Below are 72,089 nucleotides of genomic sequence, written 5' to 3' on the forward strand. Positions count from 1 at the left end.
TGGATTATTGTACCGAATCATCATTATTCGAAGCCTATGTATGTTTGAATTGTGATAGGTTGCTCCAGAAGATGTTGCCTGCACCAAATACCATGCCCGCATCAAGAGATGAAGTGAAGAAGATGCTAACAATGGTGGGTATGGATTATGATACCATCCATGCTTGCCATAATGATTGTATTCTCTTTCATCATGAGCATGGAGATTTGGCTAGTTGTTCGAAATGTGGGGAACAACGATATAGAGATGACTCGCAAGGTGAGCAGATACCGGTAAAGATCTTAAGACACTTTCCCATCATTGCAAGAATACAGCACACGTTCCGATGCAAATCCATAGCGGAGTTGATGACATGGCATGCATCTCATCGGTCCACTGATGACACATTGAGGATTCCCACAGATTGTGCAGCTTGGAAGCACATAGACAATCAGTGGCCGGACTTTGCGAGGGAGCCATGCAACTTACATCTTGGGCTCGCCATGGACGGCGTGAATCCTTTCGGGTTACGCTCGACATCTGGGTCGACATGGCCCATAGTCGTGGTGAATTACAATATCCCACCATGGCTAACAATGAAAAAGGGACACCTCATGCTTGCACTACTTGTGCCAAGGAAGTACAAGGCAAAAAATATGGACGTGTACATGGCACCTTTGATAGAGGAGTTACAGATATTATGGAGAGGAGTGCGGGTCTTTGATATTTCCAGAGCTCTTACACATACCAATGATATTTTGGTCAGGGGTATCTTGATGTGGACCATGCATGACTACCCAATATATGGAGAGTGCGGAGGTACGTGGTCGTGTCTCTACATGTATAATATAGGATTATGCATGAAAACTTTGAAGGGATTTGTAAGACAAAGAGCAAGACCAGAAGCAAGCATGGCAGAGGGATGGCTTGTGCAAGAGTCAATAGTATATATCACAGAGTTTCTTGCATCCACGGATCCCAATATGCCTCAAGCTTGGCATAACAAGGATGATTATCGCATCATTGGCGAGGTTCCCCAAGGAAAAGGGATTGAAAGAAAGATGAGCGAAGAGCAAATGGAGAAATTCAATAAGTTTGTATCCTCGATAGCCCTGAGATGCAGAAGTTGATTGAGAGATATGAAGTGGCCAAAGCAGAAAGAATAAATGCAAGGATGAGATTCAAAGTAATGTACAGTCGATCGCAACCATATCCACGGGATCTAGCTCTTCTCCCCACTCACATGTCACTTGATTGGCTACAACTGGCTCTACGTAAAGCCGAACGCGATGGAGAGACAATAAACGAGCACGAGCGAGAGTTATCATCTGGATGTATAATGCATGTAAGTTTCTTACCTCTTGATGTAATTAAGTAATTATTTATGGCAATATATGCTATAAAATAGATGCATCTTCATTGTTTTAATGATGCTCTTTTACAGTACAAAAAGTACAGTGCATTATGGTCATATGGACGACATTTTCATGTGGAACACATCGATTCAAAGAGAGTCACGTATGATTGTGGAGTCATGGCTAACTTCACACAAGATAGCCGAGCAAGTGCTTCGGATACCAATCTTCTCTCCTCACAGTTGGATTATTGTGGAACCATACGCGAAATCTATGAAGTTGATTTCAGACGATTTAGTATTTTCATTTTTGATGTAAAATGGTTTAGAACTATTTACAATAGTCCCCATGCGACAGTGAGAAAAGATAGTAGCGGTTTCTTTGGAATAGACTCCACCAAACATTGGACTGATGAAAGTGATACTTTTGTTCTTCCTGAGCACTGTGAGCAGGTGCATACTAATGATTTAATTAATCGAAGCTTTCATTTTTAAAGATCCATTGATACATGTACTTGAGCATAATTTCATATATATAATTGATGACATCTGGCACCCATCTTCAATATAGGTGGTTTTTCATTCGGATCGTTCTGATCCAAGATGGTGGTACGTGATCCAAGTTGCACCACGAAGTAAGCAAATTTTTGAAGATAGAGATGTGGATATGGAGATGCCACTACGAATGCCGGATCCAATTGATCCCAATGAATCTAGTGAAGAAGATGAAGATCACAATATGAGCTAAGAGGAAGATGCCCATAATGACATCACATGGGAGGAAGATGGAGATCACGATATTGAGAAAGAAGACAACGATCATCAAGAATCACCACACTTTATTGAAGAAGATGATCAAGTACTTTTAGGTGAACGTACGATGCTAGAGTACGATGATGATATAGGAGATCAACTCGGTATAGAGTTGGAGATAGACTTGTTTGGCGCCTTAGACTTGGCTCAAGATGAAACAATTGATGTAAATGCTCTTCATTGATTTTTTTCATCTCAAACTTGGACATGAATATATGAGCTTCAAAGGCTTGATGTACATTCTCTCATATTTATATTCTCTCAAAAGATCAAACATGTATGAAAATTTAAAAAAATTTATCATTGGAAAAAACTAACTTTTAAGGCCTATATGAGTAAAAAGCCTCTCTAGAAAACGTCGCTATAAAATAGTATCTCAGTGTCGCTATATAGCGACACTTAAAAGTCGTTATATAGCGACCTTTGTAATAGTCGCTATATAGTGACGTTTGCCTAAAGTCGCTATATAGCGATGCTTTATGGGACGTGCTTTTCATACCGACGATTAGCACCCCGCACATGCTAAACGTCGGTACCTAAATGTCATAATAGGATCCATGTGTAGTAGTGTCTCTTTTTCTTCTCTTTTTATAAGCATATGCATTTGCCTATGCTTATGCTTATGCATGAGCATATGCTCATATGCTCATGCATAAGCACAAGCTTATGCTTTCTCTCTTTTTCTCTTATGCTCATATGCTCATGCATAAGCATAAGCATATGCTTTCTTTCTTTTTCTCTTATGCTTCTGCTCTTTTTCCCTCTTCCTTCTCTTATGCTTATGCTCTTTTCCTCTCTTCTTTTTCCCCTCTTTCGATCTCTTTTCCCCTCTTCCTTCTCTTCTTTTTTCCCTCTTTCAATCTCTTTTCCCCTCTTCCTTCTCTTTTGCTTACGCTCTTTTCCCCTCTTCTTTTTTCCCTCTTTCAATCTCTTTTTCCCTCTTTCTTCTCTTCTTTTCCCCTCTTCTTTTTCCCCTCTTTCAATCTCTTATTCCCCTCTTTCAAACATATGCTTTCTCTCTTTTTCTCTTATGCATATGCTTTTGCTTCTCTTATGCTGATGCTCTTTTCCCCTCTTTTAATCTCTTATGCATATGTTTTTTCTTCTCTTATGCTTATGCTTATGCATGAGCATATGTCTCCTTCTCCATCTCCTTCTTCTTTCCTTCTCTTCTTTTTCCCTCTCTTTTTCTCTTCTTTTCATAAGCATATGCCTATGCCTTTGCCTATGCTTATGCTTATGCATGAGCATATGCTCATATGCTTATGCATAAGCACAAGCATATGCTTTCTCTCTTTTTCTCTTATGCTCATATGCTCATGCATAAGCACAAGCATATGTTTCTTTCTTTTTCTCTTATGCTTATGCTCTTTTTCCCTCTTCCTTCTCTTATGCTTATGCTCTTTTCCCTCTTCTTTTTCCCCTCTTCCTTCTCTTATGCTCATGCTCTTTTCCCCTCTTCTTTTTCCCCTCTTCCTTCTCTTATGCTTATGCTTTGTATTTTGTTATACATGGGGATCATCATTTTTTAGCCATTCCCATTGTGCAATAAAAAAGTATGCTACACCAATAAGGTTTCGTGTTCCATATCATCCAAAAAGTAGAAATTGTATGTGTGCTACGCTGATCTAGACACTGAGTTAGCAACCAGATTGGCACCAATCGTACAAGGAAGAATGCCTATACATGATACACTACAACCATTGGCTGCATTTTTTATGCTTCTTTCAATGCAAAGTATATTAATGCTTTTTTCAAAAACTCCTAAGCATAGGTATTAGCCTCCATATAAATGTCGATATGAAAATGTTGATATTATAGTTAAAGAAAGCGTTGCTATAACCATCAATAAATCAATTTTTGACACCAATATGGATGGAAACATTGACTTTGGGAACCAATTTTCAATGCTTATATGGACGAAGATATTGATGCTATAAGGGAAACTTGAAGCTGTATCGATGAAAATATCAACGGAAATATCGATGTTGTAGATTTGGGGCAAATTTTTTTTGGAATAGATTAGGGCTTATTTATTCTTAATTAGCCCTTCTATAAAAGGTTTACATTCAGTTTGTATAAAAGTTTCTATATTCTCTTTCAAAATTGAGTACAAAATCTCATGTTTCCGTGAGTACAAAATTATATTCTCTTGCAATTTCTATATCCTACTACTCTAGCCTAGTCCCTGCTACTGTCCTCATCATTGCTCCCACCCTCCTCATCACTCCCACCCTCATCATCATCATCCCCTCCTCCTCTTGCCTCTCCACCTTTGACATCCTCTTGGCAAGCTTGTTGCAAGAATTCATCTCCATCTTCCTATTCAAGAAGCACACGTGTTAGAGGTTAGCATATCCAATAGTTGTTCAATTTGAGCATGTGAACAAAAATGGGTATAGTAAGTGCTTACATTCAACAAGGGAATTAATTCCCCACTCGCATCAAGTAAGTCAAACAAGGCTTGTGTACCGTTGTCGTATGCATACAAGTACTCCTCTATACTAGAAGACCTCACCCCCCAAAAAATATGTAATGAAAACAATGCAGAAGAGAGAAGGGCATACAACGGCCAGCCAGTCATCCTACAACGAACTGCCATACAAAGGACTAGTTGGACGCTCCATGCAAACGACTGCCAACGGACTCCCCCAGAGAGTGCAGACTTCCAATGAAATGTGCCCAAATGACTGGTAGACAATGACTTGGCGAGATCCTAAGCTCACCGGCTCCCTACTCCAAGGCACTGCAGGCTAACATGACCTTTTGGCTAAGGCAACGATCTCCTCCATCACCACGGTTCACGAATCCTCTACTAACAACCATAGCGCAACTCTCCATCAACAACTAAGACTCTAATAGCCATAGCCTTCTGTGGCTGCTCACGTAACAGCAGCTGCTCTTCCAACGACTTTGCATCGCTACCTCCTGTGCTCCTACACAGAGTCCAACGAGTTGCCTTCAACACCTTCAACAAAGGCAAAGCCTATAGACTCCAAGCACACCCGTGACCAACCTCTCCAACCGGGTCCTCAAACAACCACGCCACCTCATGACTCTACTCCACAACGAAAGCCTACGGCTCTAGCCGGCCGCGCAACTCTAAAGCTCACCTAAGCGGCTCCTTCAATAGACATGAGGCTTCTTCCACAAAGGCTCCATAGGCTACGGCATCGACAAGCTCACAGCCCCCATGAATCCAATGTGATCTGAGGACAGTAGCAGCAATGACTGCACACACGTAGCTTGCCAACGATCCCCATGACCTCAACAGGAAAGACGACGAAATCTTGAAGATTTTGGTAGCCCTCCTTATGATACGTGGCAGTAGCCTGATCCCATCATCAGTGGCTAGTCAAGTGCCACATCATCATAACCCAATTGACACATGGTAGACAACTGCCAGGTCAACAATCTTATCGAAACACATCATCAGGGTAGTCATCGACTGCCATGTCACTCAGGCCACATCACCCCTACCAACTCAACTACCACATCATCAATGACATGTCATCTGCCACATCGTGACATGTCATTTACCACATCATTTGCCACATCATCAATGACACATCACTTGCTATATCTACAATGGCATCTACAGCTACACAAATAGTTTTTGCACCTGTAGCAGATCCTGCCATTTCTCGAGCTTAGGTAGAATGGGATAAGAAAGACAAGTACGCCTATCATCTGATCAAGCAGAATGTGCAAGATGTCATGCTAGGACAGCTCAACACAGTCAAGACATCAAAAGAAGCATGGGATATGTTTGCAGCTCTTTACGAGTCTAAGAACACATCCAGGATTCTCACACTGAGAAACCAGATCAGCTAGAGTTTCTGCAACAATGAAACCGGTCATGCTTATGTACTTCGGATAAAAGTCTACAAAAATCAACTTGCAGCCAGCAGGAGAGACTATGAACCCCGCAGAAATGGTTCAAGTGATCCTGAATGGACTAGGAGAGGGATACAAGAATCTAGTCTAGAGTATTGCCATCCAATGACGAATTCCGACACTGGAAGAACTTCAGTCAGTCTTACTTGGTGAAGAACTCAGAACTCAGGCAATTCAAGCTCAAAAAGGTCATTCTAATGATCAGGCATTCATAGCTTTAGGCAGAAGTAGAGGTAGAGGTAGAGGCAGAGGCAGAGGTAGATCATACTAGAGAAGTGGTCATCATCAACAACAAAATCAAAGTCAGCATCAGCATCAGAATCACCAAAGAGGAAACCATTCCAACCAAGGAAGATTTCAAGGACGAGGGAATGCATCCACCAATGTGTCAAACATCTAGTGCAACTACTGTCACAAGTTTGGACACTATGAAAGAGATTGCTGCAAGAAGCAATACAACTAAGGCAGTCAATCCAGTAGTAATCGAGGAAATTTTTGCGGCAGAGGAAATCATCGTGGTGGACATTCTAGTCACAATCATTTTACAAATGAACATGGGAATATGTTTCTTGCAAGCGAGGAAATGCAGCAGACTGATACAATGTACCTAGACTCTGATTTCAATCCTAAAGAGGATTACAGCTATTAAGCCGACCAAGTGAAATAGGATCCTTGGTACATCGGTGCATCATCTCATATGATAAATCATCAGGAACAGTTCACAGAGATGGAACCACTAGAAGGTCAAAAAAATGTCATCTACACAGTAGACAATAAACCAAATCCAGTTCAAGGGATAGGTGTTATCCCTATGAATAGTTTCACTAGTATGAAAGGATTGATGAAAGATGTGTTCTATGTTCCGAAGCTTAGCAAGAACCTCTTGTTAGTAGGTCAAATGACGGAACACAACTACAGAGTCATCTTCGACGAAGATGAATGCAATATCAGAGATAAATCCAAAAGATGTCAGCTAGTAGCAAAAGGTGTCAAGGAATGATTCTTATACAGAATGCTATCTACAGTACTAGATAAGCATGCCGTGTTAGCTCAACTGCAATAGATGCCACTATCTGCAAAATGGCACAAGAGATATGGTCATGTCAACTTCAAGTACTTGTTAGATTGCAGGAATCAGAATATGGGACTTGGGATCCTGAAGCTATAGTTTCATGGAAAAGTTTGCAAAGCATTTTGCTTCAGCAAACAAAAGCGAACCAACTTTGGCAGAAGTACCTCTCGTGCACGAGGTATTCTTGATTTGATTCATACAAATGTATGGGGTTATGCCCAGACCTGCAACATCAATGGTTCACTTTACTACTTGACTTTCATCGACGACTACAGCAGATATTATTGGGTCTACTTTCTAAAAGAGAAATTTGAAGTGTTTTCCAAATTTCAAGAATTCAAAGCCATGGTAGAAAACCAGATAGGCAGAAAGATCAAAGTCATGAGATCAGATAGAGGAGGTGAATACATCTCTTCAGCATTCATGAACTTTTGCAGAAATCACGGCATTCGAAGACAATTCACTTGTGCAGATACTCCTCAATAGAATGCAAGAGCTGAAAGGAAGAATGGGACTTTAGCAGATAGTGCTAGAGCAATGCTTAGTGAGAAGCATCTTCTGAATCAGTATTGGGAAAAAGCAATAGCTACAGCAAACTACTTGATTAATTGGCTTGCTACCGAACCGATATAGCGTATGACTCCTTATGAAGCATTCACTGGTATAAGCCACACATTGGGCATCTCTGCATATTTGGTTGTATAGCATATGCCCACATACATGATGATCAATCATCGCAGGAAATTGGATGCAAAGTCATGCAAATGCATCATGGTTGGCTACAGCAAAGAAAGCAAAGCATACAAGTTGTATGATCCCACTCAGATGGGTAACTATGTATAAACCCTCTATATCACGTGCGTTCAAGGCATATTTGTAAAATCCCTTATCTGTAAATTCTTCCTTGATAAAATGTACCCTTATTCTATACAAATCTGTAATTTTTTTCCAAAATTATTTTAAATACACCCTTATGTAGATTAATTTTTGGTAATTTAAAAGTATCCTTCTATTGAACTCACATGATAGGGTTACATATGATGAGTGACCCCCCTAGTGATCCCATCAACCGCAAAGTCATTATCTCTAGAGATGTAATCTTTGATGAAGAATCAGAATGGAAAACCTCACCTACACAGGAGATAGAAGCATCGACTTCACAGTCATCTACAAAACAGGTTGATAAAGAAGAGCACGAATTGCCAGCAACACCCCAAGTAGAGCCACAGCAGCTCAGATGGTCTACTAGGGAAAGAAGACCACCAGCCAGATTGCCATATGCTTAGAAAGGCAAAGCAATTCAGGTGGAAACCACCAACTATGCTCTTATGACTACCATCATGGCTACAGAAGAGCCAGTGTACTTCGAAGATGCAGTAGACAAGCCAGAATGGCAAACTACTATGAATGAAGAAATGGATGTTGTGTATAAGAATAATAGTTCGAAATTATGTGACCTTCCACCAGGAAAGAAGGCCATAGCAAACAAATGGGTATACAAAGTGAGGTACAATCCAGATGGCAGTATATAAAGATATAAGGCCAGACTAGTTTGCAAAAGGATTTGCACAGCAATATGGTCAGGACTATGATGAGACCTATGCTCCAGTAGCAAAGATGGATTCCATACGGTCTTGATATCACTAGTGACACTCAGCAGATGGAATGTGTACCAGCTCGATGTCAAGAATGCATTTCTCAATCGTCGTTATCTAGACGAGGAAGTCTACATGCAACAACCATCAGGTTATGTTGAACCAGGAAAAGAGAATAAGGTTTGCCATCTCAAAAAGAGTCTCTACGGCTTAAAGCAAGCACCCAGAAGTTGGTATAGCAAAATTAACAAGTATTTTGCTAGTCTAGGATACATGAAATCCAATGCAAATCATACACTCTACTACAAAGTTCAAGGGAAAGACATTACTATTGCACTTTTGTACGTAGATGAGCTGATTGTGACCGAAAGCAAGGATAGCTTCATCAGAAAACTAAAACAAGACTTATTTCCAGAGTTCAATATGAAAGATCTTGGACTTATGCAATATTGTCATGGAATTGAGTTTTGGAGAGATCCAGATAGCACATTCATGAGTCAGCTAAAGTATGTTGACAGTCTCCTGAAGAAGTTTTATATGGCAAATTGCAAGATTGCAGCCACTCTCATGGAATAGAGTTTAAAACTTACTAAAGATTCAGAAAAGCCTATAGTCAATGACAGGTACTACAGACAGCGCATTAGATCTCTTATATATCTGACTATCACTCGGCCAGATATTTATTATGCAGTAAGATTACTAGCACAGTTTATGGCAAATCCAAAATAGTCTCACTAGAATGTAGCCAAAAGAGTCTTGAGATACATCAAAGGTACAAGATAGTTTGGGATTGACTATGCCGGAGATCTTGAGACCATGAGATCGACACATGGATATGCATTTCTCCTTGGTAAAGGTGCTATATCATGGTTGTCAAACAAACAACCAACTGTTTCTTCGTCTTTGACTGAAGCAGAATATAGAGCACTCACTACAGGTGCATGTGAGGCTATATGGCTCAGAAGACTATTGTCAGAAACAAATTACTTTGATGAGTCAAAGGAGTCAAAGCCAACAACAATATACTGTGATAATCAATCGGCTCAAGCATTGGCCAAGAATCCAGTATATCACTCCAGGACAAAGCACATTGATGTCAGAGAGCACTTCATCAGAGAAAGAGTGTTACTTGGTGACATCACACTGCAGCATTGTGATAGCAAAGAAAATGTTATAGACATCTTTACCAAACCACTCGGTAAAGAGCTTTTCGAGAAACACCGATTAGCTCTTGGTTTGAAGCAGAGGAAGGACATTCCCATTAAAGGGGTGTGATGGAATGTAATGCTTAGTCCTTCTTTGATTCCCCAGAATCATCATCTTAAGGGAAGGCCTACTTCATGATGTTGATCTTGAGGGAAGGTGTTGAGAGTTCACGCTTAACATCATGTGATCACGTGTGCATAGCACCATCATGTGATCATATGTGCATAGCACTAACCCAATAGAGTGCTATAAAGGAAAGGGTTAGATCCCCTAACCCTAACCCTGAATGAGTTTGTATATATTCTACATTTTTAATTGAATCTAGTGTATACTCTAACTGTGCCCTCTCTCCTGATCTCCACTCTTCTCCTCTCCCCTCTTCATATTTTGTCATCGGGTTCCATTCGCATGATCAAGAGTGAACATTTTATGCAAGAAACCTAAGAAAGCTTGCCATGGAGCTGAGAAGGCAACTGAGCTGAGAACGATCCCACCCAGTCATAATTATGCTGAGGAAGCTTCCCCTAAAAACGACATCAACCTAAGGAGCCAGCCCGAATGAAGAGCAAAGACTCTGCAAAGAGCGCTGAGGTAAAAGCTTCCCCTAAAATACCACATCAAGCTAAGGAGCTAGCCCAAATGAAGACCAAAGACCCCCGCAAAGAGTAGTGAGGCAAAAGTGAAAAAAACCAAGAAATTCCTATAAAAATTTGACAGAATAAAGAAATTCCTATAAAAATTTGACAGAATAAAGAAATTCTTACATTCTCAATTTTCCGCTTTCAAGTCCGAACGAATACTAAGGCCTACCCATTTGGGGAAGGGAAAAAAAAGGGAACGGTGAAGTGGCCTAAAAGGATGAAGTGTTGTATTAGTGAGGCTTTTAGCGAATGGCGTATCGTTGCGACTGTTTGTATGCGATCATTCGCGTAGTGTGACAAATCCATGCAAAACTGTTTATATATATAACGAAAGAGCTCGATGTCTGCCGACCTCTGCTAATTAGCGCACAGTTTCCTCATGCTTTTGCAATGGCTTACTGCAGCACTATGTTTGTTGTTTTGCCTCTTTTCAGCCTCCTCATCTCCCACCATTTTGCACTTGCTGAGCTTTCATTTCAATACGGTTTGCCCAATCCTACCCCTGTCGACACCGATGCCCTCGAGTCCAAGAGCGTTGCGAGCCTTGAAAAGGCCCAGCAGCTCCTCCAAAGGGCTTTGGCTTTGCGGGGATCTATCGGCAACTGTAAGGCCCAGATAAACACAGCTTTGGGTTCCATCCGGTGGGTTGAAACTCTCCTTCTCGAGGACAATTATCGGGAAGCATCGAATCAGCTGCTCAGTGCCAAGAAGACCATTTCCGACTGCAATGGGGTTCTCGCTTCAAGCCCGGTGAGCACTCGAAATAATAAATATCACTTCTTCCTCGGAAGTTTCTTACTTGATTTCCATAATCGAAGGAGTCTCGTGATGAAGTCCACCTATGTGCAGATTCAGTTATCGCAGGCTGTGCTTTACTTAACCAAGCAGGCTTTACAACAAGTAGACGCTGCTGCAACAACCGTGACATTGCTAGAGAGCCAGCAGAAAGTCGCTCCAACTTCGTTTGCACGCCCGGAAAGCACAGGTAGACATTATCGCCCATTGTTTTCACACTTCCAGGGTAATCTGAGTAGAATCTTCATAATTCTGAACGATGTACTTCCTCAGGGGGAAACGATAACAATGGGGCATGCTTGGTCGACGGAACAAAATGCCAATTCTCCAGCTGTGGCGTTGGAAAGGGACTTCCAAAGTGCGTTGTAGGATTTGCTGCTGGCGTTACTGGCGGAGCAGCGGGAAAAGACTACATGGTTACAAGTCCTCTCGACAATCCTCAAGATCCTCAGCCGGGTACTCTGAGATATGGCGTAAATCTTGCAGCTGGCGATGCCAACGGGGTGTGGATCACTTTTGCGAGAGATACATTGATAGTTTTGCAAGACATGCTTTGGGTGAAGAGCTCTACAACAATTGATGGCCGTGGAGTGAACGTGACAATCACGGGCAGGAACGTTGTACTCGGAGGGGTGCATAACGTGATTCTTCACAATCTCCAAATCAATTCCCTGGATGGAAGTGATACAGTCCATATATTCGCGGGCTCTTCGAAAGTATGGGTTGATCACCTTACTTCCTTCAATGCAAAACTAGGCCTTGTATCAGTTCTCCAAGGTTCCACAGATGTGACTATATCAAATTGTTTCCTTACGAATCACAACTTTAATATGCTTTTGGGAGCCTCCGATGCGGATATGGAGGACCAGTCAATGCGTGTGACTGTCTATCGAAATTGGTTCAAGGATTCCATGCAACGGATGCCTCACTGCAGGTGAATTCAGTACAACTTCCCGATAAAAGTTAAGGAGTTTGGGCAAGCACTAGCGCTTGATGTTAGCAACATTAATATCAGAACGCTTATGACGAATCTGTATCTGCTTCAACTCTGCTCACGTGAAAGGAAGTGTCATTCTTGTTTGATATTAATCTGAACGTATAGAATTTCATCGTTTTGTACAGATGGGGATATTGCCATGTTGTCAACAACCTCCATACGAACTGGGGTTACTATGCGGTGGGAGCTCGCGCGCATGCCAAAGTACTGGTGGAGAGTAACGTATTCATTGCAAGCATGAAAACTGAAGTCACTCCATGGTTTGCTGGAGCCGGTGCTGATCTAGATATGACTGGAACCATTCAATCCGTCAACAATTTGCTCTTGAACGGGACAACATTCCACGAGTTCATGCAATTCGGACCCGCAAGCGCCCCTCAGTACAAATCTGGAGCAAGCTCGCCACCCATCCATCCTACCAGCACACTCGCTAATCTTATCGCAAATTGTGCAGGAGCTCTCGTAGGCCAGGCCAAGCAGCAGCAATGCTTGAGCCAACAGTAGCAATGATCTTAACTAGTACACAATACGTATTCCATAGTTAAGCTACAATATTTACACGGTACACAAACAAGAGTGCATGAAATCTACCTCTTGGTTTATTGAAGAGGAGAGACTCTTCTATGGAAATAAAAGATGTTTAATGTAGTTGCAGTTAGTGCTAAAAAATGAGGAATGCGTGCTTTTTATATGCAAAAGACTTTTCAATTTCCATTCATGAAACCACCACCACATAATTAGGATCTTCCATTAAAAGTTACATGGGGGACATAAGAATCATGGCATAAGTCATAAAACATTCAACTTTAATATTTTCCTTAAAAGAATTATGCCTGGGAGTGTATTCTAAACCAAAGGAATATGTTGGGGCACCGTACTGTTACCATTGTTAGTTCTAGCATTGTTAGCAATGTTGCTTACTATCATATGTAGCATTGCTAACTAGCATACATCAATCAAATGAAGGTGCCGACAAGCTATAGTTGAGTCAAATCAATCCTTGTAGCTAGAGATCAAGGTGGTTGTAAGAGCTCTACACCATATGATCTTTAATGGCATGCCATGAGCTATGGAAAAAATTCAATAAAAAGTCACAAAACTCGCAAAACTTACTTGCAAAATGCCAAGCCCCGTAGATAACTCATATACAAGGCATCAATACAAATCCCAAAGGGCATGCTATTATACATTGCTTTGTAACTTTCTGGGGTGATTGTGTACATTTCCCTTCTTTTGGGCATGTGCTCGTGGGCATCTTGATGTAATGTACAAAATTTTAAAGTATATGGGGACTCTCGTCTAAACATGAGGGGGAATTTCTTTGGGTCTAGCCATGGCAAGGGGAAACATGATGGATGTGGTGCTATTATTAAGAAAGTGCTATTAAAATACCAAGATGCCCATGAATATGCTGTAACATGGCTCACATCCAATCTGTCCATAGGGGTCTTGCATCACAACAAGGGATCATGACAATTATGAGAAAATTGCAACTATGAAAAGATTAGAGGCAGTTCAAGTTTTCCCTTTGCGTGAAGATGTCATGACAACCAATGGAGAGAGTCAGAGAGACAAATGATGACTCACCACAACTGGTGAAATTATGTAGTGCTCGGCTTCTGTATAGGCATCTTCCAAGAGATCCACTCTGTTGGTTTTCAAACAGGACAGAGGACTGCTTGTGTTGCAGAGCCCTAGTACAATTTGATTCCATGGATTGTAGATATCCTTCCAATATTGCACATTCTCATTATCCCCTCCACCATGGGTACTCTCTACCCGATATGCATCCTTCCTTCACTTGAAGCTCTCTCACAGCTCCTGCATCAATCCTCTAGTTTCTACATTCTTTTAGTTACTCTATCATTTTGTCTTTATCGATGTTCATTGTGTTCTGCATTTTGTAGAGCCATTAGTAAAGAGCCTCCTTGTCAGCTCTCCTTCAAGAAATGCTTTCATTCCTATTATCTCTTGCTCCATTTTGTCCCTATCTATTCTAACATCATCAGGCTATTGATGTAGCAGCTTGATGCACTTCTCTGCTTCTCCTCTTCTATGTTTTCCCATCTCAGCCATTTTTTCGTGGCGTCAGCTTTTTCTCGTGCCTGCAAGGCCTTCGATTCTACCTCCTCCACCTTGGGTTTGGCACCCTCCCTAAGCATTCTCTCATGCTGTGCTATCTTTGTTGCATCGGTGGATTTCGTATGTGGGAAATTAATCTTCCTATCATATTGATCAAAAACTAATTTGAGGGAAGTCCCCATCAAGTGCATAGAAACCCTGATTGACTAAGATGAAAATTTGGATTTGCCATCCTTGCAATTCTTCAAGTTAGTCACCACACTCTTGGAGATTCGCCTTTGAAAAAGAGATCATACGCCCACTCAATTGCTCTACTACTACTTGAACATGCTGGAACATCACAGCTTCTCTTGTATCATGAAAGGACTACCTTGTTTATTTCAACACATCCTAAACATCAATTGGCAAGCTCTAAACTCCTAATGCTTTTGAACTCACCCAGCTAACTTAGAAGTGCTCGGTCTACTTCCCAACCTGGTGCTGTGCTCAATGAAGATGCTCGCTCTTGCAGTCCTAAGATGAGCATGCTTGGGTGTAGAACAAATAAAACAATCAGAGCTATTCTATCTTCACTTCCTTATCCAACACTTCTACCAAAACTTGGATCTACATTGACGCATTAAAAATGTAGTCTGTTTGTGTCACCTGTTCGATACTGGCTACTTGACTTGAGTGCAGGATCAATAGAGTCTAGGCTGTGACTCCTTCTATCCCCTTAGTCTATGAAGCACCTCCCTTGTCCGAGAAATGCTCGGCTAAGATACCTATCTACTTGCTCAAAATAGGCTATTTCAGCCCACCAGTTTGTCCATTATCTCTATCATTATCTAGTGGCTATCTATGAGGCAGGTTGCTTGGATGCTCGTTAAGCACCTGGAGGAGACGAATGAGTTGCTGGAGCTATTGATTCTTGTCTAGCTTAGCTTGTAGTTGTGTGTGCTCCCCTTGTAAGGCCTACCCTTTTGTGACCACCTCCCTTAGGCATGCATTCCCTTGCTCCAGAACCTCGACCCAGGCTTGAGCTGCCTATTACTGCTATTTACTCTCCAAGAACTGTTGTTGCAGTTCATGCAAGGCATGTTGCATCTTCATGTTTTTGGTGGCAATGGATACAACATTGCCTTGGGCCTTGTTTGTGAGGTCTTTCAGGCATTCCACCTTACATTGTAGTTTGATGTAGTCTATTTGAAGCTCGATATGTCCCTACACCTAATAGTGTGCTTGAACTAGCTCCACGCGATTTTCCCTTTTGCCCTTGAGTTGCTCCTACAGAGGCTTACACTCAGCAGTAGCAGTGAGGTCACCTTCAACTCTGCGTAGGTTGGCCATCTATCCCTCAAAGAACCTAGTCATCTCCTCTCAGTACTTGGCTTGTAAGAAGAAATTATGCTACAATACCTAGAGAGGGATCCAATGGTTTGCCAAGTAGTTAAGGGATTGCGCTATGCAGACCATATTCTCTCTCAACACCTACCACTCCCTTTCTGTGGTGGCAGCCTGATCCATCCTGATGTTCATCCTTACAAGAGGAAATGGCTCCATGGGTCCAAGGCTCTAAAGAGGTGCATGGAGTGGCAACAAAGGGAGAGGGGTGCGTGATGATCTCGCCCCCTATTGCTTCGCTCTGTGTGAGGGCTCGTCTTTTCTCATCCTGACTTCTTACTCTTTTGGTGGTTCTTGATCCACCATTTCTCCACCTTCTTCCATTGAACCCTTTACTTCAGAGGTGCCCTATTGGTTGTTCCCCTCCTCTCCTATTATTTGGGGCTGCCATCCTTGCCGTTTCCCCCTTGTTTGTCCTACTCAGAGATGCCCTCACCATTGCTCCCACATAACCTCTTCTTGCCACCCTATTGCTCAATAGGCTACATGTCTTGTTGTTCTGATGCTTGCTCCCTTTCCTTATTTTCCCGTTCTTCATGTTAATCCTGCTCATCTTCCTTGTTCTATTCACCTTCCTTGTCCCCTTGCTCCTCCTCCCACTCTTCATGTTCCTCTCCTTCTTGATCCTCTTCTTGCTCCCGTTTGACACTTAAATACCAATGAGGGCATTGCTAGAAAATCTTTGATTGGGTATAGAGGGGAGATGCAAGAGATGCACTTTCTCTTCTATCAAACTTGACGCTTTGCCCTCTTTATCCACGACAAAGATAACAAAGCTAGATATGGGGATCGAAGGTGACTACAGGGGAAGTTGGAGGCAAAGAATAGATTGGTTTGAAGGCGAAAGGGAGCTCAAAGAGGCTAACAAAAATGTGAAAATGATAGCAAAGAGGAGCACAGAGATGGCTGTTAAAGATGATGACGATGAAGAATACTGAGTATGCAAATGAATATGAATAGTAGAGTTCCTAACCAAATGTAGTTGATCTAAATCTGCAATTGTAGTTTCAATCAAATCAATGGTTGCATGCGCCTCCCTTGCTTTAGCATGATGAGTCTGCATTAATAAGCCCTTAATGTTAATCATGCATTAATAAGCCCACAAAGTAGAGTGTAGCTTGGTATCCCATTCGCCTTTCAGAGACTGCACTGTCTTATTGAGAATGAGTTCCAATGTCTTGTTAGTAGACTCGACTTCACCACCATTACCACAAGCATAGTAAGTAGTGGAAATTGTATGCATGATCGTGAATTCCTTTTTAAGCCATTGCATCACATCATTTAGGAAATGCGTACCTTGATCATCACTGACAAGATGCAGAGGACATCCATACTTGCATATAATATTTTCATAGACAAACTTAGCTATGCTTCAAGCCGAGTTGTCTCAAAGTGCCTTAGCTTTTGCCCAATTAGTAGCATAGTTAGTTTGGCGATGAGTACATACTTGTTTTGAGTGAACCTTGCAAGTTTAAAAGGACCAACAAAATCCAAACCCCAATGCTAAAAGGCTTTTCATGGCCTAGTGGGTTGCAAAGGCATCAAGTGATTAACCAATAAACATCTAGTGCACTAACACACATTGCATTGCATACACCTGGTTTGAGCCTCTTTGAATAATGTCTCCCACCATAACCCTACTTGTAAGAATTTTTGAGCAATTAGCTCACCTTGAAAGTGTCCTCTTACTGGACCTGAGTGAGGCTCCTACAACACAACATCACGTTCATGGGTAACACAAAATGGCGAAGACTCCCATCTTCACACTATCGATAGAGCTACCCACCAATAAGAGTGTATTTCCATGCCTTGAGAACTAGTTATCTGCACTTATCCTGAGGCATACTTTCAAGAAATATGCCTTTAGATAGGTAATTTACCAACTCGGCATATTCATTCTCACAATAATCAATTACAAACAAGCTAGCATCTGGCAATTCCATGTCGACTCCATGCGTTTGCTTGGGTGCTGGTAACCTGGACAAATAATCAGTTCGCACATGGCTCTTGCCTAGTTTATGAATAATTTTGAAGTTGTATTCTTGCAACAGAAGCATCCAGTCTTTTTTATGAGATAAAGCAAAGCTTGATAGTCCACATAGAACATAAAGGGATTTTTGAGTCAATAATGCCTTAGTTTTTGCACACATAAAAACCATTCCGAAAGCTTCTTGCTCGGTGGTGCTATAGTTTGACTCAGTAGGTGTTAGCAATCTGCTAGCATAATATACTGGATAGTCTAGTCAACCATCTGGTTGAGCTAGAATAATTACCAAAGCATAACCAAAAGCATCCACATGCACATGGAAGATGACATCCCACCTTCATTGTTTGAGAATTGGAGTAGCCATTGCTCGGTTTTGCAAATCATTAAAAACTATAGTCAACTCGACATTCCATTCAAACTTGGCATCCTTTTTTGCCAATTCATACAAGGGCGCTACAATCTTGGCAAAGTCCCTGATGAACCTGTGTGATAAACCCCACAAAAGAACGTAACTGAATTAAGTTCTGAGGTTCATCTGCTCTATGGCTTTTATTTTACCTGGCTCGGTTCTGATTCCATCCTTAGAAATAACATGACCTAGCAGAATACCAACTTGGACACAGAACACACTCTTATCAAGATTCAAAGAGATACCCGCTTTTCTGCATCTGAGAGAACCTTCTCTAGGTATCCCAGGTAATCAATGTCTAAGGAATATGTTGTATGTGAAGCCTGATCTTTTTTTTAAAGGATTTTTTTTGGGCCGCCTGTTAGACCCAGGCATGTTTATATCCATTCCATGATGGGGGTTAGATGCCCCCTTAGGATGTCACCAGGGGGTTCCAAAGGGGGCTAGCCAATAATACATGAAAATTGGTGCATGAGTTGCTTATGAGTTATGTGGTCAAATTTGTAAGTAAGGGGTGTGGCTCACATAGCAAGAAAGCAGTGGATATACTACTTGTATCTTGTATCTTCTCGCTTGTTGGATGAGAAAGATGTAGGACTGGCTGTTTCCTCATGGACGTAGCCCACACTAGGTGAACCATGTGCATTAGTGTCTCTTTGTCTCTTCCATTCTGTGCACTTTCTGTATTGTGTATTTTAGGCCTTCCGTGTCTTACATTCTTGCTCTATTATCACATTGCTCTTAACAAAATATACACAAAATTCATCTAAATAAATTAAAATGAACTCAGTGAGGTAATCTCTGAAGGTTTCCACCATAAATTATGAAAGATTGACGGGGCATTTCTCAATCCAAAAGGCATCACTTTAGTGGTATAGGCAACCCACTTCGTAATAAAAGTAGTTTTCGATTGATCTTCAGGATCCACTATAATTTGATTATACCCACTATAGCCATCCATAAATGAGTGCATCTCATGTCCTGCAACTTGATCCAAAAGTCCCATCAATAAACTGTCTAGGCATTTAATTTTTGATAGTCCACACAAACTCAGAGTTTGCCATTTTTATTAGGCTTAACCACAATAGGAAGATCCAGTCACTGCAATCTATAGCATATATAAATCCAACTTGTAAGAGTTGATCCAACTCGGCTTTGACTTGCTTGACATAATTGGGATTCATTTTGTACCTTTGCTCTCGGATTGGCTTAGCATCTGGCACTAAAGGTATCTTATGCTGACAAAATTTAGAAGGAAATCCCCATAAATCTCTGTAACTCCATGCAAACACATCCTTATACATGTCAAATACATACCTTATTAATCCAAGTTTCTCAATAGATAGATTGGCACTTACCACTATCATGGCAGGGTGATCTTGGGTTCCCAGAATCAACTCTTGTGTAGGTTTTAGAACTAATTGTTTAGTTCTGAGATGCGTGATTGTTACTAACACTTCAACAATCTCTCTTTGTCCTTCAATGTCTTCCATAAGATTGCTCAAAAAATGATCCTCGTATTTAGAAATCTATTCATCTCTCAACTTTTGCTTGATATTTGTAGCTACTTGGAAAATGTCTATCTCACCAATAGGTATGATATGCAACTCCATTAACTAGAATTCAACATCCTGCAGAAATGGATATTTGACTTTTAGATTCTTAGGGTGACAATAACTCAAAACCTTCCAAGGGTTGGTCGGTATACACACATCTTAACTCTCTATCTTAATAGTCACCTCTTCCAAGGATTGGTTGAAACCTTCCAAGGGTTGGTCAGTATACATACATCTTGATCCTCTATCTTAATAGTCATCTCTTTTATAGCCCAATCTCGGGGGGGTCACTCATCATATGTAACCCTATCACGTGAGTTCAACAGAAGGACATTTTTAATATCTAAATTTTACAAAAGTTAATTTACATAAGGAAGTATTTAAAACAAAATTGGGAAAATTTTACAGATTTGTATAGAAAAAGGGTACATTGTATTAATGAAAAATTTACAGATAAGGGATTATAGAAATAGGTCTTGAACGCACGTGATATAGAGGGTTTGTACATAGTGACCCCCCTGAGAGCCCAATCATGGAGTACTTTTGCACTTTTCAGCCAAGTTCTTCCAAATAAGATTGGGTAGGCATGTTGTTCCATAGCAATCACAATAAAGCTGACGGTATAACAAATGCCACCTATCGAGATGACCACATCTTGGAGCATACCCTTAGGATCAACCAATTGTTGATCTGCCATCTGCACTCAGAATGGCGATGGTTTATATGACTTGAACTTTAGCCTTTGGGAAATTTCTTCAGAAGTGATGTTTATTCATGATCCTCCGTCCACTATTACACCTGGTATAGTTTGCTTCTTAATCTTGATAGTGATGATGGGACCATCCTCATCAACTACTAGTGTATCAATCACAAGCATAGTGGCTAAGGACTGTACTTCCTTTGGCTACTTAGATGACTCCTTAATTTTTTGAGCAAAGAAGTCACAACAATATAGGGCTATACGCATTAGCTCCATAAAATTCAAACTAACTTGCATGTTCTTGAATATTTCCCATGCCTGAGTTAGCTATGCGCTAGTTTCCTGTGGCATATTTGCTTCTTCTTCCTTAGAGCTAGATTCCAAGGATTCTCCTTGCTCGGTAACAGAGTGCTGGAATTACTCAGGCATTTCAACTACTGAAGCTTTCCTTTCAACTCCCTTGCAATATTATCTGCCAACTCTTTCTATGCCTTCCAGTTGATGTCTTTACCTAAAGCATCAGTTTCTTTAGTCGTTTCCACTGACCTTTTGACTGGGTGATTACTTGAGCATCAACCATATCTGGCAACTTAGCTACCACTGCTCAGCTTTCTAGATATACCTCTTTCCTTTCCATGTTATTCTTTAAGAATTTTAAGTGTTCCACCCAAATGGGACATTGAAAACGCAGATGGTTTTCTCCAAAATAGAAAAACTTGATTTTAGATGTATCATTTTCCTCTTTACCATTCTTACCCTTCTCTTTTTGCTCAAGATGCAGTGGTTTGCTGCTCAGATTTCGGTTATTAGCTGGTACTTGGTTCACTAACACTTGGAAATTTTTGCTGTTAAACCACGATTTGGAATCATCATGGCCAAATTTGGTGCAAGTATTGCAATACTTAGTCTTGCATTCCTCTTCCACACGTCCACCCCTAGAACACTTACTGCATTGCTTCTCATTATTATCTGGCTTACCTCGAATGCCCAATTCTTTCAAGGCCTTTTTTAGCTCAAATTTTAGCTTATCCTTCTTTGTTGGAGCCTCCTTGGTGTCACTCTCACTATCCTTCTTCTTCACCTTGTTTGCACAGATCCACCTAGGTACATCCTGTGATTAACTAGGCTCACATAGATTTTCTCTTTAGAACTGTACTCAATTGATTGATAAGGGCACTCATCCTAAGCAAAAATTCTTGCCGATAGACTGGCCTTTGTTTTGCTTCAGTTCACTCAGCTTGGTTCTGAGCACGTCCTCTTCATTAATCTCCTATCGAAACCTCCGCAAGAAAGCTTATGACATGGCATACCAATCGGGGAAATACCCAATTGGAAATTGATTTAACCACCTTTGAGCATTTTTAATTAAGGTACATGGAAAATAATCCATATACTCTTCATCTATTGTTGCACCATTGATGTGACTGACACGTAGAAAACTACAAGTGACTGTAAGCATCTTCATCATCTGTGCCTTTGAAACTTTGGAAATTTACTTGATGTTGGAGATGGACTTGAACGTTTTTGCCCCAAGAATCGAGTAGGTAGGTCTACCACTTGGAAGAACTGACTCCCTCACTCCCCACTTCTCATCACCTTCATAGTTGTGAGGTCATTATAGATTCATGACTCGATTGGTACTATCTTCAGGTCTCAAGGGTACAACTTGATGTATACTCATCGGTCGAATAGTATCTCCGTGTGTTGTGAGAGGAAATCCTAAAAACTGCCTTAGCTGGTCCTCATTCACCTCAGTTCTATGGTTACATCTCTCTCCATCAGAAGCATGCCTAACTTCATGACAATGGATTCTTTGTCCATCAATTGTAGCCGGTCTTTTGACTTCATACCTTTCTGGATGTACCCCTTTGGGCATGAAAGCCGATTATCACTGAAGACGTTCTCGTCGTCACTCTCCGAGTTGTTCTTTGCATTCATTTTGTTGTTCTACCAAGGAGATGGCCATCCGTTCGAAATCCAAACTCTCCATAGATCAGTACTTGGATCCCATTTGCCACAACGGGCCTGTACCCACAAATCTTTTGGGACGCCTCGGCTTGACACCATTGTTCTGACCTTTTGGCTCTGCATAATAGTCAACATCCACCCCTAGGGTAGCATAGCTGAGTCTCTCTTCTTGCGCTCGTTGCTCCTATTGGACAGTTGCTTCTACCATCCTCCTTTGGGCATTGAATTTTGGTTCCAAGACTACTCCACATCGCATTGTCAGATGTAGCCACTGCCTCTAGCTCATATACTCTTCATGTCTGGCCACATATCTTCTTTGTCTCTCCAAACGTGTATCAACCATTGCTTAATTCGAAAAGTAGTCAAATAGAAATCCGATTAATTTTTGCATTCCAAACTCCGGTCTCCAAGCCCACTACTAGTTGATGCCACTCGTTTGGAGTTACTTGAATAAATTCCTATAATAGCCCACAATGCCCAATAGTTATTTTGCTTCATCATGGGTTATCATCATGAACTCTCTCCTCTACTATCACAACACCTTCGTACTCTAATTCTTCTACCCTGATAGCTTGCCAACTCAAGATTCACTTGACCCTTCCCCAGTAGGATCGCCAAAATGTTGATGCTTTTGAACTCATCTAGCTAACTTAGAAGTGCTTGGTCTACTTCCCAACCCTTTGTTGTGCTCAATGAAGAGGCTCTTGCAGTCCTAAGATGAGTGTGCTCGGGTGCAGAATAAATGCCAACAAATAAACACTCGGAGGTCAGGGTTAGCTAATAGAGGAGAACCATATGATGATAGGAGAACACCCAATTTTTACGCGCTGCACACTTAGACATGCACACTTAGACAATAGAGCATAATAACAGAGTTAAAAGAAGAGAGTCAATAGCATGTTCTTTATCATTGGATCAAATCAACTTGATACAACCAAGCCGCCTTGGCTTGCAATGAACACTCCCTAACCTATCAACTTAGATCAGAAGAAGAGAACTCAGTACACTGAGTCTCTTGTTGTCTTTCTTTCCTATTACAACTTGATTTCTACCTAAAGAACTGTCTTCTATTTGAGTGTTTGCTCTCGGTGCAACAATTGCTACTCGCCTATTGGTTGAATTGCCATGATTAGCTGCACCTCTTGCTGCAAAATGGATGCTCAACTATTTTCACTGCTCCTTGCTCCTAACTGAGGTCGACGCTCGGTGACCACGTACCAGTTAGCCTAACTCAAGGCTAACAAAAACCTTGACTCCACCATCTGCACTAATCTAAGCGTTCGGGTATTTTTCTAAAATATATGATCTCTTCCACGATTTCTCCAAGAATTGTGCTTGCAATTGCCCCCAAGAATGCCTAGCGCCTTTTCAATCATGCTTTCACTAATGTTAATCTTCTGACTTTCATAGACAATGTTGACAGCCACTTCCTCTATCAACATGGTGAAGTTGGAGAGAGAATCCAAATCGGGCTTTTTAAGAGTGTGTGAGGAGCTCTCGTATATCACGATTTTAATATTAGGTGAGGAATGATTGTGTGAGGAACTCTCGCATTTCAAGACTGGGGGAGGAACATTAGATTGTGTGAGACGCTCTCGGATTGTGCAGAGATGGAGGAGCAGGATGACACGTTTGGGAGGGGATCCATTGTGAGAGGGGATAGACGTTGTAGAAAAAGTACAAGAGCCAAGAAAAAGGAGTCGAAAATGGTGTATGAAATGGAATAGTGGAGGCTTAAATAGAGTGAATCAAATGCATGCATCCTAGTGTTATTTTTCCCTTTACAAAGATTACAATTATGTCTTCTATTTGGATATAATTGTTCCATCAATTTTCCTCCTTGTACCTTGACGAGATTTTCACTTCTCCTATCTCGGAGCCTCTATCTAGTTCTCTTGCAAGGCATGACAAACTACATCGTACCATATGATTTCTTTTTAATGAAAATGGATCAAGAATGGAGAGCCTTATTTTCTGAAGAGTGCAAACAAGCATAAAGTCACCCAAATGATCCATTAAGGCACTCCTCATGGTTAAGTGAAGTCCAAATTAAAGTACATGCCTGAAGAGAAAGCGACAAGTGCAATGAGAGGGGGAAGGAGCAAGAACAAGGATAGACAGAGCCATGAAATTTTGAAAGCCAATGTTGCATGCACCTAATTTATAAAAAGTGTGTATTCAAAAAGAAGAAGCAATAGTGTGCATTCACATCAGAGTGAGAAAATTGGATGGTTTTGTCTTCAAATATTATCTATATGAAAAACATCACAATCATATGCAAGTTCTTTCAATATTACATTAGTGGATTATGTTTGTATTGTATGCAATTTGATTCTACATTATATTGGTGTGATAATCTATATTATGTGACATTTTATGCACATCATTGTCTAGCCTATCTATATGCGCAATCTCTAAAAACTTTGCAACATCACTTGGCTTGCATTTTCCAACTCATTCTAAGACCTATCATACATTAATTGGATGTGTATAGGAAAATATACATATTTATATATTTGCAAGCCTCAATCATACTTCTCCCTTAAGGATCTAGGGTATAAGTCTTTGTTATAAAGCACATCATCTCACAAAAAGATAAAGTATTAACTAAGGTAACTCCAATATTAATGTAATTGTCGATTAAGGAAGCAATCCTTTGTTGCAATGCAGATCATCTCACATAAAGATAAAGTGTCAACTACAGATGCACTATTAACATCTATATTTTAAATATTGATTGGGATACACTATCTTTCCTTAAGAGAGAGCATCAAACAAGTCACTTTTCACGCATCTAATCATGTCTCGTGTCTGCACCACACTATCCAAACTTCAATAGGGAATAGTGCCACCCTAAGACTACATGAGACACAATCCAATTTGTCTCAAAATTACATCACACTACCCAAAACAGGGTAGAGTGCTAGGATAAGATTGTCTACGCCATTAATATACATTAAATAAAAAATAATTATTTGAAAGCATAATGCCAAAACAAGTTAGAATTCTAATGCATGACCCCTCCTCTCCTCATAAATCGAGGGATCTCCTCATTAGTCAATTTTCCCTTTGCCTTCAATACATTTTTGAATTATTTTACATTTGGGGGACCATTACTGTTTATATGCATATCTTCATCAAACTTTGGACATTATTGCAGTGTGTGGTTACACATTGTGTGGACTTGAAAAAAAAAAGCAAACATAACAAGACTGCACAAGTGTACATGGTTTCGGCCTCCTAGTATAGTGGTAAAGCAAGCGCTTTTGGATTGCAAATGAGGAAGTAAACGATTTTAAGCCTGAAGGTAAAAGCCTTGTTAGATGATCTCCATAGAAGGCACTTTCAAAACACAATTGAATTTTTTTTGGAAAAAAATTACACATATAAATTCATAAAGGAGAATGTGATTCTCCACTATACCACTACGTCCAAGGGGGGGGGTTCTAATTCTGTGGATCAAATGCTCCGCAAAGCGAATAGAAGAAAGGAAAGGACAGTTACACAACTATCATTAATGTTCCACATATGTGCAGTCCGCTTAACAAGAGAAAGCAAGCCCACAAACGCATGCAAATAAACATGGCTACATGGTTAATGGTGCAAGCTTTCTATTTGGCTGCTTGGGTTAAATCCCATTTTTGGATCGGTGGGGGATGGCCAAGGGATTGAGGCTGCCCAACTCTAAGGGAGCTTGCTGCTAATCCACAAATGATGCATGGTGGACATGTCAACCCACGCCCCTCTTGCCCACTCATGGGCGCTTGGTCTCTAAAGGGCCTAAGGCGATACGTGAAATTTGGGCCTTGATATCCGTTCCTTGAAATGTGATGAAATGTGAAGGTTCTCCCTTGCATTCACAAAGGGTGGGACAGATATCGAGGTGAAGAAACTCGAAAGGCTGCAAGTTCAATGCTCTGATTGGTGCAGAGTCTCTGAACATGCATTTGGGCAGGGTTTGCCTAGGAATGGCTAACTTGGGAACGAGTTCTGTTGTGCATGATGTTCGGATAAATATGAAAGGTATATGTGAATTTCCATTGTTTGATCTTGGATATGTCGATATGCAGGCAAATGCTTGTGAAACTTGCCTAAGGGCGGGTTCAGACTGTCTGGATGCTATCTTTCTTGCAAGAGCTCATAGGAGTGTGAAGTAACATGGTGGCATGCTATTCTTGTTTGAGGGGAGGAGGCTTGGACACTAAAGAAACAATGAAAAGGCAGAGTTGGACCAATGCAGGAGGAGGGCCGATCAGTGTCCGTGTTAAGGAGGTTGTTCATCGAGTGGGGCGGCTACAAAAAAATTTGGCATGAGATGCTTCCGAACTTGCGTTGCCTCGATGTGAGAATCTCCTCTATGCACCAGGCCAGTCACGTATGTGAACCACGCCACGTGCCTGCCATCTTCTTCCCTTTTCCCTAAGCGAGTGGTGGGAGGCCGGTCATAGAGAGGGCGGTCTTCATGGCCCGGGGACAAATCTTTTGTGTCAGTGTGTGGGTATGTTCCTCGTACGACAGGCTTTTGGAGGATGGCCGCTGCAGACCAGACGAGCGAGGGCGGCGGCGCGGAGATGGTGTGAATCCAGAGATTGGGTTAATTATAGTGTGGAAAGTGGTAATCACGTGTCCAATCCAAGCATTTTGAGCGCTTTGATGATCGAACAGAATTTTGTGTTTGGTCGAAATCTGCTGCCGTAGTAGTAGACGTTCCGACGGTTGAATTCGTCCAAGATAATCAATCGCCGTTTTGGTTTCTTGAATTTCGGAACGAACGAATTGAAGAATGCGTGATATATCCAGTTCGTCCGCATCAAATTGTTAATTTGTTTGTGAGTTTTTTGCCTGGCATCATCATCGTCATTCATCAGGCGTACTTTGCATCGAACGATTGAAGGAGGCCGGATGGGATCGCTCTGCTGCACTGCAGTTCTTGCTGACTTTTGAAATGTGGCATCGGAAGTACCGGTTGACAGATCCTTCGGTCGACAATCGTACGTTTGTTGATCCATCTTTCTTGGGTTTATTTTGCACGCGTCGCCTTGTTTTCTGTCCTCTGCGTAACCGAACCCGCCCGTTTTGCCCGTCAAAATCTGATTCTTGGCATGCCGGAATGCTTGCGCTGGCTTAGAATTTGACGTCGAGAGCCAAGATTTCGTATAATTAGGCGGGGGAACTGGAGAGAACTCATCGAACGGACCAGAGAGAATCGTGGCGTGCAGAACCCGTCGCCTTCGCATCCTGCGTGGCTTGCCTCACATTTTCCGGTGCTTCACGCCACAGAACATCTCTGTTCTCACACTTTTCCAAACCGTCCCCTCACAAATGCCCCGCCTTGCTTGCTCGCTAGGCGGCGATGCCTTCACAAGAAGCCTACCAGGGTGAGCTTGCTCTTCCCAACTCTCTTGTTTTTCTCGCTCTTCCAGCTTGCCGTCCCTTTCCCTTCCTCTCTCCCTCGCATTCGATCTGTTGAGAGCTTTGGTCGCGTACGTTCCTGAGGGTGGAACGCCCCAATTATGACCCTCAATTTCAGGGCTTTTGGCGGTGCCCGCTTTTGTGGTGACACCTGTGCTTTTGGGATGTAAGTACCATGCAAATTTGACAAGAAATGAGGACCTGGCTAAACGGATCCGGCTGCCCAGCCTTATTCTCGCCCACTACTGCTCGACTGACAACAGTACGTAAGGATAGAGCTTGAATTGCAGTTTCTGCTACCACAAGTCAAGCTCTCTGAAATTAACAGAGGCAGGCTAAGACGGCAACTTACTTGTATTAGACACGGACACGACGTTGATAACACTGCAGGAATGTGGAAAACTGTCATTCTGAAAAGCCCAACTTCGATGAAGCGGCTAGCATGCAATGCACAACGCACCCTCGTGTTGGGTCTCATTAGATTGCAAGCACTATTCGCTTTTCCTTACTGTTTTGTTTTCCCGTTAATATGTCTCGAATCTTGCAAGGACATCACGCTTTTAGAAGTCACGTGCTCCTTTCACAAACGCCAATTGTAGCTTGGATAGCCTGGTAGGATAGCAAACGTAAAATTTGAGCAACCAGATGCCAGTTATATAAATGTCCTAGTTCAAAAGCCGTTGTCAGATCTCTATTTGGTTACACATGCTTGCGTACTGTTTCATCACCGATGCATATTTTCATGGTATGTGGCTTATGTGGTAAAATGGTTGAAAATGAAGTGGTGGCAGGGTTTCTATAAAGGCATAACCAGTACAATGAAAGAAGATCTTCATAAGCAAGGTTGACTCTGAAGCCGAATAAGAGGGTAAATTCACTGTGCCTTTGCCTGTGAAGCTGTATGTATATATCAGATAGCGAGCCTCCGTAGACATGACAGGAGATTTTTGAATGATATACAGGAAGTTGCTCGAGAAGAATTGGGTGGAAAGACAATGACGTACAATTTAGTGAAGGTAGCTAGAGCACCTGTAATGATATGCCTACAATGTCCACTGTGCTGTAATCTGGTCCATGAGGCCACCACGATCTCTGAGTGCCTTCATACTTGTGAGTATTTGTGTGGAATTCTCTTTTGGCGTTCATGTTGACATTAGGCCTCAATATCCTTAACTCATGAAAAGCTAGCTTGTTTGTTTGGATGGTTTGTGGTATTCCTGCTTTATTTCTTGAAATGCCAGGTGTTAAATCTTAAAGCTCTAGCAATTCAACCTGCCTCTTCATTTCTTAGAAATTGTTTTGGCTACTCAGTGGTGGATGTAAAGCATTCTTACCTTCAAGGCACCTCCTGCAAAGTTCATTTACCTACGATGGCTAATTTTGACATATATAGTGGAGAAAGGATGTGAATGCATGAAGAAGCAAGCACCTTGAGGAAAGAACACACATTTCAGCTTCAGGCTTGACTATATTTGATGCTCATGGTTGAAGGAGCCTCTGTCATGGCTGAGGCTTCTTGTAGAGAAGTCAGTCAGCATGCTGACTGTAAAATGTGGGACTATCAGTAACTGTTTACCCAAACATAACCTAATTTATAAAGGATCTCTTGTACATTGATAATGAATTATTGGAATCTGGAATAGAGTAAGGAGGAATACAGACCAATCAATCGACAGTCCAGGAGGAATTCGAGAGCTGCATGCAAAACCAGTTGAGCTAGTCTCACAAACGTCCAAGCTGTCCACGGAGCAGAGAGATCAAATGGAAATCCAATCGAGCCACTGCAAGAGACGAAGTCTATCTCTGTTTTCTTGGACGAGGATCTGCACGATGTTTCCATAGCTTGTCTTAGAATACATGCACTCTGTCCAGATCCACTGCTCCCAGTTTCTGTCATTGAAACCTGGGTGAGATGTACGTTTCTTAAAAAAGTGTAGTATGTCTTCTTCTTTGAGAAAGCAGATATGGCAACGAATGCCTTTACCAAGGCCTATAAACAACAAGTAATCAACCTCTCCATTGAGAGACCTGGTATCTCGATTTTACCCCTGAGACTTTATGGTCACCCTTGCCCCAGTCTGGGCAGACCTCCCTGATTTGCCTTTGTCAGTGTTGCATAATCAGGCTTCAAAGCTATGTGGAGGACTTGGTGTGGTGTTAGGAGTTGAAAAATAAAATTTATCAATCCAAGACGAAATCCACAAGTGTGTATCAAGCTTGATCTTGCTGAGGATCTTCCAAGTACTTTGGGCTTAATAAAGAGCAGGCTCTAATGTACTGAAATCTGCCATATTCTTGCTTTCTTTGTGGCCTTTCCAGTCACATAGTTAACATTGTCCTCAGAGGAAGGCCAGATCTAATAGAACGCTAGAGCTAAGCTGGGTGGCTGAGAGCTAATGCTTTAGCTCCTATCTTCATAGCCCTTCAAGAGGTGATGATGTCCGTACTCAGAGACCCTCTGTATCTGAGTGGGTTGCTTTAGTTTGCAACTTAAAAGGAGTCATTGTCACTGTTGTCTCTGTTTATGCTCCCAATGGATGTGCACTCAGAGACATGTTCGCAATTCTTTAGTAAATAGTGGGGGCATACTTATACTTACAGGAATTGAATCACATATGGACAGATGGAATGGGATTAGGAGCAATGAGCTCCAAACTTGGGATGAACTCAAGGAAACATGCCAACTAGTTGACATGGGGTTGATACCTTCGCTTGGTCTAATGGACAAGTAGGGGATAACAAAAGGGAACTCAGGCTCGATAGATTTCTACTTTACCCAAGACTTGGCTGCTTTGTCTATTCAGACCTCCATTCAAGTTTACTCCACACTTGCACTTTTGGACCACAAACCTGTGATGCTCAGATGTGAGTTTGGGCAGTGTAAAGCTTCCTCTTTCTGGTCCAAAGCTGACGTCAGATCTTTATGTTTAAAGTCTATTTAAGCTCAACTTACCAATGTTTGGATGTTGGTTTTTCAGTGAACAGATCAGTGGCAGATTCTTGGGAGGTAGTTACAGGCAATACTCAAAAGCTTCTAAAAAGAGCCAGAAATATTGCAGGAACGACCAGGGCAAAGAGGATGGATCTTCTAGGGAGGGAGATTTCTGAGCTATGTACAAGCCCAATCTTAGCTTCTCTTGGCCAAGAGGGATTTGAAGAGGCAGGAGTAGATCAGATTAAATCAGTCTAGAATCTACTTCAGAGAATGAGGGCTAGGTAAAATTGATAGACCCACCAAAGAGACTTTCAAACGCTTGCAGGAAGAGATCTCCTCCTAAGAAAGAGAGACAACACCTATGCCTCCTCTGTTGATGAGAATGAGCATATCATCTTTCAAGAATTTCAAGATTTGATGCCAACCACAGTGATACCAAACATGGATATTTTAGAAGCAAGACACAGGTGTCAACAGACTAGAAGGAAATATGGGAAAAAATTTCCGTTTTGGAACTGCCCTTGTCTTTGAAGGATCTGGAGCAGGTTGTTGATACTATGGCTGATGGCAAAACCCTTTCTACCTGTCTGTTAGTGTGCCCCTCGCCCCCCCCATCCTCAATCTTGAACGAGCTCATGAAGATTTACAGATCCTTCCTTTGAGGAGGCCACCCAGTAGGTGGAAACTTGCTCAGGTTAATATTTTCTTGTGTACAAAACCTAAAACTGAAGAAGGGCTGGGTGTTCTTGATATTCAATCAATGGCTTGAAAACTCTATGCTTCATGTATCTATAAAGCAGTACTTAATCCATACTATATGTAATTATTCATAAAGTGGAGGGACTATTTAATGCTTTCTGCTCTTTGCAATTGTGAATCCCGAGGAGTTCCAGCAAGACTGGTTCGGGTTCTGCCAAGAGGGGTCCGAGTTCTAGGTGACGGTTTCCAGCAGTGGGTCTAGTTGTTTGGTTTCCAAGTTCTAGCAAGAGGGCTCTAGGTTCCGGGTTCCAGCAAATGGATTTTGAGTCCTTAGTGGCAAGTGGGTAGTTCCGGGTTTTGGCAAGAGAGTTCCGGCAGGTGCTGGCAAGAGGATTCCAAGTTCAGGAGGGTTCCGGCAAAATGGGTTCAGGATTCCAGTTTCCAGAGAGTTCCAGCAAAATGGTTTCTAGGTTCTGGCAAGAGGGTTTCAGGTCCTGGCAAGAAGGTTCTGGGTTCCAGTTCCGGGTTCTCGGGTGTCGGATTATCAGCAGATGAGTTCTGGTTTCTGGTTTCCGGCAAGGGCTACTGGATTCCAAGGTTCCGTTTCTGGGTCAGATTATGTTGGTCGGCAGTCTGCATAAGTTATTCTCTTTGCTGGCTGGTCCAGCTTTAGAATTGAACCAGATTGTTACGCATATAGTAAAATTTCACCTTTCATGTTTAGAAAAAACCAAACGAAATGAATAAGGATTAGAGTAGAATTTTGGACTTTAGAACAACAAAATTCTGAATCTGTACGATTGGATATATTCTAGTCTTACAAAGGTATATTAATGTGGAATCAGAAGCTAAATAGCTGGATAACCTATTAACCAAATTTCTGAGAATTTACAGATGGAAAAGGTAACTGTGTTGTAAAAATTAAATATAGTATATTACAAAGAATGCAAATGCACGGGGGCTTGCCAGATGCAAGGCATGTGGGATGGAAATATCAATCACTAGCTGGTGTTATATATGGACAAGCGGTTGTGTCACGCCACCTCAGAAGATAATTTGAAAGTAGGATAAATGGCAGTGTCCACTCTGAAGTCGCCATCACACTATCAGACTATCTGCGAACTATCTCAATTTCACTGCCTTATAACATTTTTGCAATAATATCCTTTAGAGGTGATAATAGATGTTACCCCTCATAAGGGTCCTTTAGAGGTGATAATAGATGTTATCCTTCATAAGGTTTATGCCATGTTGGACAGGAATATCAATAGACAGCCAGTGTAATCTTGTCATTCTACGTCACAGGATAATGAGGAAAATTGGAGAAAATAGCACACCCCCGACTTGTTAAGTAACTTAGATTATTAGTTGTCGTGCATCTGTCACACTATCTGCAAATGCTATGGAACATAATTTCACCCTCACCCTTGAAGCTTGTCAGGAATCTGCAATGGTATCCCTGAGAGTTAATAGTACAATGATCCTTCCATGGATTGAGGCTTCGTAAATTTCACTTTCTTAGCTTTTCCTTCTCAAATAACTCCATGACTTTCCAAAGCTTCATCCCTCTATAGGTTTCAGAAAAGTTTAATCACATGAAATAACATTGGAATTTTGGGAGTATAAACTTGAACGAAACCTGGACCCCACCATAATTACAAAACCCCACTACTCATTCTATCTTGATGATGAGCATGCTAGGTGGAATACTCACTTGGATCTGTAGGGCGATTCTCTTGTAAATATTGGCATAATAGGGCACTTTGTTTTTTGACAGCAAATATATCGGCAAAGTCTGAGAACGACTGCTGCATTTCCACATTCTTCACCTGGGGAATGCTTCTGTATGAGTCACTGATGACACGAACATGTCCTTTAATGTTGCATCATGTCATGCTATGTGCATAAATGTCTTGTTGCTAGCCTCTACCTGAAATGAAGAATATATGTCTCGTACGTGTCACTGTAAACGACTGAATGTGTCTGCCTTTCGGTCCCTCCCCATTGATATATCCTTGTCTGCCTATATCTCTCTTCCAATCACAATGTGAATGCCTCTACCTTCAACTTCCTCACCCTTGCTGTGCCTGTGTCTGCCTTGAGTCCACCCGCCGCTCCTGTCTTTGAAAAAGTCTAATATTTGAAGCTTACCATATCGGATGCCACATCAGCAGGACAGGCTGTTGGGCAGCCCAGAGTTGGTTGCTTCATCTTCATACAAGGAACATTCTGGTAGATTGATTGGCTTGATTTTTGAAGACCTGTTGGACTTACTCCTCTAATGTATTCAGCTTTCATAGGCTAACAGCCCATGGTGACCCTCCTTCATGTTGTGCATTTTTAATTCACTTATGCTATGCACTCTTGCATCTCTAATGTGATTGCAGAATCCTTAATTCAAGGAGACCTGCAGTGGTTCATGCTTCTGGTAGAGAACAATACCCCCTCCCCTGCCCTTCCCTTGGCCCGCCCACCCGCCTCTTGCTCACCCGCTCTCCCCATGGTTATTCTCCTCTCAGGCTCCAGGGTGCGGCCCATGTGCAACTCATAGCCTCAACTGTGTTACTACTCTTGTAAGCCATCGAGGCGGCTGTTTGTGGCTTGCTGTCATAATCGGGGAATAAGTATCCTTGTGGTTCTTCCTCCTCTCAGGCTATAGGGTGCAGCCCATGTGCAACGCATATCCCTCTCCTCTGTTACTACCCTTGCAAGCCATTAAGGCTGTTTTTGGTGGCTTGCTGCCATAATCAGGGAATAGGTATCCTTGTCAATACACCATATATAGAGATTGTGAGACTTGTCCATTTTTCTTCATTAACTTATAGGTTAGGAACATCATGGATGACTTATGTGTCCAAGGCATTTCAACTTAGAGATTTTATGTACAAAGATCCAAATTATTTTGGTGGAGGATTTTATCCTCTAGAGTTCTTTTGGGCTTAATTGTACAGCCAGTGGAAGTTGTAGTTTCTTGGATCTTAGCATTACTCAATCTTCTTTAGGTTTAGAAGCTGATAACAATCTGAGTATGCTATGTTGAATATCATATGAATGCCTCACATCAACTCTGATGCAGCTAAATATGGAGTGATTACTTCCCAATTCTATAGGTCTCTCGTCTTTGCACAAGGATGCATTTATATCTCAATTTAGTAATTTGGTCCAATTACTTCTCAGAAAGGGCTATAATACAATTAAAGTTATGAAGAGACTTCGCTCTGTGCTACATTGTAGTAGTTACATTTTTTGAATTTCGACTTAGCATGTCTAGAATCCTTGAACATAGAATCAAAATCCAAAGTGGGGAGCTTCAAAGCTCTTTTTTTTTTAAGTTCTTAGGTTTGTTATATTTTTGGAAGTCATCTACTGTTAGGGTATCTATTTATATTAGTTTCGTTTTGTTATTCATTTATTACTATTTATTTTTGTTAAATTCCCCCTATCCATAGTTTAATTTTATTATTATTTTAAATCTAAACGAAATAAATAGATAACTACCTAACTAAAGATCTAGTTCTATCGCCACCACTTCTTGAGAGTATCAGAGGATGGGCTGATAATCAAACCCGAGTGTCTTGAGGACTGAGGAGTCTCGCATGCATTGAGGATTTCCATTGGATAGATGCGGGTCTCGTCCCATCAGTTGAGGATTCAGGTAGGGAGAGCTGCAGGTATACCCAGAGAGCAATGGATCTGTAGTCTTTTCACGTTGGGGGAAGTCGTGACTGAGGAGCACTTTCTATCTATCTGCCGGGCACGGCTTTGGTCCACTCTCACGACAGGTCCACTTCCATGCCAGGTCTGCATTGGGCTCTATCTGATTGAGATGCGAGGACACTGAGAGACACTATTGCGACAGATTAGAGAGCAATAGGAGGTGGCAGCACCACAGGCCGTTGAGGCAGACCGAGCATAGAGACATGTCATAGATTTTTATGCATTTGAGTCAGCTCTAGGGTACAGTGGGTGGAGGAGGAGGAGCTAGCTGATATGAGGCTGCATGGAGTAGCAAAGAACGTTGACACGATGCTACCAGAGCACACACGATCGAGGTTTGGCCCATCTCAGCCCTCCTTATAGGGGATCATAGTTCCCACGACTTTTGGAAATGGGGAAATGGAAACTGGCGGGAAATGATGTTTCAGAGTTGTGGGCACTAGAAGAAACAGTGGAAACGGAGTTGTTTTTAAGGTTAATAAAATATATTATATATATATAATTATGATTAATACAAATGTCATACAACAAGACTTGAGAGTACAACGAGGAGAGGAGAGGGCAAGGGTTGAGGAGAGCAAGGAGAAGAGGGCATGGGCTGAGGAGAGCAAGGAGGAGAGAAGAGCAAGAACGAGAGGTTGGAGAGGAGAGCAAGGAGGAGAGGAGAGGGCAAGGGCTGAGGAGAGCAAGGAGGAGATGCTGGAGAGGAGAGCAAGGAGGAGGGGCAGTGGGCTTAGAGGGGGTTTGTAGGATGAGAGGGTATAGTCGTTCTGACTTCCTTAAAGTTCTTTTTGATATCCATTTGCTATTTCTGAATTTATTGCAATGCAATTTGTTGTTTGAAGCTCTCTTTGGGCCCTACGGGCTGTGAAAAGACACTCAGTTACAGAGGGTGTGCTTGGGAAGGAGCCAGAGGAGTTTTGTGTTGCATTTGAATGCCTTGAGACTATATGAGCACTTTTGGAAACTTGCATTTGATGCCTTGTCACACTCAGTTGGCACAGTCATTGAGGAATGCCTTAGTCTTAACATGGCAGTTGGGTACTGGTGTGTGCATTGGCCTTTGAAGCCAAGGTCTCGCTCGATAGTGGAATTGCAAGAAGCACAGTACAAGGGTGAGCCCTTGCTGTAAAGAAGATTCCATTTTTGAAGAACTATATAAATATCGAAAGGGGCGCCAAAGCATTTGGGGCCAGTGGGTGTCTTGTGTTTGGTTACTGACGAGGGCCACACTAGCCTCCCTTTAAGTGTTTTCAAAGATTGTTTATCAGTGGCATTTAACTAATGGAAGTGATTGGAAATGATGCAATGTGGCTGTTATTGGTATGAATGCCAAGTTAGCTACAGTTTACTGCCCTTTTGTTAATTGAAAGCTGGTTTCAAGTGTTCTTCTAAGGGACCTTAATCTCTTAACCCTTCTTGGCATGCCTGTCTAATGCTAGACCTACAAATGCCTAAGCATTACCTCGTGTCCATCGTTGCACTGTCAAGCCCTCTTGGTTTCCTGCCTCACCATAACCACACTGCATGGTTCCAAGATTATGGCTGACGTAACATTCCCCTTCTCCTTTAGAATGGTTTAAACATCCTTGAAAACAAAATTGGGAAGGTCTCTCTTCAGGTTTTTACTTAACCAAACATTCTTGATATATTGTATGTCTTGTTCCTTTTTCTTGTTTATCTAAAATTCTTTCTGGTTCATATGGTAAAGTAGTAGGCTCAATAAGTCCAACTAGGACTTCATTTCCGTGAGATTATTGTCATCTCCTAACTTCTTTTTTAGCCTACTAACATTAAAATATGGATGTACTTGACATCTCTCTGGTAAGGCTAATTTGTAAGTAAGTTTTCCAATTCTCTTTAGTATTATGAATGGTACATAATACCTAGGAGATAACTTTGGACATTTACTTGTCTTTAGGGATTCTGGCACCCTAAGACAGACTTTCTCATTTTCTTCAAACTCCAACCTTCTACGATGTGGTTTTGCATAACTTCTGTCTTTAGCTAATTTAAGCATTTGATTCATATCCTCAAGAAAGTCTTTGGATGCTTGAATCTTCTCTTTTTCGAGTCCCACTGCAAGAGAGAGAGAGAGAGAGAGAGAGAGAGAGAGAGAGAGAGAGAGATGTATTCGGAAGGCCTTACGGGCTTATGAGACAAAGTACAAGCCAAGGTAACTCATACAAGCCATTGTGAGAGAGAGAGAGAGAGAGAGAGAGAGAGAGAGAGAGAGAATTCAAGAAGTGGGGTGTGGTTTATTAAAGTAATTGAAAGACTGAAGGGTCTATGAGACTGAAGGAAACCAAATACAATAAAAGCTAAGCGGTGCGGCTACTAAAGTGGGCATCAAATCCTAAGGCTGATGTCTGAGACGAGAAGAACAAGTAGAGAAGTACACCACAATGTCTCTGCGGGATGGCACACACAGCCTAGTAACTGTCTGCATGAGAGCCATTGGCCATGGGGTATCCCAAGGTGGTGGACAGCTTTTTATGCTGTCAGGGGGACAATCTTCTGGCCGGCTGAGGATAGAGAGGAAGTAGTAGAGGGAGAGGGCTGAAAAGAAGACCGATGGAGGGTGAGGACCGAAGAAAAAAAGGGGGGTGTGAAGTAGTGAGAGGAGTTGGCAAAATCGCATGTCTGACGGTGGTGTGGCGATGCAGTTGCAACTGTGTGCAAGCAGCAAAACAACATTGCAGCCTGCAGGATGGCATCTAAGAGTCAGGGAGATGCAGTCCTGTCAGTTCTTTGGAACTAAGGAAAGCCACACCATATCACATTGGGCCGAAAGATAGAAATGGACAAAATATTCCCGGTTTCATCTTTGGGGAATGTGCTGTGATATTCAAGGGAATACACACTGATATTACTAAGGCTAAAATGCCATCCCAGATCTGTCTTCCAGCTTGTTCAGGATATATTATATGTATGCAAAGTTAGCGTTAACTGTGACACGCATTTCAATTTAGTTAACAAAACATTTTTTGCTTGTTTGAAAAGGGTGACTAAGGTTTTTGTTTTGTAGGAAAGAGACTTACATCACAATATTGCAAGACTAACTTATAGATGCAAAATAGAGTAGGCTGTGAACCATTAGTCAACATATTTCTGCTCTTGCAGTTTGCAGGGACTGTATATATCAACGGCTAGGGGATGGTGAGAGTGACTGCTGCCCAATCTGCAACGTCAATCTTGGTTGCTCCCCTTTGGAGAAATTAAGGTATGTTGGCAAATGTGGGCATTGCTTTTACAGAAACATAGACAGTTATATGTACAGCAACACTTTTAGTCAGATTATAAAACGACCAAATATTTTCTTAGACTGGAGTCTTTCCCATTTGAAACATCTTAAAAAGTTAGGATATAAACTTTCAGGTAATATTTTTGAAGTTAATGATAACAGCAAAAGTAGTTTATTTCTACTTATATGGGAAACAGTACTTTGCAACAAGAATATGCACTGGCCTTTGAGGTGACGTGACTATTTTTTAAATGATGCAGGGCTGACCATCAACTAGATGATGTACGCGCAAAAATATTCCCTGTCAAGTCAAAAAAGAGGAAAACGATTGATCATAATGCTGATTGTGATGCACCTGCACCTGTCAGAAGGAAAGAACGCTCTCTATCATCTCTTGGTATTGGTGCGGCCCCACCCTCAACTAATCCAGGATTTGTTAGTCGAAGGACAAAGTCTGTGTCTAAACGATCAGTGACAATAAGAGATACGAATGCAGACAATGAATTTGAGGATAAAAGGGTGGACAAGATCAAATCAAAGAATTTTGGGCCTGAAAGAGATGGCTCAGAAGGCGAAATTACCAAAGGTGATTCGCAAGAAGAGTACAGTTCAGATGGAAAAGTTGGAAATGTTTCAGAACAAATTCAAGAAAGCCTTACTTCTGTCAAGAGAGAGGTCAATTCAGATGAAGACAGAGAAACAACTGAACCTGAGGCCTTACAATTACGCAAGATAGAGCAGCTAGCTCCACATAGGAGGCATGTTTCACAACATTTGAAAGTGCCAGATAAATCTCCCAATAGTGGTGATCCATTGTCTAAGCTCGGCATGTATCTTGCTGAAAGATCAAAGATTTCTGCTACTGGGCTTCTGCGTGTTCAAGGATCTGAGTCATCAGATCAGCCTGAGATGTTTTCTGTTAAGCATGGTAAGACAGAGCCCTATGATGGTGATGATCACACGCTGCCATCTGCATTTCCAGTGGTAAGAGGGAGAGGCTTGAAAAGACGATCTGCACTTGCGCAACTTGCAGAACTCGCAGTTGGTGAAGTATGTGAGAGCTCTGAACCTCCCAAACCCCGTGGCACTGGAGCTCGCCGAAGTAGAGGAAAACTGGATAAATTGAAGGCTCATGCTGTGGGTGAGAACTTGAACTGGCATGCATTGGAAAAGATGTCAAGTGCAACTGCTTCCCAGCTGCAGCAGCACTTCCCACTAACAGTGAAAACTTCAACTCTGAGTAAGCTTCCCATAGTCAGAAAGACGGGTTCCAGTGGCAGAGTGCCTGCAAAAATAGCATCCATTGCAAAACAGGATAAACAGAACACTGGTTTCTGGTTTGCTCTTCAAGCCGCTGATAATCAGTACAGTCTTACCTTATACTATTCTTAATGTCTGATAGAGAAAGTTTAGTGGTGACATATTTCAGCTGTATATTATCTGTAACTTTGCTGCCAGCGTTTGCCGTTGGAAACCATTGACTTTGGAATGAAATCTAGTTACTGCTGGATGACCCCTTGCAATCTAAATGATTGCAGCATCGTGTGTGTGTGTGCAATTGCGCACGTGTGTCCATGCACGTGTGCATGCATGTGCATGTGTGTCTGCATCTGCATGAGTTAAAATTGGGGGGGAAATAAGTTGGGGGCAGGGGGGGAAGGGAAGGGAGTTTGCATGTGCACACTCGTGTTGTGTAAGAGAGAATTTCACGTGATGGCATATACCTGTGGTGCTCTAGAGAGAGTGCTCTTGCGTGAACTTGTGTAAATGTATATTAGACTGGCCTGTCCAAAAGTGTTTTTCTCTGGGAGATCTAAGGCATAATTGACTTTCTATTACAGGATCACTGATAATGCTCTTCCACAAATATCCACTCGTTTCATCCGAATCAAGTGAGATACCTCGTCCATTCCACATATTTTTGGTCCTATTTACATTTACATTGCTTTTAAGTGGGGCTGCTGGGGGCTGATTATTATTTTTTCAGCTGTTGTGTGAATTGTCATCATGGAAAGGTAACTTTGATTGAATTCTTGCATGTATGATTTAATATGTTCCCTAGTCTTTCCTTTCTTAAGATGGTTTTCTTGATCTTCTGCAGAGATGGGAAACTGCCTGTTTCATTTGTCAAGAAGTACATCATGAAAAAACTCGACCTGAAAAGTGAAACTGAGGTGAGACATCTTTGTCTGGCATTCAAGATCGTTGTTCTTGTCTTTTATTGATTGGTTTAGTCAGGCACTTGGAACTCGTGAGATATTGCTAGCCCTTGGTAATTGATCTTATGCTAGAAATCTTTAGAAGCCCCATTTTTCCTTCTTGGTCAGGTGGAAATCACTTGCAGGGGTCAGCCAGTGGTTCCAAATTTACCTCTGGAAAGTGTTCAAGGTATTTGGTTTGCTACAATGCCTTCAGATTTTCTGCCTCCTCTGAAGGAAGTGAATGCTGCCTTATATGATAGCACAAAATGGGCCCAAGTTAGGGGGAGGTCTGCAGAGGATTGCATGATGGTGCTGACATATGGACGGCATCGTAGACCTGTAATTGGCCATTAAAGGTCCTGAATGTATGATTTTAATCTTATCTGTTCTATCAAAATGTGGCTGGGAATGTAGTCAATGAAACTAATTTAAATTGCATGATTTGTTAACAAGATCCTACCGCGAATTTTCCTATGCCAAATCTCAAAATTGAGGGTGAAAACCTGTTGTGGTTCTCAAATGTTCAATATCTTCTTCTACTTTCAAAATCTCCTCTGGCAAATTATATTATTACAATAGACTTTTGCACTTTGAATATGGGCTGAATGCTTGACTCTCGTCTAGTCACAACGGATTTTTGGCTCCAAAAAAGATTCATGAATTGGCCTCTTGGGTCAAGCACCAATCGATTTTCTTCTTTGCTCAATGTCATGAATTGCCATGCCTGCAAGAGAGCTTTCCTTAAGGTTTTTAGAATAGGGTTTCAATTAAATTCTTTGTGCAGGCAATTGAAGCACACAGGAAAATTCTTCAATGCAAGTTTTGTGCGGGAAAGGTACTGATATATTGAAATGGATTGCAAACATATCGTATCCAATTGCTTCACCTAGGCATGAAGACGAGTTCAAATAATTCTCTCTCTTTTCTGGTGGGCTCAAGTATGCATGATATCTTCTTTCAATTAGAGCCTTTCACATTGATATTGAGCTCTAGGTAGAGAAATTAACTGATTCACATATCTCCAATTTTTTGGCAATCCAGCACACTTGGTGGTGTTGTGTCTGAAATCAAAAAAAGATTTGCAGGTTGTCTTAACAGTGGCAGTGGCAGGTGTACAAGCCTCCAAGCAATTAGAGATTAAAGTATTCACTTTTTACCAAAGTGGTCTTCTTGCGTAGGCTACATGTTGGTTTGAACAAACACACAACACCTTTCTGCATGTATTTTGTTGAAGCTCAGGAGTTACAGGGCACTTTGGCTATTTAAGAGAGGAGCATAGAATTACGAGTATTGAGATTTATGGAAGTAAATGTCGTTTGTCCAAGGTTTCATTTTAATGTTTTGGAATGGAAGTTTGTTCTCACTCATTTTTCCAGAACATCTTTAAACTATTCCCAATTGTATTGTTGAAAAACATAGATTTAGGATCATTATTAGTGTTATTGTATCCACTTTAAAGTAGCTTCGGCTCTGAGGTATGCTCTAAATTCTATCACTTATCTCTCCTATGCTATAGAGGGAATGTTTGAAAGTTGTATGCAAAAGGAAGGACATGTCTATGGTTTAAGGATAGAAAATCGATGCATGAGTCCAGCTGTTAACAATCTTGGTTGCCCAAGTGTGGGCCCACATGTGTCACTGCAAGATTGTGTGGAGTGGAGTTTGCACACCGGACTTGCAATGGAGTTGAGTTTGCACACTGGTTCGACAAGATTTGTAATACTTGGAACATATGCCCCTATACATTCAGGCCTTCCGCTCTGCTGGAAAAAAATTTTGGATTTCCTGAGAGAGCTCTTCAAACTGACAAAGGAGGTGAGTTGTGTTCTTGGAAGATATTGTGTAGAGAAAGGCATCAGGAGGGATCTTTCAATCCTAGGGACTCCTTTCGAGAATGGAGTGGTGGAGAGGAAGAACCAAAGCATAGCGGAGGTGGCATGGACCATGTTGGAGCATTGCGATCTTCCGCGTCCTCTTTGGGGAGAGGTAGTATCGACGAAGTCCACATCATTAAACGTTATCCAACGACTATTTTCCCAGAGGTAACCCCTTCCAGTCATACTTGGTAAGAAGGGAGATGTGTCTTACATTCACGTGTTTGGATGGATCAACTGCAAGAAGGGGGGCATGTTAACGGCCTAGGTTCACATTGTCACATTTTGCGCCTTCCCGAAAACTCTTGTGCAATGCACTCATGAATTTTGTAAGAAGATGACTTGGATAGCGGCCCTAGAGAGAGAGAGAGTTGCTAGTCTTTTTCTATTACCCCAGGTTTGACGAAGTCCTATGCTCAACTCCGTGTAGGTGTGTGCAACTTAATAGAAGATGCTCTCTCTAGCAATTTGCAAGTTTCTTTGCAAGGATTCCTACTCCATGTAGGGCGTTTGAGATTGACATCAACATGAATTGTAATAGATGTAAGTTGTGCTACATGGGCAAATTGTTTGATGACAAGAATGGAACAAAAATACAACTTAATGTAACAAGAAGTAATTTGTATCAAACCAGTAGTACAAGCCACTAGACTCTCATCGCTTACTTCTACTTGCTATGACTTGGACTTAGAACTCTATGAGCAAGCAACTCGTACCTAGCCTCTAGTCTCTACACATGACCAGCTAGGACTGACTTTGAATCTCTGTCAATCTCTCTATGAGAGTGTATCTTTACAATGCACTCTCTATCTTCTATGTATCTAAACTTGATGCTTGAGTGAAGATGGCCGAGTGTGCCTCCTTCTAAATTCATTCTCTTGGTTGTGTTGGACCGTGTCCAATGATTGGCCCAACTTTGCCTCTAGCTATGTGTCCCTGCGCGACCTTTGGGGTTGCATTGCTTTGATAATTGGTGTCGGTCAAATTTATTTCCTCTTCTCTTGCATTGTCTTGACCTAAGCTCATCCAACCTAAGTCGTAACTTAATCTAGAAATTGACCTGCATCACCTGTTAACCTTAGGGTTAACACTCTCCTCAACTTATCTAGAGATGTGGTTTCATAGCTTGCATTTGGCGACCTGTTCCAACCACTGCTCAAAGGAGAGTATTCCATTAATAGTGCTCTTTGGCCAGAGGCATGCCTGTGATGTTTGCATGGTGGGGTTGGTTGTTGGTGGTGTAGCTTTCCTCTTTTGTGTGGGTGTTGAGGACCTCCTACATAGGAGCTCTTCTATGCAGCCCAATATGCATGATCTTTTGCTTCAGGCTCCTCAAGGGTAGATAGTTGTGCATTTGAGATGACTAGTGTGGTCATTAATTGGCTGCTCCCTTATTCCCCATGCAGACACTCGTAGGATCTACCACTCTTCTGCACACTACCAAGTCATAGACTCGAGAGGCCATGGGTATATTTCCATGATATCCAATACATCTACCATGTGTCAATACAATCTCCCACTAATGGTCTAAGCTCAAGGTGAAGCTAGTCTCTGGTTTCAAAATGTGCTTTATCTACAAATGATATTATTTGGTGGCATCAGTGACTTTTCATATGAGGGCTGGCATAGGGTTATATATATTATATGCTCAAAATAAGTCTCAGCCTCTATTAGGGCATTCCCAAGCAAGTGCTCTATTGGATGTAGGAGTTGTGCAAAATATGACAGCAACATTATTAGAGGTTGATTATTGATGAGGTGATCGACAATTTTACCTTGTTCAATTGCAAAGGTCACTTGCTTCCCTCTTTCCATTTGCAAAACTTCATGGTCGCATGCCTAAGTCCCCTACTTGTAGGCTTACACACTCTGGTTCAGATCAAACTTTACCAAATGGAGTGTGTTGGATGGTCAAACCATTCTTTGATTGGTTTATGTAGTGGCCTAGGGTCACTCCTACAAGGGCTCGTATTCTTTCTAAGGAGAACTCAAGATAGATCTTAAATCAAATTGCTCACCTATGTCTTGAGTACCCTGTAGATCGTCTCTACATTGTATTCTAGATGCCCAAAATGTGACTGCCATTGCGGAATCAATGAGGAGGAGAAGTTTGTGTCTCCTTATCACAAAGTTGAAGGGGGGAAGTCTGCTTCCTTATGTCAAAATGACTAAGGCCTGTGTTTACCTGGGACCTGGGGTCTAGCAGTTGCGAGGTGTAAGTGATGGCCTCATGTCTACCTCCTCATCTACGTCACTCAAGCACATAGCTCCTTTGATTGGGCTACTTGCCGTAGTGGCTAGAACAGTGGTGGTTGCAGCAGATCTATTTGTTGTATCTGCCTACTGACCTGATCCATCTTGCTAAGCTACCATCAACTCCAAGTTTGGCCACCTTGTCCTGCAACATCTTTGTCATCTTCAGGGTCCTTCGTTCTTGGGAGTACGCCAGGGTGTTTTAAGGGTTTGTCTAGGTCCTGAAGCAATTCCTAGATCTCTATGATCTTGGATAACCCACTGGCCTAATACCTCATTCTAACTCCTACTCTATTGCACCTCGGCCATTTTGAGGGATATCATTACTTCATTATACTAATGGATTAGGAGATCATGGTAGAGCTAGAGCTGGTCATTGTAGCTTGTAGTCGACTAAGCTTCTTGTCCATTTCTTTTTATTTGTCATTTAGAAGCTCTACATTCTCTACTAAGCCTTGACCTCTTTGACATACCTGGCAAGATCCTTGTGCTCATATACTAAGGCCTGAGGTGGTGGAATCCACACGGTGGCAATGTGCTGGGTTGTAAGAGCTACTTCCCTAAGTGTTGGGTTTTTCAAGCTACTTCAAAATACGGATTCCCTAAGTTATTGCCAATTATCAGTGATGACCTCCGGGTTGGCCAAGTCTTTAGAATAAAATAGACGGTTAATACCCATCTCTTGGAAGCACATAATGTGGAGGAGGTAGGCAGGGGACTTGTCAAGTAGTTTCTAGAGTTTCGACAATGAAACCTTCTCTATGGTTTTTGCTAGTCATCATCTTCCTGTATAGCATGCAAGTTTCTACCATCTTGCTTGTGTTTCCATTTTTCCCATCCAGCATCGTAGAGACTTGTGGCACAACTGGGGCATGCAAGTGGTGATTGAAGATCCTTCTGTCCTCCTATTGATGCCTCAATTTCCGAATGCTCATAACCAGTTTTCTTCAATAGTCTGACTATTTTGTGTCTTGGAATCTCTTCCCCGAGGCGTAGGTTTTCTGGTTCATTCTCCTCATCTAAGAACGGCAAGCATTGGCATGGTTTTGGACCCGCCAAAATTTGAATAAACAGAGCATACAATATTGACTGGAGCTTACTGTGAGTGGTGCTCCTCCCCTTGTTTTTGCCATTGATTTCTCCCATTATTCGTTCATGCATAAATGCAACCCAATTCACTGGGTTACTCAACTCAACAAAATGCATTGATGAATAATTGCCTTTTGAAAATTAACCATACTTGGTCAAAAGTAGCACCCTTTCCAGAAACCATTTGCATTGGTTGAGTCTCTAGCCCTTGAAAGCGTTCTTGACATAAAAATAGCCCTTTGAGTGCACTTGTTTGCTGAACTCCTTTACCATGACTTCATCCGGATACCTGCTCGGAGCCTTTGTTAGTGCATTTGGAATAAACGGTCAGTTGAAAATCTAGGCTACCAACTCAACTAACTGGCAATTTTGGTGTAAGCATACCTTTTATATCCCACAAATGATCAAATTGGCCTTGTGCCTCCATATTCATCGCCCAGTCCTACCAAGGAAGATGATAATAATCATGGAGTCCCATTTTATGCAACCATGCATTATTTCGGGGACTAGTCATATCCAGATCGTGTTTAAAATCCTAAAAATCACATGTAGAGGTGTCTACAGATTTATGGGCCGAAGTGATTCCACTGCCTTGTTGTCGACGTTAGCTCTCACTTGACTACGCATTGACCATCGTGATGCTTGTGGCTCTTTCCTCTTGCGTGTTGATGGATTGAATGAGGTTGCCATCACTTGTAAACTAGACAAACTGCTTGCAGCTCCTTCACCAGGTTTGCGATCTTCCGCTAGGGTTTGAGATTAGTATGTATGCTAAAGAGCCGATGGGAATAGAAGAGATGATTTTCTTACAGTTGAAGCCGGCGAAGGACGATGGGAAATTTGGAATGACAGTTGTAAACGAAGTGAAGTGCTGATTTTTGCATGTGTTGAAACACCTGCACGTGTGAAGTGTCACTGTCGTCACTTCCTTGCACAATTTCTCTTTTTAAAGGCCCAATGTACTTGACCATTGGATCTTTGAAAGTCCGATGTCCGAACAACTGGTTCGAAGTTAGATCATACTTGTTCCTCAATCTGACGAATGGCCTCAATCAAAATCCATTGACTGCTTTCAATGATATATTACCATGCATATCAGCTAGTCAAAATGTGCCTTAGCCTAAATCATTCAAAATTTTGAATGGTCCATCATATCTCAACTTCAATTTTCAAGGGAACTTTCCCAATTTTGTATTAAACATCAGTACCCAATCTCCTTCCTTGAACAATATTTCTATCAACTTAGGCTTTTCTTTGCTCTTGGATGACTTGTGCAGTATGTTGACTTTCTTCTTCTAAATTGATTCAATTGCTATCGTCGGAATTCCATTCACTCCTCCAGACTTAGCTTCTTTGTTGAGACCCCTAAATTAGCGATCACAAATTCGATGGGTACTACCGCCTCAACTCCATAGACCAACTTGAAGGATGTCATTCCCGTGCTTACCTTGAATGCTATTCCGAATGCCCACAACGCTCAAACGAGCTTTGTGTCCTAGTGCGTTTTGTTTTTTGAAACTGTCAATTTCAGAATATGCTTCATGATTTGTTAGAACTTTCTACCTATTTGCGTCTTGTGGATAGTATGTTGATACAATTTTGTGAACAATCATGTGAACTTTTGTCAGTTTTTTAATGGTTCTATTTAGAAAGTGTCCTCCTTGATTTGGTACTAACTCTGTCGGACATCCAAACTATGTAATGATGTTGCAGTAAAGGAACTTTGTAGTACTATCCGATGAATTGCCACACAAAGCTTGTGCCTCTACCCACTTAGTAAAATAATCTGTGGCTACCAAAATGTATTTGTTCCCAATGTGTTTTGCAACTAGTTTGAAGGGTCCCAAAAAATCTAGACCCTACTTTTGCAATGGCTCTAGTGGGTAAGATAGGGTTAAGTGACAATATGTCAGCATCCGCTGGTTGTTCATCTCTTTGGTAGTACCAACATTTCTTTGGAAATTCATGCGAACCCTTAATCACTATTGGCCACCAAAATCCATATGGCAGTCGCTTAATGAAATTCACACAAAACATGGAGCCAAACTCAACAATTGATCTAATGTGATCTTGATAGACGCTTGCTTCAGGGCATAGAACAAATTGTCCAAGAGGCTCTCTTCATCCTTCTTTTGGCTAGTCGCCCCCTTCTCTTGAACTAATGATTGGTTTTTGAAATCCTAGCTACTTGTCAGATCGGCGGCACAGATCTTTTCTTGGACCCAACATTGGGCTATGACCCGGACTTGGTGCCAAACTGTTCATCGGATTAGCTTTTGGATTTTTCGAATTGGTTTGTTCCTACAGATCCATCGGCAGCCAAACTCTTGTCTTTGCCTTTTTGGCTTGTGCCTTTTGGATTTGTTTCAATGCTACTGTCTGGACTTCTTCTTAGTGGACCTTTCGTCTAAGGGATTTCTCTTTGACTTCTTTCTTTGCTTGTGGTGTCTCTTGAACGGGTCCTTTTGATCTAGTCACTGCCAAGACTTCCACATTCGGTGGTTTTTCCAGTAGCGTTTCAATCAGGATACACCCCAAACAATCACACAACTCATTTGGGTCCTGCTGCCTATCCTTGTTGTATGCCATTGCTCCACCTCTTAGAGTATTCGGTAGTTCTTGTATCAATTGCAGAGACTGTTGTGCTGCTTGAGGTGGTGGTGAATCTTGATTGCCATATCATACAATTGGAATTCCCCTTTCAAATTACTACCTCACTCACAGTGGGTCTCGGATGGTGACCATCCGTTCCCAGGCAATAGGCACATTGTCCTGATTGTTGCTGATTCCAATTAGTTTGTTGGTTCCAGTTCCTTCATTGCCCCCAATTTCTTTGTTGTTGTTGTTGTTGTTGAGGTTGCTATTGCTGATGCTGCTATTGTGCAGTAACCGCTGCATTTGCTCCAATGGCTACTGCATTGGTGCCCATTGCTGGAGTTCCTTGTGATTATTATTGTGGATTATTGCGCTCATTAGGGTTGCACCAGCATGCTGGCGTTGGATGACACTTGATGCAAATCTTGCACTGCAATTGTGGTTGGTTTTGATTCACCCCTAAAGTTTGACTTTTGATCTAGTAGTTTCTCAAAATTAGTGTGGTTAAAGGAGTCTTTTTTTACTTCTGCTTCTCTTTCATCATCTTCTTTTCTTCCTTTTTGCCCTTCTTCGCACCTTTGTTCTCTTCTTCTTTTTTTCCTTCTTTGAGTCAGTATCTGAATCACTTGGCAGACTCATTATTGCTGAAGTCGGATTCAGATTCTGATTCACTATCTAAAACATCTAAATCTTCTTCAGAATCTTCTTCGGATTTCACTTTGGCAGGGATTTCAAAAGTTTGTTTAAAAAAATAAAATACGTACTTTTTGATTTAAAAACGTGTCCTAATTCCCTAAACGCAAAAAAAAAGGATTTTTCCCACCAACTGTCGACTGGGAACATACCTATAGTTTGACAAAATACGATGCGGTATGTGCTTTCACACCTTGTGCGGTATAGTACCATATTGAGCAGTAAGAGGGACTCCGTATGGTGCCACACCCATACCGTGTGGTGTTTTTTAGGGCACCATGAGACACCGTAGGGTGACGTACCCATACCACACGGTGTTGTTTAGGGTGGCACATGTGGCATTAAGAACCATCCGATTCACAAGGATCTCCAATCGTGGTGGTTGAGATACCACATGGTCTAGTGAGGTACTATGTGGTGTCGCTTGCGAAATGTTATAAAAAGACCTTGCCCCGACCCTCACCACACCTGTAGCTATTGCTTTCATCCGCTTGTCTCTTCCTGTTTCATCTCTAGTTGAGTTTTTTTTCTTTAGGTTTGGTGTCAGTCAGTCGGGCTAGGTGATCCGCCTTGGCCAGTCGGAAGTTGGAATCACCTTACCCGAGCTGACTGTAGGATGTTAGAGAGGGAAAGAGAGAGAGAGGGATATATATATATATATATATATATATATATATAGAGAGAGAGAGAGAGAGAGAGAGAGAGATGAAAAGAGAGAGAGGGAAAGAGAAAAAGAGAGATAGGAGAGTAGGAGAGAGAGAGAGAGAGAGAGAGAGAGAGAGAGAGAGAGAGAGAGAGAGAGAGAGAGAGAGATGCATGTTTGTGTATCAATCATTAGGCTAGGAGATGACCCGCTTTGGCCTGTCGAAATCGCCTTGCCTCGACTGATGTTTGTAATAGCATAGTAAAGATGGAAGCCAAGTGATGGCTCGTATCTTCCTTGTTAGTTCCCCCCTGCTTTGATCTTCATTTTTATCAAATATTATTTATATACATAGGTGTTCATAGAACTGGGTTTTATCTGGATGATGGCCTGCTAACAACCCTTTCCAACCATATGTGTGATTGGCAAAGTTAATCTAGATCATCTTGGTTATGTGATGCTGTTACATGTTTCCTATTTTAGCCTCCACCAGTAAATTTGATAGGTTGACACTCGATAGTGACTTTAAAAAATTCACTCTATTATGTTGTGAGTTGCTATAGTAGTGGATTATATAGTGAGCTACTAATTACTTGACATAATATTTCATTGCCTTAGAAAGCAAAACATATGTAGTAGTTTATTATTCAAAGGATTAGAACTTCTGTGAAAGTTAGTTTGGAACATTACAATTAGTTGTGTTGCATGTCGCTTGTGAGTGGTCTAATTTACATTAGCATTGCAAATTTGCACGTGTAATTCATGTGTTCTTTATTTTAAAGTATTTTGAGCACTTACAAAATTATTGTTGCACGCACTAGTTCACTACACACTCATCCTTGATGGCAACACAAGAGTAGTTGAAGACTGAGGTTCTGATTCTTGTCCGTAAGTTAACAATCGAACACTTGATAGGATTGAATGATGAAGAAATTTGGGCCAATGCGACCTCAAAATATTTACGCGATCAAATGCTAACCTGAGTATTTGACCTTCTGTACATGAGTTGGCCCAGATGTGGCTGAATGTCACGGTCGGATGTTAAATTGATAGTTGATCAATATTTCCCTCGAGTGCTGGGAGATCCTATAGGTCAATGGGAAATATATGCAAAGATGAACAATGTTGCCTTCCCTATCAATCGAGAGGACAAGCTTGCATTATTGACATCTGAATAGGAAGGCATCACAGATTTCTACTCGAAGAAACATCATGAAGGAGAAAGGGGTTGTCGGAAAGGCAAGAGCTAGTGCCCTAGTCCATATGATCAAGATGGCTAGTCGGCCAGATGCAAATGCCAATCCAACCCAATTTGAAGGGAGAGCACATATAGGACTATGTATAGCATTTGCCGACATGCTCTCACACAGTGCACTTTCTATTGCAAGCGCTAACCTTGCATGAACTGGTGGGCAAGGGAGGAGAAGGACAGATATTCTAGATGCAGGTTATGGGTGTCCCATGTCTTAGGCCACCATCATGATACACTAGTAGGAGGAGTAATAGAGGCGCTGCCCACACTCATCTAGCATTAAAGAATGAGCTAGCGATGACAGTGGTCCATAGAGCTATCTGCCGGGTATTGGGTACTCACACACCCAAGAACTTTGGGTCATCACTCCATTTTTCAATGGTGGAAGTGTGCAAGATATGCTAATGTCTCCCACAACATTGCGAAACATATGTGAGATGGGTTAAGATGATACATCCAAGAGAAGAACCTCGCTTGACTAGAAATCTCCACTCACCAAGTTGGGAGCAAGGTTATTCTGTCACCATGCTTTGTCCATTACTACTGCTATTGCCTGTGGTTTGAGAGCAGTCCATGAACAAAGATATGTGCACACCGATCTACAAGCAATCTACATGTTGGAATTCACAAGGGATGAGGAGTCTGATCGAGTAGCGATTATTGATTAGGGAAGAAGACCGAAAGCAAGTATCTGCAAGACCGAGCTTATGCTCCTCCAAAGTTATTTCCATGGTTAGTGCTAGAATTGGTATGCCAATGTACAAATACACTTACAATTCCTAGGGGTGCATGGGACACTAGAGTCAGATTGTTTTGCTGTTCGTTGGCTATTTAGAGAAATTGCCAACTTTCTCATAGATGCTGCAAGAGCTCTCGATGGTGACAGCTCGATGAAAGGAGATATTGCAAGCAAACTCTTGGTTGATTGTGGGAATTGGCTATGCAGGATTTATCCAAAAGGAGCGAGCTACCATGGAAGTAGTTTTGACAAAAATGCATAGTTTCAATGTAAACGAGGATGTGGCAATGTGACCCATTGAGGATATGAAGACATGTTGTTGAACATAGGCGACATCTTTTTTGAGCTTGACCCATATGAACCGCAATTTTGATTGCCAAATTTGTAGTGTCCTTGGACCGTACATATGGATTTAAAAATGTTCCTATAACTTGTATCTTCAACTCGATTGTAACATTTTGTAAGAGTTTGCTTGTTTTATTTGTTCAATTTAATCAATCATGGTCAATTCAAAATTAAAATAGTTAGATAAATTCTCAAATCTTGTAATTTCAATAAGTATGTTTCAATAACATGTCACTCATTCGTTATTGGCATGGTTATTAGATATTCACTCGCTCTCTCACTCACCATATCATCCTCATCACAACGGTCAATGCAAGCTGCATACGAATCCTTGGAACAAAACGTGAGGGCAAAGATAGCAACGAAACATGTAATGGATGTGGCTGATCATTACCCTCCTACCAAAAAGGAAAGATGAGGCTCGTGCAATTGCTAATGCAAGACTTTTTCATGATCCAAACGGTTGGAAGTACAAGCACATTAACACCATGGTCTCAAACGATGACGTAGCAACAATTTGGGATTGTAGTGATGCCTCACATGGACAGTGGCCCATCAAAATTTGTTGCCACCAAGCTATGAGGGAGAATGCATATTATATTTATTACATGATCAATTCAAAGAAGCCTCATAGCGGGGCTATGCCATTATACTTTGCAAAGATGTTATATGCAAAGTTTGTGCTTGACGTGCTTGTAGACTTCGCCTCCTTTCCTCGGACATGCACACGATGGACATCACAGCCAAGGACAACCACTACATTGCTATCCCCATGGTTGCATCACCACCCGCCAATGTGGGAAGCCATGTTTCAGAGTAAAGTATATGCCAATTTGTTCCATTTGTGCTCATAGTTGCTATATTGTAGATAATGTACTCATTTGCCATGTTTTGCATTTGTGTAGGTTGTGTGACAAGATCTGACTATTTATGAACGTGCATGAAGCCATGGGAGATGAAGTTTTAAAGGGGGGTGATATCAGTAACCATTTGAATTATATTATCAGGGACCAATATCTTCAATACACCTACTTAGCTGCTCTACAATACATTCTCCCATCTTGGCCTCACCACTCGTATCAATCAATTGTCAGAAAGCCTCGCCTTTGACCTCTTGCTAACATTCTTCCATCCATCTGTTACGATGGTGTAAGCCATTTTCTCAATGCCATCGTAAACCAGTTGTTGCATCTCCTCTTTTATCCTATTATAAAATGCATCCAACATGCTAATACGGACAGCATCATAACTAGGCATTGTGAAACCCGGGCCAACTTTAGTGACAAAGGCCATGGCTTTTTTCCAATGTGGTCTTTGCACCATGATCGACGGATATCCCATGTGATAGATAGCTTCAAACACATCTTGTTCCACCCTCTCGATGTGTTGTGCTTTGAAGGAAGATTCCAAGGATTGTTGCTACACACGTGCACACACATTCAAATGAGGCATATTATTGCATTGTCCTCTTTCCATATGCACATTCGAGCAACTAGTCGATTGTGCAAGGGATCCTGCACCACTACTATGTGCATGTGCACTTTGCAAGAAACTTTCCATAGTCATCGATTGCTCACCTGGGGATCTAAGATTCATGGTTCTTTCTTCAAGTACAAGTTGAGAGTGGTGGTGTGTGACTATGTCATCCACAATCGTGTCTGCACTTGCAGATGTTTCACCACCCAAAATGGCTACCACTCTTGAGTCCTTCCACTCTTGGGCCTCTACACTTTCCAATCTGTCTTTGAGGATCGTCTCGGAAGTGCTTGCACATTTGAGTACCTAAACCTGTGTACTCTTTGTGGCACATGTTATGTCTCTACTTGTGACAATTAGGAGCATAACACAATCACGTGCTTTTGCATGGTTTTGCCCTCATTTGTTTGGAACCATGTTTACATCTATATACACATACCAATGGATCAATAATGTGCAAAGGTTTCACAAGCAAAAATTTTCTTTCTCAATACATTTCAGATTTATTTTTCCTACCTTGATCAAATTTATTTGATAATACGTCTTGCATGAAAACAATCATTTCACTCAGTCTTATTCTGCCAACACTCTGTAAGTGAGCAAGATCTCAAAACAGAGCAACCATCCAATCATCTTGCCCCCTTCCGACATAATTGGATGGTTATAGACATAGGCGTGGGATGGCAAATTATCGTTTCCCACGTCCCACTCATATGCACTATGATCATTCACAACATCATGCTCTGCACGTGAATGTCAGTATTTCACACATGCTAGTGCGGTAGCTACCAATCATTACATCTACATGACAGTTATTTTACTCACACTAAGTACTTTCCAACCATATGTCACAACTATTTGGAAGATTTGAAAGCATTTGATCATGTTACTAATAGTGTTAAATATCGAAACTCAACTTACATATCATCAAACAGAATATGTATGAAACTAGAAATTGATTGATTTGCAATTCCCATGGTCCAAACAATGTCATATTACATTGGAATAGTTGCATATATTAAACGTTCACTCATTTACATCTTCAACTTGTGCATGGGGTACTCTACTTTCTGCATGGTTAATGCCTTGTAGGATGGCAGCAAAAGATTTGACACTTGGTCCCTTACATCTCTTTATATTTGTTTTTCTTCATTGCCAATCAAATGCTTTCTTATCCTCAAGGTAGATCCTATGAAGACTTGGTTGCAAAAGCTGCACATCCACTTCTCACAACCTAACATTGTAACAAAATCTTGCGATTTTACAACATTTTGCCCTCATCCATGAGCCTCATTCTGCGGTTGATATTGTCCTACCCTATCTTCTATGTATGCCATGATTGTTGCCCATGCAAAAGAAATAAACCATCTCTGATCATTAATATGTTTTCAGCAATTCAAGACAGTCACTAATATGTCATTAAAAAACAATGTAAGTGTCCTAGACCTTGAGATAGAGCAACCATCCAACAATCACTAATATGCCATTAGAAAAAAATGTAAGTGCCCTAGACCTTGAGATAGAGCACATGTTACTAGGATATTTTGTATCCATAGGCGAGTAGTTACAAGTCGGCATATGCGGACTCCCCACTGGCACATAGATACTTGCTTTCAAAACCATCTATCTTTTATACTGTGTTTTTGTAAACTATATAGCTACTAATGACTACTAAACATGTGATTTGTCAACAAGTTTAAACAAACTAAAAACTAAAAAATCTTCTATTTTTACTAATTTTTAAAAACTATATAGCTAATGCCTATAAAAGTATCTTTCTTTTTAATTTTTTCATGAAAATAAATTCAAATTTCTTACAAAAAAAATGCTCTTCTTTATGAAAATAATCCTTTCAAATCACATAAGATAAACTATAAACTAAGAGCTTTGCATTTATCCATTTTGCATCCTAGTGTGGGTGGATATCAGCTAGCCTAAGCGAGCCCACCACTGACATTGGACACTTTTTAAAAGGATACAAAAGCTTACAAATTAGTTTGGAAGCTTTCTTTATCCTTTTTTGCTTGTCCTTCTTTGTTTTTTTCGAGTCTCCAAGCAGAGCTAGATTCTCGAGAATGCAAATAGTACAAGATGGGCACACAATATATATAAGATACTACAGCACATGGTATATCAACAATACCGCCCGATATATATGTTAACCCCGTGTGGTATTTACACTTTACCATGTGGTATATGTATCACCGCTCAATATAAATAAATACCAAGTGGTAATGCCAGCTTCTTACCACACGGTGTGTCCTTTTATGCTAATGCCAGTTTCTTACTACATGGTGTGTCCTTTTACCACACGATAATTGCCGCTGCTGGTAAAAAAACGTGACTAGGCCAATTTAAATTGCTCCAGGGCCCCACAATAAGCATTTAAAACATTTTAAATTTGTCGATTTAAAACACCCGTTTTAAATCCCTCCTAAATCTGATTTCTTAGTTTTCTTCTTGATTGTTCCTATTCATCTTTCATCTCTTTTGGCTGCATCAATGAGGGTATTGAGACCATTTGCACCTGCTGGCAATATGAGACTGCCAACCAAATTGTGAATTTCTAGTTTTAGTCCCTTGAAAAATATTCCACTCGTGCATTCAAGTTCAGAATTTCATGGGCGCAGTCTCTACGGATACTTTCTTTTATTTCAATTGCCTCTTATATGCACGCATTCAATCATTGCAAGCAGAGTGAAGAAAATGAGCTGTGATGTCACAATTGGTGGTAGCATTCAAGGAAGCAACATTAGGCCATTCAAGTAAATACCATTCTTGAGTCTTCACAAGCTTCTAAGCCTGCACTCTGAAGTTCATAGAGTGAGAACCCTACCAACACCTTGTATTTTCATGCCAAAACATCATCGGTATTGCGATGACTCCTGCACTTAGGCTGTCTCTTCTTTTCTTGCATTCTGTACAAGGACATATGTAGAAAGTAGATGGGATGCAAGATGTTTGACGAGCACATCATACACATGCTTGATACAACGCAGATCAGTGGTTGCCTAAACTAGACTAGTGGTTGCTTGTGATTGAGCTTTGGGATAGTTTACTTGTTTCATTTCTTGATACAACGCAGGTCAGTGGTTGCACCCGGTGGTTGTTTGTGATTGAGCTTTGGGATAGTTTACTAGACTCCTAGCCTGGACTTAATGTGATTGTACTAAACCAACCCGGTGGTTGGAATATCATGCAACCATGTGGCTGGTTCAGCTCAAACACCAAAACCAGGCTGGCTTGGACTTAATGTGATTGTCCTAAACCAGCTCGGTGGTTGGAACATCATGCAATCGTGTCATCTCAAACACCAGAACTTTATGTGATTGTCCTAAACCAGTCTGGTGGTTGGAATATCATGCAACCGTCTGGCTGGTTTAGCTCAAACACCAGAATCAAGCTGGCTTGGACTTAATGTGATTGTCCTAATCCAGCTCGATGGTGGGAACATCATGCAATCATGATTGGGTCAACTCAATCACTAGTTAAGGCTAGAGGAGGTAGGCACTGGCCAGAGGAGGAAGGCACTAGCAAAGAAATGCATTTGCGTTGGTTTAGATTACCTGCAACCCCCACAAAATATAACCTTTAGTAAATTCCAAACAACCACTGTGCTTGTTTCAGTACATCCCAATCAATAAATCCCAAACAAGGAAAAATGTAAATCCCAAACAGTATACTAATCCCAAACAACCACCGAGCTTGTTTTAGTGACAATGACTGTGCATGAGGGACCATCTAATTCATAGGTTTAGACTAGCATTCAATCAAAATTAGACTATAATAACAATGATTGTGCATGAGGGACCATCTAATTCACAGGCTCAGATTAGCATTGAGCCGAAATCAGACTGTAATAACAATGACTTTGAATCTAGCTCACAAGATTAGATTAGCATTCAATTGGTTTATCAGGCTATAATAACAATAGTTTAGAATGAGAACTAGCATTACGCTAAGATAGACTGTAAGAACATATCACATGGTTAGAATTACCATCTAATCACATGTCATGAGTGAAGCATTCATAAGGAAATAGAACCTTCGAATCCAACTAAATGTAACATTTTCAAATTATAAGGTCCAACTGAGTGAATCAGTCGTATCCAAGGATGGATAAATGGTGAATTATTGCTTTAAAACTGAAGTTATATAGAAAAGTCAAATGTATAGTCAGCCCCTAAAGTTATATACCCAGGTAGTATACAACCAAGTTTTACTCTTCTACATTTTGAAAAGAGACCATCATCGTATCTAAGTATGGATAAATACAAAGACAATTTACTCCCCCCCCCCCCAAAGAAGACAATTTACTACTTAACTCAAGTTTTATTGAAAAGCCGATTGTATTAGAGGGGTGGTTAGCCCCTAAAAAGTTCTCGGGTAATATATATCTAAGATTCCAAGAGATCAAGTCCGAGATATTTGAAGGACTTTATATTTACGCAAGGATTCTAGGACATAGGCTTGACACTTCACACAATGGGATCCTTCAGCAACATACTTTGCAAATTGTGGGTTCTTATAGTATTGAAGTCCTTCCCACAGTTCCTCAATTTTGAACATGTTTTATATCCATTGGTGCAGTACCTTAGGGTGCATGCAACAAGGGTGGAAGCAAAAGAATAGTATTTAGTTTGGTTGAAGTGAATTCTATGCTACCTAGTTTGTTTGAAGTGAATTCTATGCATTGCACTATGAGTAGTGCTCCCTTGCCCTAGGTTCTCTTTGAAATGTTGGAATAACGATTTGGCCATAAAAATAGAAGTTTAAGATCTTTGATCATATTAGTGTTGATCCTCACTAGCAAGTGTATGAATTTGACTCTAAATTATGAAACACTTTCATTCGGCAAATGTTTGAGTTAAGTCAATAGCGTCATGCATCCTTCACTATATACACATTGCCAAAACTGGTTGTGAGTGCATGATTAACCAAGTGAGACCACAAATGTTTCATGTTATCATCCATTTAGTGATACCCAACTACTAAACATTGAAAGGAGGGATTTATCTCCTTGACTTTTTGATGAGCATTGAACCAATGATGGTATTATGTGAGGTTTGATAATTGATCCAGCCACAGGTATATGTCATCGTCTGTAGAGCCTGAGTAGGGTTTGGGTTAGGGATGATTTTTTCATGTTAGTTTTGTTAAGAAGCGAAACTTTTATATTGGTCTTGAAAGTTTGTATGCCCTAATAAAATAAATGTTTGAAACATTTGCCAGGATTTGAAACTTTTATGTGAAAATTTTTAAAGTTTCGTCAGGATTTACATATTTTAGTTGAAAATTCAAATGAAAATATACAAAATTTTGCTATATGCTATCAATATCGTGAAACTAAAAGAAATAGCTCAATAAACTTTCATCAAGATTTTATATTAATATATAAATATATCTACGATAAAAACATCCATGGTTTGGGTCATACACGAGAGTCATTCCCCTACATTGATGTGTGATGTGGAGTGAGATGGGAAGTAAGGTTTGCTATGTGCATATTAGATTGCACCAATTTGGACAATAGGGTAGCAAGCCCATAAAAATAAACTTTCTTGACAAAGAGGATTGTTCACTATTTTCAAAATCCATCAGTACTCGGTGTCTCCACCAAAAAGAATGCATAACATTAATGAGAAAACTAAAGCCAAAGTGTGAAGGCAGATCATCAAGAGTGGAACAAAAATGACAAGAAGATGAGAGTAAGCTCCAAGGCTACCCTAGAGTTCCATTATAGGTTGATTTAATCAATGTTTCTCAAATGATTACATCCCTAATTGCTACCACATGGATTACATCAAGAGACCTTCTATGAAGGTCACACTAGCAAGGCCGACATTGATGGCAATGCTCATCACAATCGACATCAATACACCCAATCAATTGGCTTATAAAAGCTCTCATTTAGGCAAGCTAAGACCCCTTCATACACAATCACATGATGCACTAAAATAATTCAATCAAGGCCACATCAACTTAATAGGATGAAAAGCATAAAAAACCCATAACTAGAGTACAAAAGCTTCAACATGTTAAAACAAAGTGCATGGCAATCTTTGACATGAGTGCAAGTGCATCAGGTGTACTTGCATGGCTCCATATGAGCTCCATACCATGAGTGTAAGTATTGAAATATCCATGAATTCTAGCAAGTGCATGTATTAACAATCTAATCCATTAAGGTGCATTGGGAAACTCTTAAGGATAAATCCATAAAGGTGGACCCTCTTAAGGATAAATCCCCCTTGAAGCACAAACATATCCAAAACACAAGTGGAACATGCTCACAAGTCTCATAAACATTTCCTTACACATTTATGAGCATGATCTCCACACAATATCTATTTAAAATTCACTTTGGGAAATCTATGACCCTTTCCACTCATTGGTAAACATTTGCATAGGCACCCATAAGTAAACACACAACACATATGACTTAGTTCCTAGTTCAATATAAATGTGTGGATACTAGCCATGGTGGCACTAGTGTAAGAGAAAATGGACTATTGTAAACTCCAAAACTTAAATGATGAATCAAAATGAGTGCAGGTTGAGCTTACTATAGTCTATGCTAAATCCCATGCATATGTATGCACAACTTCCTAGTATTCTCTAGATAGACTGAGAACCTTATGGAGAAAATCCCCACATAAATTTACCATCTATACCTATATTAACAACAAATACTAACCCACTTAAGTATCTCTTATTGGTGGCATAATCCTCTCAAGAACTACTTGTCATCACTTAGTCAAAATCCCAATACACTATCCACAATGGGAAACCCATGCTAATTGACATCCCATAGACACATTCCAAAGAAATAGGCTCCTTAGTGTCCAAATATATAATGTGAAACCCATATGTGCTAGCACATTAGATGGAACAACCATAATCCAAATATAAAGTGATAAGACAAGTGCCACACATGTGCTAAATGTAATTAGAAACCCTTCCTAGTGTACAAATATGCTCTAGCTACAGCCCCTTTTATATGCAAAACTTATAGGACTCTCATGGGCTATGTAACCCATGAAAAATCAGTACTACACATGGATCCTATTGTGACATTTAAGTACCAACGTTTAGCGCACGCGGGGTGCTAATCGTCAGTATTGGAAGCACGCCTCATCAAGGGTCGCTATATAGTGACTTTAATTAACCGTCGCTATATAGCGACCATTGCTAAAGTCACTATATAGCAACTTTTATCAAAATTGTAAGTGTCATTATATAACGACACTGAGATACTTTTTTATAGCGACGTTTTACAGAGAGTTTTTTTCTCATATCGACCTTAAAAGTTAGTTTTCTTCAATGGCAATTTTTTTTAAATTTTCATACATGTTTGATTTTTCGAGAGAATAAAAGTACGAGAGCATGTACATTAAGCCTTTGAAGCTCATATATTCATGTCCAAGTTTGAGATGAAAAAAATCAATGAAGAGCATTTATGTCAACAATTTCATCTTGAGCCAAGTCTAACATGCCAAACAAGTCTATCTCCAACTCTATACCGAGTTGATCTCCTATATCATCATCATACTCTAGCATTGTACGTTCACCTAAAAGTACTTGATCATCTTCTTCAATAAAGTGTGGTGATTCTTGATGATCATTGTCTTCTTCCTCAATATCGTGATCTCCATCTTCCTCCCGTGCGATGTCATTATGCGCATCTTCCTCGGCTCATATTGTGATCTTCATCTTCTTTGCTAGATTCATCTGGATCAATTGGATCCGGCATTGGTAGTGGCATCTCCATATCCACATCTCTATCTTCAAAAATTTGCTTACTTTGTGGTGCAACTTGGATCACGTACCACCATCTTGGATCAAAACGATCCGGATGAAAAACCACATATATTGAAGATGGGTGCCAAATGTCATCAATTATATATATGAAATTATGCTTAAATACATGTATCAATGGATCTTTAAAAACAAAAGCTTCGATTAATTAAATCATTAGTATGCACCTGCTGACAGTTCTCGAGAAGAACAAAAGTATCACTTTCATCGGTCCAATGTTTGGTGGAGTCTATTGCAAAGATACCGCTACTATCTTTTCTCACTATTGCATGGAGACCATTGTAAGTAGTTCTAAACCATTTTACATCAAGAATGAAAATACTAAATCGTCTGAAATCAACTTCATAGATTTCGCGTATGGTTCCACAATAATCCAACTGTGAGGAGAGAAGATTGTTATCCGAAGCACTTGCTCAACTATCTTGTTTGAAGTTAGCCATGACTCCACAATCATACGTGACTCTCTTTGAATCGATGCGTTCCACATGAAAATATCGTCCATATGACCATAATGCACTGTACTTTTTGTACTGTAAAAGAGCATCATTAAAACAATGAAGATGCATCTATTTTATAGTGTATATTGCCACAAATAATTACTTAATTATGTCAAGAGGTAAGAAACTTACATGCATCATACATCCAGATGATAACTCTCACTTACGCTCGTTTATTGTCTCTCCATCGTGTTTGGCTTTACGTAAAGCTAGTTGTAGCCAATCAAGTGACATGTGAGTGGGGAGAAGAGCCAGATCCCATGGATATGGTTGCGATTGCCTGTACATTACTCTAAATCTCGTCCTTGCATTTATTCTTTCTGCTTTGGCCGCTTCATATCTCTCAATCCACTTCTGCTTCTCCTTGCTATTGAGGATACAAGACCTATTGAATTTCTCCATTTGCTCTTTGCTCATCTTTCTTTCAATCCCTTTTCCTTGGGGAACCTCGCCAACGATGCGATCATCATCGTTGTTATGCCAAGCTTGCGGCATATCAGGATCTGTGGATGCAAGAAACTCCGTGATATATACTAATGACTCTTGCACAAGCCATCCCTCTGCCATGCTTGCTTCTGGTCTTGCTCTTTGTCTTACAAATCCCTTCAAAGTTTTCATAAACCGCTCGAGAAAAAACATCCACCGACTATGAACGGTACCTGCAATAGCCACCTCATCAACTATGTGCACAAGCAAGTGTACTTGAGTTGTCATAATGCTCGAGGGAAAGTGCTTCTCAAGCAAGCATACGGCTTCGATGGATTCCACCCTAGCCTTCTCAATGCTCGATATGGAGATCTCTTTTTGAGATATCCACCTATTTCACATGCCCATGTAAGATATTTTCATAATCAGTCTACATGTTATTTAGCTTAAATTGAAGAAAATGCAATCAATGCGATTTGATAGTAAGCATACCTCACAATACCATTGATCTTGAATATAGCATTTCTAACATCTTCTTGTAGGCACCCTTTTATTGTAATTGGGAGGATGAACTATTAAAGCAACAAAGAAGTCATGTCAACAATATAACATAATCATAATTATGCTAACGCATCACGATTATCGATACACTAATCTTACAGCTTAGAATACCTGTAAGACCTTGTGCCAATCATGGGACTTGAGCCCACTAAGATTATTGTCCTTTGAAAATGCTCCTTTCAAGCTATGCATGTACCTTGTCAATGTTTAAAAAGAGGCAATGTCTACCTTGACCACTGCCTCCTCCCTCGTAGAGAGGATCTACGTTGCTTTCAGGAGGACAACTTTTCCTGAAGCATGCACTTGGGGCCACAAACGAGACATCCTATTCATAGCACACAAGTCTTCTCGCACTCCTTTCCAGTCTTTAGAACCAACCAAGTGTGCCCAAATAGTAGCCCCCACATTCTTGAAGATATGCATGGGATCCAACAGATGATTGATTTGTAACTGACCCCAATAAGGTAGCTCGTGAAAGATTGATAGCCTCTTCATACTAGGAGGAGGTTCCTCTGCATTTGCCCTCCAAGCCTGAATCCAGACACTTGCCTTCAAATATGATGGTGGTGGATCAAGTTGACCTCCACGTGCGAGATGGTCCAGCGGAAGGTATCGAGCATGACCTTCATAAACATTTTTCCTCATATGTTTGGAGTATCGTGCAAGCGATTTCAAACCCGGTCCACAAACAGGACAAGCATGGTACCCACTTGTAACAAGTTCTACACGTGTGCATGAATGTGTTAGTATAAGACATGCATGCGAAAGAGAAAAAAACATCCATCGGCTATGAACGGTACCTGCAATAGCCACCTCATCAAGTATGTGCACAAGCAAGTGGACTTGAGTTGTCATAATGCTCGAGGGAAAGTGCTTCTCAAGCAAGCATATGGCTTCGATAGATTCCACCCTTGCCTTCTCGATGCTCGAAATGGAGATCTCTTTTTGAGATATCCATCTATTTCACATGTCGATGTAAGATATTTTCATAATCAGTCTACAGATTAATTAGCTTAAATTGAAGAAAATGCAATCAATGTGACTTGATAGTAAGCATACCTCACAATACCACAGATCTTGAATATAGCATTTCTAACATCTTCTTGTAAGCACCCTTTTATTGTAATTGGGAGGATGAACTATCAAAGCAACAAAGAAGTCATGTCAACAATATAACATAATCATAATTACGCTAACACATCATTATTATCAGTACATTAATTGTACAGCTTAGAATACATGTAAGACCTTGTGCCAATCATGGGACTTGAGCCCACTAAGCTTATTGTCCTTTGAAAATGCTCCTTTCAAGCAACGCATGTACCCTATCGGTGTTTGAAAAGAGGCAATGTCTGCCTTGACGGCTGCCTCCTCCCTCGTAGAGAGGATCCACGTTGCTTTTGGGAGGATTCTTTTCCCAAAGCATGCACTTGGGGCCACAAATGAGACATTCTATTCATAGCACACAAGTCTTCTCACACTCCTCTCGAGTCTTTGGAACCAACCAACTGTGCCCAAATAGTAGCCCCCACATTCTTGAAGATATGCATGGGATCCAAGAGATGATTGATTTGTAATTGACCCCAATAAGGAAGCTCGTGAAAGATCGATAGCCTCTTCATACCAAGAGGACGTTCCTCTCCATTCACCCTCCAAGATTGAATCCAGTTACTTGCCTTCAAATATGATGGTGGTGGATCAAGTTGACCTCCACGTGCGAGATGATCGAGTAAAAGGTATCGAGCATGACCTTCATAAACATTTTTTCTCATATGTTTGGAGTATCGTGCAAGCGATTTCAAACCCGGTCCACAAAGAGGACAAGCATGGTACCCACTTGTAACAAGTCCTGCATGCATGCATGAATGTGTTAGTATAAGACATGCATGCGAAAGAGAGTCATAAAAGCATAATCCTATATTATACTTATAGAGACACAACCATGTACCTACGCACTCTCCATATCCTGGATAGTCATGCATGGTCCACATCAAGATACCCCTGACCAAAATATCATTGGTATGTCTAGTAGCTCTAGAAATATCAAAGGTCCACACTCCTCTCCATAATATCTGTAACTCCTCTATCAAAGGTGCCATGTACACGTCCATATTTTTCGCCTTATACTTCCCTGGCACAAGTACTGCAAGCATGAGGTGTCCCTTTTTTATTGTTAGCCATGGTGGGATATTGTAATTCACCATGACTATGGGCCATGTCGACCAAGATGTCGAGCATAATCCGAAAGGATTCACGCCGTCCATGGCAAGCCCAAGATGTAAGTTGCGTGGCTCCCTTGCAAAGTCTGGCCACTGATTGTCTATGTGCTTTCAAGCTGCACAATCTACGGGAATCCTCAATGTGTCATCAGTGGACCAATGAGATGCACAAGTGGTGCATGATAATACGACGTTGATGTCGTACTTCTTGCATGCAATGAGTGCAATGACAATATAACCTCCTGTAAGCCACTTTGTACTCCCGGGCGTTAGTGCATCATCGGACGAGCTTCCACTCGTCCCTTCCATCTACACTTATAAAATCACAACATAAGTTGCAAGGAAATATATTAATAGTCATAAAATAGCATCTATGAGCTTCTTTCTTAACTTTAAACATAAAGTGTCTTAAAGCATCGCTCTATAGCAACGTTTTGCTCTGTTTCGTCGCTATATAGTGACGCTTTTAATTAAAAATGTCGCTATATAGTGATGGAACAGTGTCACTATATAGCAACACTGTGGGTTAAAACCCAAAGCCCGATGCGATGCACGATGCTTTCTTTAGCACTCTCTAATCTCTATTGTAAGCAAAGCAATCTCTCCTCCCACATATTTTCGACGACCTCCCACTCTATCTCCACTCCTCACCACTACTCACCCCTCTCCTAGATCTTGTGCTCCCTCTCCACCCTTCTCCCTCTTTGGTTTCTTAAAAGGAAGTTTTTCAAGAAGGTGAGTCTCTTTGAACAATGTAGGTAGGTTTGTTGTGAGATTTCATTTTGGGAGTGCTTCTCCTTATATTCCTGAAGCTGTGTATTAGTTTTCATGCTTGATTTCAAAGGATTGAAACAAAAAACGAGATTTCAAGAAAGAAAGAAGACTCACCTCTTCTAGTCTTTTTTGTTTTTCTCTTTCTTCTCTTTCTCCTTGTCTCCTCAATCCAATCTCTTTGAGAAGTTGCTTTTGTAATCTCCTCCTTCCTCTAACATCTTATTTGAAAAATGGTATGTTTCCTCTCTTTTGTAGGGCCAGTCCACAAAACACCGAGCAGGACATACTATTCTAGGTAAGTGCTTCCTCTTTTTTCCATTTGTTATTTTTGTTATTTGCATTAATCTACAGCTAGCGTCTTAAGCGCTAGCTGCAGTGATGGGTGTAGGAACCCTCTCTTCCCCTCTCTTCCCTCTTCTCTCCTCTTCTTTCCCTCCTTTCCTTCTTCTTCTCCTTCAATCTTTCAATCTCTTTCCCCCTCTTTTTCCCTCTTTCCTTTCCCTCTTCTTCTCTCTTTCCCCCTTCTCTTATGCTTATGCAAGAGAAGGAGACATATGCTCAGACTTATGCTTATGCATGAGCATAAGAGAAGGAGACATATGCTCATGCTTCTCTTTTCCTCTTCTTCTCTCTTCTCCTCTTTCCCCCCCTCTTTTCCCTCTTCTTCTCTCTTTCTTTCCCATTCCCCTTTTCCAATCTCTCTTTCCTTTCCCTCTTCTTCTCTCTTCTCCTCTTTCCCCCCCTCTTTTCCCTCTTTCATGCTCATGCTCTTATGCTCATGCATAAGCATAAGCATGAGACTATGTCTCCTTCTCTTACGCTTATGCATAAGAGGAGTCTTATGCATAAGCATAAGCATAAGCATAAGAGAAGGAGACATAGTCTCATGCTTATGCTTATGCATGAGCATAAGAGAAGGAGACATGCTCATGCATAAGCATGAGCATATGTCTCTTTTTCCCTCTTTCTTTTCCCTCTTCTTCTCTCTTTTGTTCCCTCTTTCCCCTTTTCCAATCTCTCTTTCCTTTCCCTTTTCTTCTCTCTTCTCATCTTTCCCCTCCTCTTTTCCCTCTTTCATGCTCATGCATAAGCATAAGCATGAGCATATGTCTCCTTCTCTTATGCTTATGCTTATGCTTATGCATAAGAGAAGGAGACATATGCTCATGCTTATGCTTATGCATGAGCATAAGAGAAAGAGACATATGCTCATGCATAAGCATGAGCATATGTCTCTTTTTCCCTCTTTCCTTTCCCTCTTCTTCTCTCTTTCTTTCCCTCTCCCCTTTTCCAATCTCTCTTTCCTTTCCGTCTTCTTCTCTTTTCTCGTCTTCCCCCCCTCTTTTCCCTCTTTCATGCTCCTTCTCTTATGCTCATGCATAAGCATAAGCATGAGCATATGTCTCCTTCTCTTATGCTTATGCTTATGCTTATGCATAAGACTCCTCTTATGCATAAGAGGAGTCTTATGCATAAGCATAAGCATAAGCATAAGAGAAGGAGACATATGCTCATGCTTATGCTTATGCATGAGAGGAGTCTTATGCATAAGCATAAGCATAAGCATAAGAGAAGGAGACATATGCTCATGCTTATGCTTATGCATGAGCATAAGAAAAGGAGACATATGCTCATGCATAAGCATGAGCATATGTCTCTTTTTCCCTCTTTCCTTTCCCTCTTCTTCTCTCATTTCTGTTGGAAAGTCATTTGGGATAATTTGAAGCTTGTCTTTCATGATTTCTACTATTTTGAGTTGATAGGAACCTAGTTTGTAAGATTACTAACGAGTGTATGATGTCCAAACACACAAAAAACCACCAAAAATGATGATTCTTGCTTAATTTCAAAGTGGTTTTGTGTGGTAGAAGTCACCCTCAAGAAATCTTGCATTTTGACTTGTAAAAATTATTTTTCTTTCAAGTTTTTTTCATTGTATTGGTAGACTAGGTAGTGTAGCAACCCCCTAGCATTAAAAACCAGAAAAAAAACTCAAAATCCTCCAAAAATCCACAAAAACTAGTCGGCGAGATAGTGTTCACTACCCACCATGGGTTGACGCTCCTGCCAACCTGACAGCCATTGACCCATGGCCATAGAGCTATCCCTGCAATAGTTGCTATATTGTTATTTTGCCTCGGGTTACAATAGTCTTGGTGAATTACAATATCCCACCATGGGTAACAATAAAGAAGCAACACCTCATGCTTGCACTACTTGTGCCAGGGAAGTACAAGGCCAAAAACATGGACGTGTATATAGCACCTTTGATAGAAGAGTTACAGATCTTATGGAGAGGAGTGTAGGTCTTTGATATTTCTAGAGCTCCTAGACATACCAATGATATTTTGGTCAGGGGTATCTTGATGTGAACCATGCATGACTACCCAGGATATGGAGAGTGCACAGGTACATGGTTGTGTCTGTACATGTATAATATATGATTATGCTTTTATGACTCTCTTTCACATGCATGTCTTATACTTACACATTCTTGCATGTGTGCAGGACTTGTTACAAGTGGGTACCATGCTTGTCCTGTTTGTGGACTGGATTTGAAATCACTTGCATGATACTCCAAACATACATTGAGGAAAAATGTTTATGAAGGACATGCTCGATACCTTCCGCTAGACCATCTTGTGCCTGGAGGTCAGCTTGTTCCACCACCACCATATTTGAAGGCAAATGGCTGGATTCAAGCTTGGAGGGTGAATAGAGAGGAACCTCCTCATGGTATGAAGAGGCTATCAATCTTTCATGAGCTTCCTTATTAAGGTCAGTTACAAATCAATCATCTCTTTGATCCCATGCATATCTTCAAGAATGTGGGGGCTACTATTTGGGCACACTTGGTTGGTTCCAAAGACTCGCGAGGAGTGTGAGAAGACTTGCATGCTATGAATAGGATGTCTCGTTTGTGGCCCCAAGTGCGTGCTTTGGGAAAAGTTGTCCTCCCGAAAGGAACATGGATCCTCTCCATGAGAGAGGAGGCAACGGTCAAGGTGGACAATGCCTATTTTCGAACACCCATAAGGTACATGCATTGCTTGAAAGGAGCATTTTCAAAGGACAATAAGCTTAGTGGGCTCAACTCCCATGATTGGCACAAGGTCTTATAGGTATTCTAAGCTATAGGATTAGTGTATCGATAATCGTGATGCATTAGTGTAATTATGATTATGACATGACTTCTTTGATAATCGTGATGTGTTATATTATTGACATGACTTCTTTGTTGCTTTGATAGTTCATCCTCCCAGTTACAATAAAAGGGTGCTTACAAGAAGATGTTAGAAATGCCATATTCAAGATCAGTGGTTTTGTGAGGTATGCTTACTATCAAATCACATTGATTGCATTTTCTTCAATTTAAGCTGAATAGTCTGTAGACTGATTATGAATATATCTTACATGGACATGTGAAATAGGTGGATATCTAAAAAAGAGATCTCCATATTGAGCATCAAGAAGGCTATGGTGGAATCCATCGAAGCCATATGCTTGCTTGAGAAGCACTTTCCCTCGAGCATTATGACAACTCAAGTGCACTTGCTTGTACACATAGTTGATGAGGTGGCCATTGCAGGTACCGTTCATAGTCGGTGGATGTTTTTTCTTGAGCGGTTTATGAAAACTTTGAAGGGATTTGCAAGACAAAGAGCAAGACCGGAAGCAAGCATGGCAGATCAGGGATGGCTTGTGAAACAGTCATTAGTAAATATCATGGAGTTTCTTGCATCGACGGATCCCGCTATGCTACAAGCTTGGCATAACAAGGATGATGATTGCATGATTGGCGAGGTTCCCCAACAAAAAGGGATTGAAAGAAAGATGAGCAAAGAGCAAATGGAGAAATTCAATAAGTTTTGTATCCTCAATAGCAAGGAGCTACAGAAGTGGATTGAGAGATATGAAGCGGCCAAAGCAAAAAGAATAAATGTAGGGACAAGATTCAAAGTAATGTACAGGCGATCGCAACCATATCCACGGGATCTGGCCCTTATACCCACTCACATGTCACTTGATTGGCTACAACTGGCTCTAGTAAAGCCGAACGCAATGGAGAGACAATAAACGAGCACGAGCAAGAGTTATCATCTGGATGTATAATGCATGTAAGTTTCCTACCTCTTGACATAATTAAGTAATTATTTGTGACAATATACGCTATAAAATAGATGCATCTTTATTGTTTTAATGATGCTCTTTTGCAGTACAAAAAGTACAGTGCATTATGGTCATATGGACAACATTTTTGCGTGGAACACATCAATTCAAAGAGAGTCACGTATGATTGTGGAGTCATGGCTAACTTCACACAAGATAGCCGAGCAAGTGCTTCGGATACCAAATTTCTCTCCTCACAGTTGGATTATTGTGGAACCAAACGCGAAATCTATGAAATTGATTTCAGACGATTTAGTATTTTGATTCTTGATGTAAAATGGTTTAGAACTATTTACAATGGTCCCCATGCGATAGTGAGAAAAGATACTAGCGGTTTCTTTGCAATAGACTCCACCAAAATTTAGACCGATGAAAGTGATACTTTTGTTCTTCCCGAGCATTGTGAGCAGGTGCATACTTATGATTTAATTAATCAAAGCTTTCGTTTTTAAAGATTCATTGATACATGTACTTAAGCAAAATTTCATATATATAATTGATGGCATTTGGCACCCATCTCAATATAGGTGGTTTTTCATCCGGATCGTTCTGATCCAAGATGGTGGTACATGATCCAAGTTGCACCATGAAGTAAGCAAATTTTTGAAGATACACAACAACACAAAGCAACTATAGACGCGCTTAGTAGACGTGCAAAATAGCAGGCGCGTCTATAGGCGTTGCTCTAGTAGAGAAATTACGGGCGCATCTATTAGCGCGGCTAAATGCTCGTCTATTTGCGCGTCAATCACCACGTTTATTTACGCGTTAGACCTGAAAAAATATGGGCCCGTCTAACATCCCATCTATTAGCGCGTCTATTTACGCATGTATTTGCGTGTTTATTTGCGCGTTTACAATGAGACTCAGACGCGCATTTAGACGCGGGGTTAGGCGCGCTCCAGAGAATACAGAAAGTGAGATTTTGGTGTACATCATTGCTTTCCAAACATTGCCCATCATTTACCAAAGCACATAATTTTTTGCAAGCCCACATATACAAGAATTAAGGGAAATGAGGAGAACGAGACAATATGTAAAATAGTTTTTCCAATATCAATTGTGGGGCTACGGTTCAATCTCATCCTCAATTAGATCAACCCTTGCCAAACTATCTACTTCAAAATCCAAACAAGTGTTTAGATCTACAAATACATTCAACCCACTACTACTTGTGCCACTCATGTGCTCATCGAAATCAAGATCTCCAATGGTAGGCTCGTTCTCACGGGTAATGCCGGCCTCAATATCTATATCTCCTATCTCATGATCATCCTCCTCTCTTGTATCACGGTCATTATCATGTCCATGGGCATGATCATCCTCCATACGCTCCATATTAGTAAATGTACTATACATCACTTTGGAACGTGGCATAATAGGTATGACATGCCACCACCTATTATTATCCACCATTGGTTGATAGACAACCTAATTCAAACACAAATACAATCATGTTACTTTTCTTGCATCAAATATTTAAAAGCGAGTATTTTTATGTATGTGCACAGTACCTGTTCACATTGTTGCGGTAGTCAATAGTTACAAAGCCACTTGCATGGCATTTGATTGTTGCATTAGGGCCTCTTTCCACCACGTCCTTAAACCACTTTACATCCAAAACATACACAAAGAAGCGTCGAAAGTCAAGCATAATGATATCTTGGATTATGCCACAATAATCATCCATGACTCCATTGGCTCCCTCAAAGCTAGCAATGACGCCGCAATCTTGTGTGTTCCTCTTATCATCAATCCGTTGTGTTCGAAAATGCTTGCCCTCACACCATATAGCATTGAACATAGTGCACTACACCAAGAAAAAATCAATTAAATAAGCAATCTAAATTATAAAAACCTCCTAACTTATGCATAACATTCTACATACCGACCTTGCTCATGCATCCCCTAGCATACGCCCATTCTTCCATTGTGATATGCATCCCCTCGTCTTTCTCTGCTTTCTCCATTTCATCAAGTAGCCAATCCACATGAATATCCTTTGGAAGTGCTCTTAGACGCT

At 40.9% G+C, this 72,089-nt stretch overlaps 2 protein-coding genes across 7 annotated transcripts; both read left to right on the top strand.

Annotated features, from left to right (window-relative positions):
- The first annotated feature begins 10,474 nt into the window (after positions 1 to 10,474).
- LOC147888559 (putative pectate lyase 22) lies at positions 10,475 to 12,853 on the top strand. The gene is made up of 6 exons (XM_087392318.1): positions 10,475 to 10,507; positions 10,664 to 10,845; positions 10,992 to 11,307; positions 11,407 to 11,542; positions 11,626 to 12,286; positions 12,475 to 12,853. Exons 1-6 carry the CDS (start codon positions 10,475 to 10,477, stop codon positions 12,851 to 12,853), a joined length of 1,707 nt encoding a protein of 568 aa, XP_087248444.1.
- Positions 12,854 to 27,109: 14,256 nt separating this feature from the next.
- On the top strand, positions 27,110 to 41,170 carry LOC147888560 (E3 ubiquitin protein ligase DRIP2-like). 6 transcript variants are annotated; one of them, XM_087392854.1, is made up of 8 exons: positions 27,110 to 27,425; positions 28,629 to 28,714; positions 28,809 to 28,956; positions 38,321 to 38,420; positions 38,702 to 39,805; positions 40,283 to 40,333; positions 40,543 to 40,615; positions 40,769 to 41,170. In XM_087392854.1, exons 3-8 carry the CDS (start codon positions 28,842 to 28,844, stop codon positions 40,994 to 40,996), a joined length of 1,671 nt encoding a protein of 556 aa, XP_087248980.1. In that variant the 5' UTR covers positions 27,110 to 27,425; positions 28,629 to 28,714; positions 28,809 to 28,841; the 3' UTR covers positions 40,997 to 41,170. The 6 variants fall into 6 exon arrangements, with proteins under 6 accessions (XP_087248980.1, XP_087248983.1, XP_087248979.1 ...); XM_087392857.1 differs by having other exon boundaries at positions 28,638 to 28,714; XM_087392853.1 differs by lacking the exon at positions 27,110 to 27,425 and adding an exon at positions 27,432 to 27,812.
- The last annotated feature ends 30,919 nt before the right edge of the window (positions 41,171 to 72,089 follow it).

This window comes from Dipteris shenzhenensis, chromosome 21 (genome assembly GCF_047967505.1).
Source record: "Dipteris shenzhenensis isolate YYH24624 ecotype China chromosome 21, Dip_SZ_1.0, whole genome shotgun sequence".
NCBI lineage: Eukaryota > Viridiplantae > Streptophyta > Polypodiopsida > Gleicheniales > Dipteridaceae > Dipteris > Dipteris shenzhenensis.

What these genes read in the sequence shown, in the direction of transcription:
- LOC147888559 (XM_087392318.1), top strand. Translation starts at nt 10,475, where the DNA reads ATGAAGAGCAAAGACTCTGCAAAGAGCGCTGAG. An exon ending in ACTCTGCAAAGAGCGCTGAG is followed by an intron (nt 10,508 to 10,663) that starts GTAAAAGCTTCC and finishes AAAATTTGACAG; the next exon opens with AATAAAGAAATTCTTACATT. An exon ending in TGCACGCCCGGAAAGCACAG is followed by an intron (nt 11,543 to 11,625) that starts GTAGACATTATC and finishes GTACTTCCTCAG; the next exon opens with GGGGAAACGATAACAATGGG.
- LOC147888560 (XM_087392854.1), top strand. Translation starts at nt 28,842, where the DNA reads ATGACGTACAATTTAGTGAAGGTAGCTAGAGCACCTGTAATGATATGC. An exon ending in CTCTGAGTGCCTTCATACTT is followed by an intron (nt 28,957 to 38,320) that starts GTGAGTATTTGT and finishes CTGCTCTTGCAG; the next exon opens with TTTGCAGGGACTGTATATAT. An exon ending in CTTCAAGCCGCTGATAATCA is followed by an intron (nt 39,806 to 40,282) that starts GTACAGTCTTAC and finishes TTTCTATTACAG; the next exon opens with GATCACTGATAATGCTCTTC.